The 72089-nt window shown below is 46.5% G+C and overlaps 1 protein-coding gene across 1 annotated transcript; it reads left to right on the plus strand.

Annotated features, from left to right (window-relative positions):
- Positions 1-39133: 39133 nt before the first annotated feature.
- Positions 39134-45120, plus strand: LOC146822016 (uncharacterized). Its single transcript, XM_085613117.1, has 2 exons — positions 39134-41591; positions 44377-45120. The coding sequence occupies exons 1-2, from the start codon at positions 40095-40097 to the stop codon at positions 44611-44613; spliced, it is 1734 nt and encodes a 577-aa protein (XP_085469243.1). The 5' UTR covers positions 39134-40094; the 3' UTR covers positions 44614-45120.
- The last annotated feature ends 26969 nt before the right edge of the window (positions 45121-72089 follow it).

Consider the following 72089-nt stretch of genomic DNA (forward strand, 5'->3'; position numbering starts at 1 on the left):
ATGAGTCTGACCAATCACTCTGTACTCCTGTAAATGAATGAGCCCAGCAAGGCAGATATAAGTCAGGCAGAACCCATGAGAGGGCACTTGCCTGCACAACCTTTCAGTCGTCACCACTGCTGCTGTCTGTGCTTCCTCTGGCACCATGTCCAGGTCTGTGGAGAGGGCCCAGCCATTCACCCAGGAGGAGAATGAGGCCTTGCTGGACGTCATCCTCCCACAGTACCCCAGCCTGTATGGGAGACAAGGGGAGCAGGTGAGTGCTGACTCCACTACCTTTGACTGTGCGCCTTTTTAGTGACTGTCACTTCTGGCATTTTGTCCAGGTGTGACAGACATGCAATGTTGTTTAGAGTGGGTCCCAGGGGTGGGAATGGCTTATGTCTCTCATGCAGAGCATGGTGTAGTTCATGTGTGCACTCCTCACTTGCATTGGGCTTACTGTGACATTCACTGCATAGCTAATCCTTTGGGCCATTTTTGTTCTATAGTCCTGAGGTGATTCAGTAGTCCCCCGGTGTGACAGGTGACTGTACCCACAGATGTGTGGGAGTTGAGTGGAGATGTGGTGAGAGTGTCCAAATGATGTGTACGCCCCCTGGACATTGATGTGTGTGAATATTCCTTGTCATGTGGGTGAGTGTCTATGTGGATTGTTGCACCACAGCTGCATGGAGGAGGCAAAAGCTCTACCCATCTGATGTGAGAAGTAAGCCGTGCTGTGTGTCTGACTTGCTGAGCTGGCCCCACACCTGTGACATCTCACAGGCAAGTGGCACATGTGCAGAGTGAGGTTTGTATCCGCTGTTGACAATGGCAGGTGATTGATCTGTGCCTGTGTGTGTCTGTGTACTCTGCTGAGGTTGCGTCAGTGGCCTGGGGCACGTGACTGCTTTGAGGTGCTGTCCATCAGCCTGGTGTTGCTTGTGATGCACAGTGTGTGCCATGATCAGGCAGTGTGTCGCACCCCTCATGCCACCTGTGTACTTTCAATGCCATGTAGTGCATTGGGGCTTCCACAGAGGCTAATGACCCTATGACAAAGGTGCTAATCGTTAGCAACATCCTATGCCCTGTTCAACATATCAAAGATGTTCAAATGTGTGTCTCTGTGACATTGAGCAGGTGTAGTGATGTTGTCTCACTTTGTCATCCTCACAGGGAACTGCCTATGAGAAGGGGAAGATATGGAAGCGGGCCGTCAGGGCCGTGATATCGGTGGATGGTCGTAGTCGGCGCCTAGCCCAAGTGAGGAAACGCTGGCAGGACATCCGGTGCTGGACCATGAGGATCGCCCAGGTCTTGCTGGGGGACTCACCACCACGCCCCCACAGCGGGCGCCGACGCCTGACACACCAGATGAAGCGTGTCCTGGCGGTGGTCTTCCCTGAGATGGATAGGCGGTTACAGGAGGGACAGCAGCAAGGAAGGGGTAGGTACATGTATGTTTGTTGTGTGTCACCAGATTTTGGAAGTGCTCAGTCGCATGGATACACTGCCAGGTTTTAGATGTGCAGTGCATATCCTGTTCCCCCAAGGCAACCGGTGCTGTTCTTCCTCCCTTCCCCTACTTGACATGTGTTCCCTGGTCTGTGTGAAATCACTATTGCACATGGTCATCTAGGCTGCCAGGTAATCCAAGTGCACACTGCTTTATGCATCATGTGTGGGGGTGGTCTGTGACATGTGTTGGTACCTTGCCTGTGCCCTGTCCTGTTCAGTCATTTGGGGGTTCATATTCGTTGGCACTGATGCTGAGTCTCAACATAGGAGTGTGAGGTTTCAAATTAACAGACTTGCAGCATGCATGACCGATGTTGTGGCCTCAGACATGATGTGCATGAGTGGGAGATATGCATAGTGCCGGGACGGTTGCTCATGTTACAGTCAGATCATTCCAGGACCATGGAGCAGTGTGCCCACTACAGTCCCCTGAGACACCCTTGCCTCATAATCATGTGTGTCATCCAACACTGTGCCCATTCTCTGTGTGTTCAGCATAGGTTGGCCTCTGTGGCATTGTTCCCTGGCCTCATTTGTATTTATCTGAAGTGTGCTACATGTGTCCACTGTACAGGGTGACCCCATTTGGCTTGTGCATACTCACACTGGCCAGTGACTGTGTGTCTATGTACAACTATCTGTTGATGGTTGTTTGTCACAAATATGTGTTGGCAGCCTCACACAAGGTGATGTGGAGTACTTTTAGGAATTCTTGATGCACATTTTCTTACACCCCGATTAAGAGGTGTAACTTCTTGATCTGTCTCAATCACATTGTCTCAGGTATGGGGGGTTTGTGCGGGCAAGGCCTACATGTCAAAACCTTATGTCTCCTTGCCAGGTCTGACCTGTGTGTGATTATTGTCTGGACAGACAACGTGCAGTGACCCAGTCATGTTGTGCAGGGTTTAATGTTTGTGCCTTGCAGCATATGTCAAAAGTTAAATTACATGGTTCCTGCTCATCCATTTCTGGCACCAGTGTGTGGTCCAGATGCTACGTAGTTTGGTCTTTGTGTGCTGGCATCTGTGTGGACATTCTTGGTTCCCATGAGGGTGTCTCCTCAGTGCAGGTGCTCCTTATTCCGACACAATTTCAGGCCCATTAGCTTATGCATTGTCCTGTATTTGGGCATGTGTGCCACACCACATGCAAGGCAGTGGGTCAGATGTGTTTCCAACTGTGTCATCATGGTACAGATGGCCATGTGACAGGTGGCATGATTTAAGTTGTTAGTCAAGAAGTGTTGTACCTTGGCACTCACTACACTTGTCAACATGTCTCAATTTTTGCAATGCTTGACGTTTATGTTTTGTTGTGAAGGAAAATAATGTGCCTGCATGACAGATGTCTCCCAAGGAAGTGCACAATAAACCACCTTTACACTTTCCGGGGACACACTGGCACATTTAAAAGAAAGGCACAGTTCGAATACCACTTGTTTTGAGATTATACATATACATGTTCCCACAGTGTGGTTGCATTTGGGTTGTTGCTGATACCAACTTACGAGTGTCAAGTCATCCAGACCACCGTGGTGCCATGTATATGTACTTACTGATACCCCATTTCTTCTTAACAGTGGCTTATTTGAATTGGGATGGCAGCTCATACAATGACTGTGTAAATGTGGTTTTGTGTGCACCTCCTTGTGTGACTTCTGTTATCCAGGCACATGTGTGTTCTGTTCACAAAGTGGCACATTCACACATTCTAAACATGTAGATTGTGTAAATAGTTGTGAATCCCAAGGGATCACAATGTATTTCTTTTGGGTTTCCAAAGTACTCACAGGTCTCTGAGTGTGGGGACACCTCCAGCATTGGCGTCTGTTATTTGGCCTTGGGTGCACCAATACTGTTTCATTCACAGTGAACAAGAGGTGGCATGCCTTCCTAGTCTTGCTGTGCTCAACTGTTCCCAGACACTAGCTTCTCAGTATAATTTGATATCAAGTTATTTGCTGTTGTGTCCTAATTTTCATTGTTTCCAAGTGGCATGGTGGGTCAACCAACTGGGGAGTGCAGGGCTTACATATGTGCAGAGTATTCTAGATGTTACTCATGATGCATTTCCTGATATGCACTGTGACCTATTTTGTTTGGACTCATGTGTCAGATGTATACAGGTGACTGATTATTTTCTGTATCTTCACCTTGCCCACAGCATCATCGGAGGACACCGAGGGAGACACCTGCACGGACCTGCAGGAGGGATCCAGCACCAGTGCCACCACTGCTGGCGTGGCTGCGGAAGCAAGTGGCACAGAGGGCAAGGGGAGTCATGCAGAGGACCTGTCTATTAGCAACACCGACTACGACGCTGACGGGTCCGAGGCTGAACTCCCTGAGGGGCGGAGGCTGCTCCAACAGCTGGCAGCAGCACTACATCTGTCACCGCCCCCTCCATTCCCATCACCGCCCTCCCAGTTGCTCCGGTCCCTTCTGTCCGTGTAGGGCAACAACATGTCTCCTTCGTGCCAGGCACCGCACCCCCTGCCCCTGTCCCCCCTGCTGCCCTCACTGCAGAGTCTGTGGACATTCAGTGGCAGTTGCAGGTTGGCCAGACATCGATGCTGAAGGTCCTCCATGGCCACACCAGACTGCTGACACAGATTGTGTCGTACATGGAGGGCATGTCATCAGCGATGTCTGACCAACGGATGTTGCTGAGGTCCATGGACTCTTCACTGACGGCAGCAGTGAGTCTCCTGCAGCGCTTCGTCCCCCCCCTACCCCTGCACCATCCACACCACCCACTCCCATGCCTGTCCCAAGCAAACCCAGACATTCCCAAGCACGCACCCCACCAGACACAGGCAGCACACCAACACGGAAGGGCAAGTGCACACCTCCTGTCACGCACACTCAGGGGGAGGAAGGCACACCCACTGGGTCTGGGGCACACAGGCATACACGCAGCCACAGTCCGAGTCCGCATGCCTCACTAACCAGTTCCTCCAATGGCACTTCCCTCGGCTCCCCTGCCCCACAATCTGAGAAGGAGAGCTACTTGGCTGTGCTGGGCCTCAGCCCCACTGTCTCACCAGCCCGCAAACGTGCAAGGTCCTCCACTGGTAGGGGAGTTGAGTCCCACCCCTGTCTACCCACTCCTCCAGTAGAGCTGCAACCCATCCCTCTGACCCCCCCTCCTTGGGGCCTGTGGTTTCTTCGGGTGCAGGGGAGACGCAGGGCGACCTTGCAGAGGTGTGCAGCGCCGTGCTAACATCCACCTTTGGCGCTGCCCCACCCCCTGTGGTGGAGTCGTCCGTCCCTGCACCCATCACACCTACCCTTACCCCTCCCGTCCCTGCGGTGCCTGGTCCTTCCCCACATGATGCCCCCCCCAGTCGACGAACCTGAGGGTTCTCATGTGCAGGCAAGCTAGGGGAGACACGTGGCCATGTGTCCCCCCAAGGACTGGACTGGCCATTGGCCTTTATGAATAGTGTTGTTTACTCATTTTTCTTTTCATGCTGAATAAAGCATTTTCTTTTTCAGTTGAACACTATTGCATTTCAGGTATTGATGTTGGTGCTGATGCTACAGGAGTTGGGGTTGTGGGAATGTGTTAGGTTTCAGGGAAATGTTGTAGTCTGCTGCTCATGGGGTGGGCCATGGTATCTGCGTGCCATCACAAGGTCTCTGCAAAGATTCTTTGGTCGTGTGTGCTATTTGTGTTTGGAGACATTGTCCCAAGGAGTGTTCCTTCCTCTGTGGCACCTGTCATCTTCCCTGCAGGGTTGTTGCACAAATGTTGTGCTGACCTGTGTCTACATTTCCTTGGTTGGTGACGGATCCCTTCAACTATAGCCATGCCTGCTCATCAATGTCTCCGGCAGCATCGTCTGTGCCATCCTTGCTAGTCACTGTACTTGTGTATTGAGTATGTTGCCATGCCTTCATGGAGAAATTGTCCCTTTTCCGCACAATGCTGGTGTGTAATCCCAGCCTAGCACACATATGGTACTTGTTCTGCAGAGTATTTGGGCACCTGACTCACAATTGTGGGCATTGTATCTGTGGGAACTCCACCCTATTCCTTCCATGAGAGACAACATCTTGGTGGCTGTCCCAGCACCTGTACATTCCTATCAGTCCTGGGATGTGCGTGACAGTGGGTGTTCCCTTTGGCTCTCTTAGTTTAGTAGGCATTGACATGACCATACAGTCTTGTGGCATGATCTCTGTGTGTGTATTGTGCTGCATCCGCCAGGAGTGGGTATGCACGTGTCATTTGTCCTCACACCCACATGTGGTGTGTCATGCAGTGGGGGAAAGACATCCATCCTCATGGGAGTGGGACACTGCTGTCACTGATGTGTTGTTATGGCACTATCAACATAGTCCAAATTTCGGGATGCGTACATACACCCATGGAGTTGGCGTCATCTGATAATGATGTACACACCCCCATGTCTATGTCCACTGCTGGGAGTGATAGGCACCTACCCCTCACATGTCCCTGTCCACTGCTGGTATTCCTCTGCACCCACCCCCATGTCTCTGTCCACTGCTGGGAGTGATAGGCACCCACCCCCATGTCTCTGTCCACTGCTGGGAGTGATAGGCACCCACCCCTCACGTGTCTATGTCCACTGCTGGGAGTGATAGGCCCCCACCCCTCACATGTCCCTGTCCACTGCTGGTATTCATCTGCACCCACCCCCATGTCTCTGTCCACTGCTGGGAGTGATGGGCACCCACCCCCATGTCTCTGTCCACTGCTGGGAGTGATAGGCACCCACCCCTCACATGTCTATGTCCACTGCTGGGAGTGATAGGCACCCACCCCTCACATGTCCCTGTCCACTGCTTGTATTCCTCTGCACCCACCCCCATGTCTCTGTCCACTGCTGGGAGGGATGGGCACCCACCCCCATGTCTCTGTCCACTGCTGGGAGTGATAGGCACCCACCCCTCACATGTCCCTGACCACTGCTGGTATTCCTCTGCACCTACCCCCATGTCTCTGTCCACTGCTGGGAGTGATGGGCACCCACCCCCATGTCTCTGTCCACTGCTGGGAGTGATAGGCACCCACCCCTCACATGTCTCTGTCCACTGCTGGGAGTGATGGACACCCACCCCCATGTCTCTGTCCACTGCTAGGAGTGATAGGCACCCACCCCTCACATGTCCCTGTCCACTGCTGGGAGTCCTCTGCAGCCACCCACCCACCCACTCGCCCCCTTGGTGCAGTACACTGCTGTCCTGGGCATACACCCCCCCCCCCAATTTACTGCAAATATGCTGCACCAGGCCGTAAGCCAACATTTGTGGTGTGTGTATGCCTTGTATCCATAATGTACTGGTGCCGTAGGGGCACGGGTGAGACGGACCGTACCCCTGCATTCATAGGGTGTGTACGGTCCGTACCACACGTACCCCTACATCACCACTACAATGGTGGTACGGACCGTACCCACGCTCTGGGGGGCGTGGGTATGGTCCGTACCACGCGTACCCCTACATCACCACTACAATGGTGGTACGGACCGTACCCACGCTCTGGGGGGCGTGGGTACGGTCCGCACCACCATTGTAGTGGTGACGTAAGGGTACGCGTGGTACGGACCGTACCCACGCTCTGAGGGCGTGGGTACGGTCCGTTCCACGGTACCGCTACATCACCACTACAATGATGGCACAGTCCAACCATTGTAGTGGTAACGTAGGGGTACGCGTGGTACTGACCGTACCCACGCTCTGAGGCGTGGGTACGGTCCGTACCACGGTACCCCTACATCACCACTACAATGGTGGTACGGACCGTACCCACGCTCTGGGGGGCGTGGGTACGGTCCGTACCACAGTACCCCTACATCACCACTACAATGGTGGTACGGACCGTACCCACGCTCTGGGGGCGTGGGTACGGTCCGTACCACCATTGAAGTGGTGACGTAGGGGTACGCGTGGTACGGACCGTACCCACGCTCTGAGGGCGTGGGTACGGTCCGTGCCACGATACCCCTACATGACCACTACAATGGTGGTACGAACCATACCTACGCTCTGGGGGGCGTGGGTACGGTCCGTACCACGGTACCCCTACATCACCACTACAATGGTGGTATGGACCGTACCCACCCTCTGGGGGGCGTGGGTACGGCCGCCCCACCATTGTAGTGGTGACGGGTACGCGTCCATGTCCACTTCCGTTGTGGCGGTACGTAGGGATTGGTGGACACGCCCCCCGAAGTGACCAGACCCTGGAGGTAATTTATGTACAGGATTTATATTTTTGTACTTGGGTGGGGGTTATGTTTCCTGCCCCTCGCCCCCCCCTTTGCCCCCTGGGTGTTGTTCTGACCTTCTGCGGCATCTGCGTTGGTTTCTGTGTACCAGGTCGTAGGCTAGGAGGGCCGGGATGACACGTAGGATGGGGTCCATGGCTGTCCGTCGCGTACCCGTGCTCCTTCTTCGCCTCGTCCTCAATTTCCCGGGAGTTTTTGGCTGCCGTAAAAAATGAGCGGTGCGGAGTGACGTAGGCACGGATCGTACTTGCTGGTCCGTAAAACGCTGCCTGACTCCGTCCGGACGTCACGTACGCGATGTCCCCGATCGGAATTGTGGGTATTTTTTCGCCGCACGTAGTTTTTTACGATTCGTACAGAAATGGTATTTCTGTACGAATCGTACTTGCTACTTTCTACGGAGGATTTCCCGGGTATGAGTCGTATGGAGAATACGCTCCGTATAACCATTCGTACCCGGGTTTTACAGGATCGGAATCGGCACCTTTATGGGAAGTAATTTTGTATGTATGTATGTTGTTTGTAGCCCTGAAGACGTCCTCGAGGACAAAAGGCGTTGGCTACGGTTTTAATCATGTCTGAAAAAAGAAGTCCCCAATAAAGAATCTAAAAAGAACACCTCTGCTGAATTGCCTTTTATGCCCAAATATGAGAATTGATTGTGCAAAAAGAATGTTTAGGATAGAATAAGAATCACCTCTGTAAAAATATTACTAATTACTTCTCAAATCAGAGTCAAGTGTGCTGGACTACTGTGTTGTTTTGATATTTAGAGATTTCTGTGTATCTCTGGATGCTTAGGGGTATTGAGTCTCGGGTCCCTAGCACCTTGCAAATCTCATTACTAAATACTCCACTAAAAGATAGGTATAATCAGTTTTGCCTCAAGCCCCTTTCACTTTGCATTGCAGCATTCTGGTTATGAATCAGACTCAGTTTAACCGGTGAACAGATGACAATGCATCAGACACGTTTAATGATCGTGTCGGTTTGTGTCACAAAAGGCAACTTGAAAATTTTACAAAATGTCAAAACAAACATTGGCAAAGCCAAAAAATAATTAAACACAAAAGGTTTGCCACATCCGCCAATCCACCTATATAAAGGTCCAAACAAATGCCCATGATCTGTTGCACCAACTGAACAGCTGAGAGGAAAAGGGAACAGCCACAGACTCACTGCTCTCTGCCACTTACACTCACACTTCACCCACAAAACAATTTGCACACATTTTTATTTTGACAAACTAGACCCACAAACACACACTCTTTTACTTATTCACATACACTCACCTTCAAACTCACCTCCATTTTCACCCTCACCCTCACCATGCCCCCAAAGAAGGAACCACGTTTCACTGATAAGGAGTTGGAAGTGTTTGTAGATGAGTAGAGCCACAGTTATTTGGAAACCAGGTACAACAGACCCCCCCTGTCCCTGAAAAATAGGATGTGGGACAGGATAGTCAACAAGGTGAATGCTAATGCACCTTGCATGTGCACAATGGATGATATCAGGAGCAAGTACTGTGATGTGCGAAGGAGGGTCAAGAAACTGATGGCCAGGGAACATGCACAGAGCCAGCAGACTGGCGGTGGCCCTCCTGCACGACCTGTGTACTACATTTCCTGGGTGGAGAAGGTGCGTGACATCCTTCCACCAGAGGGCATCTATGGAATATCAGGATCACAAGAGTCTGGTGAGTACTAACTGAACTTTCCAATATTGTTAACAAATACACATCCATAGACATCCCACTCAAGGATACAGAGAAACCAATGACTGTTTCCCAAGTTTCTAAAAACTCGAGTAAATGAGCAGGTGATGTGTATGCCATATTGACTAACAACATACCTGCAATGAAACTTAAAAGTTATCAAATTTAAGCTGTGTACATACCACTTAAAAACTCATAGCAAGGCCTTCTGCTCCAAACAACAGTCACCAGCATCAGCCATCTTGCGAGCACAGTTACACAAACTCTCAGGAAATCTGAGTCACAGGTTGGCTGGTTGGGACGGCTGGGAAGGTAGGTGTGGGCACAGGCCTGATTGGAGTTGTAGCCACTGCAAACACTCCTCTTCCCACACTGCCCAACAGGCCCACCTGGAAACTATGCTTTCCTGACAGTGAGTGGAAAAGTACTGGCAAGATGGCTGACAATGGGGACTAGAGTCAGGAGCGCATGACCTTGATGGGAGTTGTGGTCAAAGCAAAACAGCAGGCCCCAGTGTCAGCCATCTTGCCAGTACATTTCCATTCACTCTCAGGGACTGCATAGTCCCAGGTGTGCTGTTTGGGCTGGATGTGAAGGTGTGTGGCGGACAGGGCATGATGGAAGTTGAAGTCTGTGCAAATACTCCTCTTCACATACAGCCCAACGGCCCACCTGAAACTATGCTTACCTGATAGTGATTGGAAAAGTACTGGCAAGATGGCTGACACTGGGGACTGGGATAAGGGGCACGTGGCCTTGATGGGAGTTGTGAGCAAAGCAAACAGCAGTCACCAGTGTCAGCCATCTTGCCAGTACACTTTACTCATTGTCAGGGCATCACTCTTCATGATGGCCTGGTTGGGCTGCCTGGTAGGAGGAATGCCTGCAGTGTCTACATCTACCATCAGGCTTTTTCCTCCACACACCTTCCCAGCAAGCTCAAACAGCACACCTGCGACCATGCTGTCCCTGATGGTTAGTGACAACAACATAGTATAATAAATCACTTCATAAATTTTACATACTGGCTAGGGAGTAAATGTAACCTGTCACATCATGATAGATAGGCACGTCCAGGTTATAACACAGCCCGTGTGTATGCAAAGGTATCACAGTTTACAAGCACAAACAACATTAATTCCCAACAAACCAGATCATCAGGGAATTTGTTTTGTTTCACAATAACCTTTGTAGGTGTGTAAACAGACAAGACACACCTCAATGTGGAGCACAGGTTTATACTACTGATACAACCTTTCACCTTAACCTTAACCCAAACTCAAAACAGATCACACAGTAACAAAATGCTCACAAGTAAAAATAAATGACCATCAGTTCTGAATGAAGTGCGTTCCAGGGATTTCCACAAATATTCAGTTTGAGTATAGCACAGTATCATGGGTGTTGTGAGGTCACAACTCTGCAGTCTACATGGCAAAGTACCCTGGTTAGGAGAAACATAAAATGATGTTGCTCAGTGTTGCTAACAGTCTCAGCTGAGCTAAAGACATGCAATTGATGGACGGAATGCAGAACAAATCAAAACATTCACCCCCAGTCAAGAGATCTAGGTCAAATCCATCATTCTTGCATGCACCCCATCCCAGGCCTGGCCATATGCAAATCAGTTCTGACCCGATGCCCCATGGGAACAGTCCAGCCTGAACTGCCAACCAAGTCTCAGCTAAAGCATGCAAATGTCAGTGTGAACACAAGCTAGTCTTGAGTGTATCACTGTACATGTCACCTGTAAAATTTGTTTTAGAAAACCAGTACAATCCTCATTTTAATTGAGATATACTCAGCAGCATACATACACAATGGACAAAAGCAACACACAAACAAACATTTTGGGGTTGACACCTCTCATTTGAAACTTACAGTCAGGTGAAGAAGTTGAGGATAAGTTCTTGCCAAAAATCCCCAACATCATCCTCATCATCACTGCCATCATGTCCCAAGCTGGGATCCTCCCTGGTTGGTGGCTGCTGGTCTCCGTCATTCAGTATCAGTGACATTTCCTGCCGGATTGCAAGCTTGTGGAGCATGCAAGTGGCTGTGACACTCTTGCACATCTTCAAGAGCCATATTGTAGTGCTCCTCCTGTCCGATCCAGACACCGGAGACCAAATGTCTTTTCAGGAGACCAAATGTACGCTCAACCACTCACCTGGTATGACCCTGTGCCTCATTGAACCGCACTTCTGCAGGGATGACTGTGTTGCGAAGAGGGGTCAGCAACCAGGGAAGATTGGGGTATCCAGCCTATATAGAACACAGAAAAATGTTCAGTTGTCTGATAACAGAGCACAATCTGGCATGCAATCAACACACACTACAACATACACATGAAACATCACCTACTTACAATCCAGGCATGGTCACGTTGCATCTGAGACATCAACTGGGGGACGATGCTGTTCCTCAGGATGTATGCATCATGTGCAGAGCCAGAGAAACATGCACAGATGTGGGAGATCAACATTTCCGCCAAACACACCACCTGGAAATGTACAGAGTGGGAGTGCTTTCTGTTGCAGTAAACCTGTTCATTGACCTGTGGAGCTACCAAAGCAACATGGGTTCCATCAATTGCTTGTGGTGTATACGTCCCAAGGCGTAGAATTTGCCCTTGATGTCAGATAAGTATCCTGGTGTGGGGAACTTGATGTACTGGTCGAGGCGATGTAGCAATGCCTCCAACACATCACGCAAAACATGGCTGAACATCGTCTGTGACATTCCACCAGATGTTGCCACAGTATACGGGAAGGAAACAGTGGCAAAGAAATGTAAGGCATCCATAACCTTCACCTTGTGGGTCAGTGCAGTCAGGTATGTGCAACCAGACTTCAAATCTTGTGTCAACTGACCTGCCAACTGTTCAATTATTGTCCTGGTGAAACGAAATTTACAAATTTGGTCACGGTCCTTCATGGTCTGCAGGTCTGGGAAGGGCCTGTAGACTGGTGGTCGTCTGCGATACCTATGTCTAGAGTGAAAACACAATTGTTGTCAGATATCAATATACAGGATAACATGCTTCAAATCAAACAGATCAAGAAAAAGTAGCACTAAATATAGTATGGAACATTTGTAACACAAGTATAAATTAGTATGGTTGATCTTAGATACATATCACAGCATTATGACCCTTGCCAGGTCTGTTACCACGGTACGGTCACACAGCAATTTGAGTGCCATCATGACAAATTCACTACTGTCCGCCACCGTTCATGTTAATCAAGCATCAAATACTAAACAAATCAACATAAAATAAGCTGAGATATATTTGTGTGAGAAGAATTACATGCTTGAAATGTACCAACTTAAGGATCAAGATTTGACAGATATGGGGGACACACCATACATACAGCATCCAACTCTGGAAATTAGGCACACTACTGTCCAGGATGGACACTGTCATGTTGTTAGCTCAGCATCACACATACAAATACATACAGAAACCTTTAAGTATGTTGGAGTTGCATATATGATGCTTTTGTGCACTTGTGTCTGGGACAAATAAGATACACTGGTGAAACACACTACAAACACATCATTTTTGTGGGTGCATATTGTCAAGGTCTGATCATTCAAATGTAAATGCTTGAACCATGAAGCACACTCACATTCTTTATATTCAGACATCACACTCATTGCACACTGGATCACAGACTCACCTAATGCCATGATTATGTAAAAAAAATGGACAAGTACATCCCCATGAAGTCATTCGCACTGTGACCAAGCCTAGAAGGGTAATTGGAAAACTTATGAAAATTGTTGGTATTAGCCACAATTTCAGTGTATCATGTGCCCCTCAAGGTTAGCTACTTATGGGTGTGTGAGCTATGCACATAAAGGTCCATTTCAGCTTAAAAAATGTAACCACACCTATGTAATGCTCAAAATATACATTAATCACAGAAGTGTCTGCCCTGCAGAACGATCATTCCAAGGACGTGGTAGCTGCATCTGAACCGAATCACCACAGCCATTGGCTGAAAGCTATTGTGGTGACAGACCCGGGTGAATATTCAAAAGGCGCAGAAACACCACCCGAATCGAATTGTTCACAGACGATGGCTGAAAGTTATTATGGTGACCGATGTGGGTGAGTACTCAAAAGACGCAGTAGCCACATCGAACCGAATAGGTCACAGACATTGGATGTTGGTTGTTATGGTGACTGCCGCGGGAGAGTATTCAAGAGACGCGGTAGCCGCATCCAAACTAATTTAGACACAGACATTGGATGTTGGTTGTTATGGTGACCGACGTGGGTGAGTATTCAAAAGACGAGGTAGCTGCATCCGAACCTATTCGGTCACAGACATTGGACGTTGCTTGTTATGGTGACCAACGCATGTTTCGATTCCTATCGTCATCGCATGGTAACCGACTCAGTAACCTCCGATCAACAATGTATCAAGGTCCCTTGTAGTCCGATGAAGAGTTTTTGAGCATCGTGGTAGGCGTGTCGTTTGCTAGCAATGTAATTCATTGGACTGATTCAGATAATGCAACCAACGCGAACCTGTCACTTTGGCAGCATGGCATTAAGATCGCCGCTGCTGTTTAGATATGTCGGTCTGTTCCCTTGAGACTTCACTTGCCTGCACTATCTGCATCATTCTTGCACCTCCCCATCTCTTTGCTGCTGTTACCACATCCTCTGAGAGCTACTATGGCAAGTACAGTGGACATGGCCCCAGCTTTCAGTGAGTAGGAGTACCAGGCCCTGTTGGATACCCTCCTGCCAATGTACAGCCGGCTGTATGGCAAACCAGAGGAGCAGGTGAGTGATTATCACACAGCATTTTCATTGGACTTTTGCAAACACCATGCTATACTACCATTAGGAATCTCATTGGCATGCATGTAAAATTGTATCTGTAACTTTGATAGTGTGTGGATACATGTTCTTCTGGGCAGGTACACTGCTGTAGGAAAGTGTGTTCTGGGGTGAACATCTTATCCCTGTTCTCATGGGATGGAGTCATCATTGAACCCAGGACAACTGTACAGAATACCAGATGCTTAGCCCTTAGTCGTTGTTGCCAAACCGAGCATTAATAGTGTGCACAGGTGTCGGACTCAGAAACATGTTTCATAGGCACTAAGGTTCTGTCACCATGTCATCCTTACAGGTTAAAACCCATGAGAAGGCCAAGTTTTGGAGGAAAATCCCCAAGAAGGTGCGCTCCATGGGGTTGGAGCTTTGGCGCGTTCGTCATTGCCGCAAGAGGTGGCAGGACCTTTGCGTATGAGCAAAGAGGATTGCTGAAGTCCAACTGAGCCTGTCACATCCTGGCAAGAGGGGGGCAGTGAACACTGGTGCCCCACAAGCTCCGCATCCTAGCAGTGGTCTTCCCTGACCTGGATGGGCAGTTGAAAGTCAGACAGAAGAAAGGAGGGAGTGAGTATGTGCCTTGTCGCATAGCTTTGTTAGACATGCATGTTACAGTACGTTAGCCTGCTGCCCCTTTTCCATGTTGTAAGTTGGCCAAACCCACTGATCAGTTTTGTAAGATGCATATGCACGTGGATAATCTGATGCCCAGTTATGTCCCTATCATCTGGGAAATGTGAGTCAGCTATGTTCAGGAAAGTGACCGTGGTGCCATGCTCATATGATCACCACACACTACAGAAACATGGAAATGAAGGTAAATTCTGGAGTAATGAAAATGCCCAATATGTGCCAGAACATTGACTGATGTATGACCTTTTCTCATTTTGGTTTCCATAAATATGTAAGGCATGTTGTCATTGGACCAAACAAATGTGAATAGGCTATGCTATACATCCCTGCAGCAGGTGACATCAAGATTGAGATATTGGTGAGGTTTGCTTGCTCATTGTGCCACTATTAGGTACCAGCCGTGCTGCTCAGTGTTATGAAAAGTATCCCATGGGCCAATTACAGGTATGTTAACTCTGGTCACCTGTCACACTGGCCTGTCACATGATTGTGTGGAAGATTCCATTCTCTCCATTCAAAGGAGTGAGTCCATGTGTCTGACTCTGCAACAGTGACAACATATGTCATTCACTGACAAACACAGTTGGTGACTGTTAGAAATGGGGGTCTCTAGTTGGCAATGGCTGTCCACTGTCCAAGTAGGGACCCTTCTTCCTAAGTCAGAGTAAGAGGGCTACACCCTTTGATAATCCCTGCTCAACCCTGTGGTAATGTAGCACGAGCAGCTAGGCTTATCTCAGAGGCAGTGTGTGAAGCATTTATGACCATACACAGAAACACAGTGAAGAACACTACAAAGGGACACCGCACAAGTAGTTATGAAAAATAAGTATCTTTATATATAGACTTAACACAAGACCAATAACGGTAAAAAGCCACAATACTATAAAATAGGATTACTCTTGAAATGCTGCAAAAATAGTTCAAAGTGTGCAAAGAGGAGTTCAGTTCAAATCAGTGGTCTCTGCGACCCTTTTACTTAAAATGTACCTGGATTTTGTAGCAAAACAACCAAAATGTCGCAAAGGAGCTGTGGCGATGATTTTCTGCACGCAAAGCCGGCGATGCATTGAATCCTTGCCGCTAGGGAGGATGAGTGCCGATCTGATGATGCGTGCGGGGACGATGTGACAAACTTCTGCACGCTAGGCCGTTAATGTGCTGACTCCTCGCCGCGAGGGAGGAGACGATGCGACGATCCTTCGGCATGAACGACCAGGTTGCAATGCGAATAAATGGTGCTCCGCGAGGGAGCGACGCTCCTGATGCAATGCGATGAAAATGGTGGACGCCCGGGATCCGCCCTGCGATGTCGTGATGCGAGGATCTCGATGCGATGATCTTTGGTTAGCGAGTACTTGGCAGCCCGCAAATATGCGATGCGATGAAGCGAGTACTCAGCGGCAGCAGAGCAATGATTTTGCATGCGCTTTCAGCTGCGTTGGCTCGCAAACGGGCGTTAGCAACAATTTCAGCACTCTCTTCTCTGTAGTAGAACTAGAGGCCCTGGAACTCACAGAAGCCTCACCTGCAGATAGAAATCCTCGCTGGGAGGAGACATGAGGCTGGTGGTGAAATCTGATGAGCCTGAGACTTCAACAGGCTTGCTCTCTTCTAGCCCTTGGGTGATTGCTTTAGAAAGATTCATTAAAAGTTCCTTCAAAGTCCTTTTCCCTCTTCTTCCAAGTCCAATGGTAACTACTGCAGGCCAAGCCAAGAAACAGCACACAAGCACAAGGACAGTGACCTCCTGCAGATTCCTTCAGTTACACTGACAGAGGTCCTCTTGTTATCCAGGAGCAATACCAATTGTAGGGGTTTCAGCACAGATTTTGATACACCAAAAGTCTTTGTTCTCAGAAGCTACAAGTCACTGAACCCAGCCAGAACCAGTTCTGCCCAGTCCTGTTTACCAGGCTGCATCTTTCCTTTCAGAAAGAGGGGGTCTGCCATCAGACGCACAGCAGGAGGGGGAGCCATCATTCACCTTGCCCGGCACAGCCCTATTAAGGTCAAGGAGCTACCCCTCCCCACGCTCCAATGCAGATCTCTCTATTCAACCCAGGTCTGACTCAGCCTGCCCTGTCCCTCCAAAACCAAACAGCCAATACACATAACAGCAGAGCACACTGGAAGGCTTGGGCAAGGACATACCTACTTTCTAAAAGTGGTATTTTCAAACACAGAATATAAAAATGAACTTCACTAAAAGATGTATTTTAATATTCTGAGCTCAGGCATACTAAATTCGTTTTTCTACCATGTTCCTTGGGTCAGTTAGGACTATAGAATGTATAGTCAAACTGCCCATTCTGGCCTATGGAGAACAGGTAGCCTTACAGTAGTGAAAATCGAAATGGGGTGTAATTCACTACCAGGACAAGCCATACACACCAAGGCATGTCCTACCTTACACATACAATGCACCCTACCATAGGGGTGGCTTACATGATGCCAAGGGAAGGTTCAGGGGCTGGGAAGTGGGTGCACTTCACAGCCAAGATGGCAGTTCTGGACTGCACACAGACTCTGCAGTGGCAGGTCTGAGACACACTTTACAAGCTGCTTCTGTGGGTGGAGCAAAGCAGCGCTGCAGGTCCACCAGCAGCATTTGGTTTACCAGCCCTGGACACACACAGGCCACGCTACTAGGGACTAACAGGTAAACCAAATAAGCCAATCATGGATATACCAATTCACATGTCATATTTACACAACGAGCATTCGCGCTGTGGCACTGAATGGCAGTGGCACAGCGCCCAGAGCATCTAACACCAGCAAAAACAGAGGAGACAACAGCGAAAAATGGAAGGGAGACCCACGTCAATGGTGCCAGGTCTAACAGTGACTGGTTGAAACATGGCTGATAATTTGAGGTCTGATGTTAGATACACATTCACAACAGTTGCCATGTGTGTAAATGCCGTTGACTATACATACTTGGGGCTTTATAAACCATGTACATTATGCATCACTGTCAGCCTGACAGGTGTCAAATATGCATCATCTCGAAGTTAATCAACAAACTGAGATGGGAAAGAAGAGCAATCTAAGCTGTCAGAAGTGTGCAATACGGGTAATGGAAGTGAGGGACATTCCAACTTGGGCCCGACAAATGGGGACCTCTGCCATATGGACAGGTTTGGTACACAGTGTTGACTGGGCTCATGAAGAATGGAGTTTCTGTACTGATGGCCTGTACAGACAGTGCACCCAGATGGGCCATTGGCATGGTGTTCCACCAGAAGCATTGTGAAGATGCAGTCATTGGACTTGGAAGTGTGTTGACCATTGTTCACATCTGAAAATGGTGAACTGTTTACAATGTGCACAACATTCTGATTCATCCTCATGACCCTGTGCAGAGATGACACAAGACAGTGGGCCACGTGCCTCTCACCCTAGCTATGCCTACTACATTGGTGACTTCTCAATCTGAGTCAGATGTGTGACCTGACAGTAGAGAACCTAAGTTACAGGACAAAATAGCACAATCAATGTTATCTGTGTGACAAGACACATGCAAAGAGTATGCAAGCTTTAAGTTGAACAAGGATGTAATTTGACCTGTGACATTAGAGTGAAATGTTCCCAATTTGATGACAAGGGATTGCAGTATGTATACCATGTCTCAATTCAATTGTGTGAATCCTCTTCCCATTGTGAGCTCTATACTCCCTTGCAGGAGATAAGACATAGTATTTCAGGACACAAGACCGTCAGGTGCAAAAGACCATACATCAACTACTACATAGTGAAGTAGTCGACATTGTGGTTTGGGCGATTGAAGTTGATCCACCCAATCTTGCAGATACCCACATGTGTGAGGGAGCAATGGTTAACTTGCAGAATGACAAGTTCCATGTATGTAAATGTATTTAAAGACAATAGCATTAATACAAATGATGTAGATGTTTGAACTGTGAGGATTTGTGATGTCACCTATGTGTAAAATACATAAATTTGACTTATGTGAATCTTTTAAATTTCATTCACAGTATTATTACCATTATTACCGGCCACCGGAGGAGACAGTGCCACAGAAGTAGGGGGAGCAGTTTGCCAGTCTGGGCCCAGTGCTTAATCTGATGTGGAGGCATCCACTGGTGGGGAGGATGAGGGGAGCCACAATGAGGACAGGTCTACAACTCCAAAAGCAACATCTGAGGACCAGTCAAGCTCCAGTGATGACTCCCTGGTGGTGGTTGAGGAGACAAGAAATGATTCCTCAACATTTGAGTCCACCACCACTCCCATGTCCATCCTCCCGGCTGGCCCCCATCCCATTGTCTGTGACCACTCCCGTGGCAGGGGAGCCGTCTCCTTTGGGCCAGGCACCTCACACCCTGCACCTATCTCCCCTGCTATCCTCAGTGTGGAGGCGATAGACATCATAAAGCAGATCTCTGTGGGGCAGACATCAGTGCTGAATGTCCTTCATGCACATACAACTCTTTTGACACAAATGTTGTCATTCATGGAGGGCATTCACTCTGAGATGTCTGCCCTACACAGATCCAATCAGGCACTGGCCTCCACACTGACTGCAGCAGTGTCACAGCTTCAGCAGTCCCTCCCACTCCTACCTCTTCTATATTTACTGTCCCAACTACCCTACCCTACCTGACCCAAGCACATAAAAACATACACATGCACACACCTCAAAAGCCACCCGCAGCACACAAACACACAGACACAAAGGCAAACAAACACCCACGCACAACCAGGAGACAGACAGCACACTAACCAGCAGGGACATACCACCAGACAACACACATGCATCCACAGACACTCTGCATACTTCAGAACACTCTGCCTCCACAACACCTGCACTTGACTCTCCTGTTCCTCCCCTCTGCCCAGAAAGTCTTTCTCTTTGACCTTGGCCTCTTCCCTGCCGACCCATTCACACCTCATTCAAAAAAGAAGAAGCAACCCGCCCCAGACATCTAAATCTGCCCCCCCTTGGAAAAGAAAAGGGAACCCCCCGCAGATCCCACCGGTCTTCCAAGCCCTACAGACTCACCACCTGGGACATACCACCAGACAACACACATGCATCCACACACACCCCGCAGACTTCAGAACCCTCTGCCTCCACAACACCTGCCCTTGACTCTCCTGTTCCTCCCCTATGCCCAAAACGTCTTTCTCTTTGACCTTGGCCTCTTCCCTACCGGCCTATCCACATTCCATACCAAAAAGAAGAAGCAACCCACCCCCCAGCCCAGACATCTAAATCTGCCACACCTGGAGAAGAAAAGGAACCCCCCCGCAGATCCCACCGGTCTTCTAAACCCAAAACCCCTCCACCAACCCAGACTGTTCCACCCAAGCCCTGTACCTCGCACCAAAAAAAAGAAGTCCCTCCCCATCCCTGTATATACAATCCGTGATTATACCATCCCCAAGATGATTAAACCAAGCCCCCTCCCACCTCCATCGAGCACTCCCACTACAGCTGCCCTCCCCTCAGTCTGAGCCTACTACGGCAGTGGACCCAATGCCCCCTCAATATGACACAACCACTGGAGTGGACCCACACACACCTCCTGATCCCATTCCTTCCAAAACCCAACCAAGTCCTCCCTAGTTTTGTCCCTTTGGTGCCTGGCATGACCCCTAGATGCCCCTCCCAAGGGAGGTGACCCCTTGCAGTATTTGTGCAGGCAAGACTCTATGGGAAAGATGTGTGGGCCCATAAAGCCTATGGACATATTTGGACTGGCCATTGGCCTTGTGTTATTCATCTGCTTATTCACACAGAATAAAGCATGTTAACTGTTTTTTTATTTCAGATTTCTGTGTCCCCCAAATAGTTTTTTAGTTAACTGTAAATCATGTACAATTAGTAGAGAAAGTATACAATGCTAGTATGGCACGGATTGCATTTGGTTCATGGAGTATGTTCCCTTTGACAGTATGTTGTCAAGATTTTGGTTTCTACATTTGCTGGGTGTCATCATCCACATCAGTTTGGGCTATGAGTGTGAAATGTAGTCACAAACCTTTACTTTTTTACATCACAATTGCACATAGGTCATGCTTTCATATGTCAACATAGAGCAAGTGTCTCAAAATGCAACAGTTTAGGAGAAGCATGCTACATATGCTTGTGATATGCAGAAAGACACCTGTCTCATCAATACACCTGATTACATCTGGAGTTTTACTACATACTGGTGACTTTGAACACACATATGTCCAAAAGTGATGGTACAATACTTGTTTGTGACTTGATAGTGGTTGGCCCATGTCTGTGTATTGTTTAGATCTGGTAGACTAGTGGCAATGACTACCTTGCCACAGGTGGCATGCCCCTGTAGGCAATTTCCCTTCATGGATGTGTACACATCTCATACTTTGCCTGATTCCATGGTGAGTGTAAGGTGAGGAGTATTCTCACAGTCTTCAAAACCTGTTGCCTCCTAGGACTTAACTTTCGATTCCAGTTATGCAAGGTTTCTGTGGTCTTAAGAGTCCAGTGGTTTCTTATTCATATGTGAGTCAGGCCATCCTGCTTTGGTCTGGCTACATCATGTTGATGTTTTGTTTTGTCAGTCCAAAATTGACTTTCCTATTTACTGCCACATATCATTAGTAGTTGAGTATATGATTTGTGTGTAGGTTGTCATTTGCGCATGGCTGACCATGGTGTCCTTTTGCAGTATGCTTCATGCTGTTCCAGATCACACAGAGCTGAACAAGGGGTGCTGTGATGTCTGTTGCATTGTGCTGTGCTACGTGTGGTATGCTGAGTGGACAGTAAGTATACAGGAGTTTTGGGAGTGCAGATGCCACTGGAGCCAGTGTTGCTTATAAGTCACAAGTATGGGGGCTTGTGTTTGCTGCGCACTGTTCACTGGTTTGTAACCAACAATGTTAATCCATTTGTTCTCATGTATACATTTATTTACTTATAAGAAAAAAGTTTTCCAACCATAATGGAGGAATAATACATACTTTTGTATTTGGTAACGGAACATAGCAATCAATAGTTATTCAAAAATTCCCCTTTTCATGTGCTTAAACATCATACATAACATAAATTGTGCATTTACAGAAATATACATTCGTGGATGCTCGTATCTATGCCCAATGCATTTCGGAACATGCAAGTTCCTTCCTCAGGGGAAAATTCTGAAATAAAAATATATAGAACATAATATTATTTGTGTGTCCATTCGGAGGCTCGAGAATGAGTATGTGTTAGCTCAACTGTTTTCAATGTATATCAATTAATCGTACCTTGGATAGCCAGTGTGTGTCCGCCTACCCGATAATCCTAAAATGCCAGATCACAATAATAATGGTTTTAATATCATGAAGCAATAGTAAACCGTGAGAGTACCTGATTTGTAAAAGCTTACCTAATTAAAGATTTGCCAGTGTTATTATCTGAAACACAGAGCCAAAAGAGAATTCAGTGTGAAAAATCCACGTGTTTTAAGGCAATATTGAAACCAAGAAAACACGATTGCTAGAGGTGTATGAACAGCAGGTATACAACGTCAAATGTCTTACCTAAACAGCACCCATTTCATCAAATATCTAAATGGAAACGGAGAGCAAAAAGACTGCATAAGTGAGAGTTTAGTTTAAACCTATTCCGTAAAATGTTAAAGACGCATTCGATTGAATCTAAAAAACCGAACACCACGAAAAAATGCCTCATACCTGGAGTAGATGTGATCGCGATAAACAGAATAACTTCCGTGATGCTAATAGAATGGTGCTATGAGTTCACGTTTAAATCGCGCGGTGAAAGCGCGAAGTGTGAACATAGAAAACGGGCTGACAAACAGAAGTAGTGTTTCGAGAGCGTTCTTGCGGGCGCCATATTTAAATATAGACTGAGATATGTCCATCATTATGAGACATATTTATATGAAATTAGGTGTTCCAACTCAGAAACAATGCTCTTAATAAAGTTTCATAAAAAGATGTTCGCTGGTCAGACCGAAGTGTAAACATAAAAAACGGGCTGACAAAAACTGTTTCGAGAGCATTCTTGCGGGTGCCATATTTGAATATACACTGAAATATATCCATCAGTATGAAACTGTATACATGGTTTAAAGAGGAATAATGAAGAGCATGATAATGAAAAGCTCATGCTGAACAAATGAAATTAAAAGAGGCAACTAGTTGTATATACCAACTGGATCTCAGTGGTTCATAAAATTATGTGCGATATTTATATGAAATTAGGCGTTCCAACTCAAAAACAATGCTCTTAATAAAGTTTACATAAAAAGATGTTAGCTTATCAAACCACATCTAAATGTAATATTCATTATCAGATTGTAGTAATAACATATTTTACCTAATTAAATTTTTACGTGAATCACACTATCCATTAGATGAAGGGATAATGTTATATAATAACTGAAATGATGCGAAGGGTCGACGCATGAAACTCTGCTGATAATACGATGTGATGCCTAGAGATGTGAGGATGTAAAGTCATGCTAGAATAAACTGACTGTATGGCATGTAATACTAAATGAAAGAAAAAAGGAAAAAAAGGAAAAACATAATCCAACATGAATGATTAACTGTATATTAAGTGCTCTGTGTTTGTAGCGCTATGCAAAACATGACATGTCCAATCTATGATTCATACCTATCGGAACCATGGTGTCCAAAGTCTTGATCCAATAAACCTCACGTTGGAGTAGTTTATTGTTGTTATCTACTCCTGGTGTGATTTTAACCTTCTCTATGATTTGAAAACGTAATTGGGAGATTGAATGTTGTGCCTCAATCCAATGGGCCGCAAGTGACGAGTTCAAATTTTTTGTTCTTATTCGACTTTTGTGTTCGGTCAGTCTAGTCTTAATTTTACGTTCTGTTTTTCCAACGTAAATCTTACCACAGGGACATTTTATTCCATATATCACATTGCTGGTATTGCAATCACTCGTATGTTTTAATGAGATTGCTTTGCTTGTAGTAGGATGAGTAATGTGATTGCCAAGAATTACGTTATTACAGCGAGAACAGTCTAAGTGTTCCTTTGGATGTGGAAGTAGCGATTTCGGAGCGGGTTTGAGACAGTTATTCTCTTAGGTTTTTGCCGCTTGTATAAGCATGTAAAGGAGGTTCTTTGAAAATATCCTTAAAGCCCGCCTCATTGGCCAGTAGTTCCCATCTGTTGTTGATGATTTTTTTAATAGCTGGGGAGCTAGTTGTATATTTAGATACAAATACTATATTAATGGTGTTTGCTGGTTTGTGTTTGGCAAACAAATCACAACGTTGTTGGTTGGTAACTCCCTGTATACACTCTTGAAGAATGGTATCAGGATATCCTCTTTGAATGTATCTCTGTCTGTACTCTTCTATTTTTTGTTTGCAAGCTCAGGGATTTGAACATATACCCTTAATCCGTATAAACTGAGAATACGGTAAATTCTTTAGAAGACTTCTAGGATGAAAACTTGTGTAGTCTAAAGCGTTATTATGATCCGTGGGTTTGGAGTAAATGCAGGTTTCAAGACTAGCATCAACAGAATTTTTGGTAATGATTACGTCTAGATATTCAATCTTGTTATTATCAATCTTGTAAGTGAACTGAATTCTAGGATCCAAAGAATTCATCGTTAGAATCATGTGGTTCAGTGATTCACTCGTGTCTTTCCAAATAAGAAAAATATCATCTATAAAGCGACAATATAATCCAATTTTAGACCACCAGTTTGGGTTGCTCATTATGTGTTGATGTTCAAAGGAAGCCATAAAAATATTTGCATAGGCAGGCAGATTTTTGTGTCTGATACACAAAAATCTCGAAGATCCACCATTCAGACCAATTGTGTCCGGCTGCGGATCCATTTTTGATCCCATAGGAAGATACCTGGATTACTTCTTGCAGAAATGTGTGCAGAACTGGACATCGTACATTAAGGACACTACTGATTTTCTTTCCAAACTATAAAATACTCGTTCTGAAATACAAACATCTTGGTTATTATGCACAATTGATGTGGTAGCCCTATATACCTCCATACCCCATGCAGCAGGTATGGAGGCAGTAGAGTGGGCTCTACTCCAATTAGAAGAGATTGAAACGGACAAGGTCTTCCTGTTACAACTTTTACACTACTGTCTACACCACAGTTATTTCAATTGGAATGAAACATACTACACACAGCTCTCAGGTACATCAATGGGCTTTTCTGGGGCACCTGCCTATGCAAATATTTTTATTGCTTCCTTTGAACATCAACACATAATGAGCAACCCAAACTGGTGGAGAGGAAACCAGGAAACCAGGAAAATGAACCAATACCTCCTTTTGTTTCTCCCTTGCAGCCTACGAGTCCTCTGCCACACGCTGATACCAATGAGAGTTACAATCCCGAGGCGAGACCGCCCTGTCGTGGACCAGAACGGATGACGTAGATCCTCCAACAGAACCTAGTGGAGAGAACACGGGCCCTTTAAGAAGAGACCCAGAAGTGGAAACGCCGCCGCGTAACCTGACTGTCGAAAGAGGTCCTGAGTTAAGACACCGAGAGGATGAGAAGAAGAACAAAAAGCACCTGGTAGCTGAGGCACTGCCAGCGGGAGATCATCTGCTGCAGTGACCCCCGGAGCAAGAAGCTGAAGAGAAGAGGACACAAAAGCGTGCAGCAGCCTGCCACGCCCCAGTAGGGACGTGGCTATCACAGATGCGTGGCCGGTTACTATCTTACTTGAATTAAAGGCAAACTAAAGAGGAGTCTGGAAGGGTGGGAGATTGGTGGGGCAAGAGAGCCGTTAAAGAAGGATTTTTGTTTATTTAATCACTTTGTGTGACTTCAATGAGCACTGGTGGCGGTCGGGTATGGAAATTGCTCAATCCTCTAATTTCCAGATCCTAATAATCGCTGACTGAGAGAAAAGAAAAGGGGGTGATATACTTACCATAGTCCCATCTTCTTTCCGAGGGGCAACATCGGGAAGCCAGTCCTACGAAGGAGAACCTGAAGAGTCTGAGAAAGAAAAGAAAAGACAACAAAAGCAATCTCATTCATCCTGGCATCATATAGGCATGTAAAGAAGGAATAATAAAAGCAATTGTGAAAAGAAACTTCTGAGTTCAGACTCTTTACCTACCTAGCCAAAAGCTGCAATTTCAAATGGAGCCAGGACAAATTTAGATATGGTCAGAGAGTCTTAGGTATGGGTTAAGTTCATGGGATGTTCTTGTGTAGGAGAGTGGTGGTACATGGGGGTGTGAATCAGAGTATGCAAGCTTGTTACACTGGTTTAATACTGCACACGGTATTGTAGGAATAAGTAGAGGTGAGAGGGGTATATCCAGCTAGACATGGTCGGATTATGGCAGGTGATGAGAGCTGTAGTCTGTTGCACTATTGTGAGATATGACCGGAACAGTGCATTGACAATGTGTGAGGTTAGTTGTTAATGTGCATAAGTCAATGGGGTTATTGGGCATGGAAGTCATATATGGATGTGACAGGGTCACAGTGAAACAAGGTTAAACTAGTCATATGTGACAAAGTGGATAAGTGTATGATACACCAGTTGTGTAATTTAGTATGCTGAACGGTTAAATGTGAGGTGTGGTATAGTTGATGTATTTTGTTTTTGCATCTGTGAATGCATGTGTTTTAGAAATGACAATCTGTAGAACTTAAGCAGAGTAGGGTGGGTGTGTGGTGATATGTGAATGACTGCGGACATATCAATTGAGCAATGTGTCTTGTTGTGAGATGTGGTGATTTGTAAACTGTGTATGTCAGAATGGGCGCTGATGCTGCACGTTGTGATATGAGTGCAGCCGAAGACATTACTGAGGGTGCAACTGGTGATGAGAGTGGTCCTTTTGACATGTTACATTTGATGTCTGCTGAGGAGGTGCTGAATACAGTACATTGTGTGAATGTCATATATGTGAGAGTTGTGGTGTACATAGTGATGAAGAGTGGTGCTGTACATGTAGGTGTGAATGTGAGAAGGGCAGCACCTGTGTGAGATTGTGAGAATCAGGTTGGAAGAGTTTGAGTACAAGGCTGTAGCTTGCGTGGCAGACATGTGTTTCTGTCTAGCTGCACGAGAGGGGGCATATGACGTGCTTGTGTGTATGTTAGTTTGGAAAGTTGAGCATGTACTTTGATGTGGATGTGAGAGGGGTCATATCTGCACAAGTAGAGTTCATGCAAGCCATGAGGTAATGTTGCTTTGTACATATGTGTAGATTTTGTGTATGTAAGTGTTAGATTTAAAATTCCCTTTCCCATGATGCCTCTGCCATGCTGTTTTAGGTTAGCAGTGTGTGTCTAAACTACATGCATTGATGCTCGCATCCTGTAACCTGTTGTTATCCCTGCAGTATGAAGGCCTCGTTAGCTAGTGCGACTCCATTTTGTATATCGCAATCACTAGAACTGCTTTGGCTGTGTTTGCCTTGGGTCTATTTCCTAACCTGCTTGCCTCAGCAGAACACTGTACTTCGTGATTATTTTCCTTCTGTCCAAGGCTGCAACTCGACCTGCTAACAGGACAGGACATGTATACATTCCATTGTGTACATGTAGCTCTGCTCCCAAATTTGGAGATGCTGAGACTCGGAGCAGTGGCCATTGGATCACTGATATTGCACCCATCTGGCAGGGGTTAGCTCATCTTTCTGTGCCTCCATTGTTCGTGCCCAGCTCTGGCCGGTAACTTTCCATGGGAGGCATGAGGGGGAAATCTCCCAGTATTATAGAAAGCTGGGGAGTCAGTGCCCCTCAGCAAACATCTTCTGGTGCTGGCCTGACTGGGCTCCTCCGCAGAGTATATGCATTGAATAAAGTGTAAGTTTCATTCTCTACTGCTTGACCGACTCTTCATTCTTGGGAAGGCATAGCAGGTGGTTGTATATAACATGTGTGGCCCTAGAGGGCCACATCCTTTAGATGGTGCCCAAACAGGGACCCCGTGAAGGGACCCCTAACCTGTAATTGGGTCGAAGGGGCCGGGGTGGTATCTGGTTGGTCGAGAGGATCGGGCCCCTCACATACTTGGTTCTCGCAGCTGCTCTGCCCTCCCGATTAGATGGATCCTCGGCTAGTGGCCCTTAGCTGGGTCCTGAATGCGAAACCTTGGAGCTGACCATTTGGTCTGGAGAGTCGGCAGTGGAGAAAAACTTGCTTGACCTGTTTGCACGAGGAGAGTGATTTGGTTCTTGGGAAAATTGTGCCATTCTTGGTTGGCACGAGCCTGTGGGTTGTGTCTGGTACAGTCTCTTTACTGTCTTGGGTGCAGTTTCTGAACTGCCTTGCTTGAACGACACGAGTCGACGGGCTGTGTCTTGGAATGGTGTGAATACCGCCTTGGTTTGTACTTGGCGGGTTTGTGGACCCTTGGAAAAGACACAGAGTATTCGAGAACAGCCCACCAAGCCAAGTGGAAATTTGGCCCGCACTCCAAAAGGTCTGGGACTGTTTGTGAACAATCTGCCAGGCCAAATTGAAATTTGGACTGTGCTTGAAGAGGTCTGGGGCTAGTGCCTGTCTTATTGAACTTGGTACAGTCTCTAGACTGTAGGGAGCGCTTTTCCGATTGCTTGTGTTTTGTTCCTTGGACAACTTTTTATTCTTATCGTTTAATATTTTCTTTTCCTACTGCTGGTGGTGTTATATTTGTTAGTTAGGGACAGTGCCTGTATCTCACATTGAGATGCCCTGTCTAAGTAAAATGGAGTGTTTTGGATGCCGGTGTTGCTCTGTTTGTTTGATGTACACCAATGGAACTTCTTGCAAGACAAATTGTTCGTCAAAATGAGTAGGCAGTCGATGATTGACTCTTTGAGAGTATGGCCTATAGAAGATAAAACAGGTAGTTTGATGCAGTCTCCTGGCTGACTTGTGGTTTGATTGAGGTGTTTGAGTGCTATGAGGTGTGTGGACCGATGTCGGTGGTGGTGCTTGTGAAATGCTTGTTTGAGTGAGTAGCAACTGTGCTCTTCATGTGGAGGTAAGGATGCCTTGCCTCAGCAGCTGTTTTGTGTGGGTTTTTGTTTTACACCTTTTGAGGACCGACCGTCTTTGGAAATGTACTTGCAAATTCCTTTGCCAGGCAAAATGATGAGTGTGGTCCCTTCTTGACAATGTCTTGAAAGAGCTTAATTTGGTCTCTTGTTGTCATTGTGTTCTGCAGATGCCCATTGGAAGGATGACACTTTAAATTTGGAAGAATAAATAAATAATAATACATAAATAGAAATATGATATGATCAGAAATACTAGCAAGAATGTACATTTGGTTTGACATAGGAAAAGTACATCATGAGAAAAATGTAAGTAAGGGATGAGCATTGTGCTCAACAGACACGTATTCTAAAGGTGCAGTAAGGAGAGGTGAAATACACGCTCGCAATTCAGCAGCGCTGAATGTGCTCTCTATTTTCTCTCTGAAAAAAGAGGGGAGGCAGGAGTTCTGGAAAGGGAGCTGTGGGTTTGTATTTAGAGCTTTCCAGCTTCAGACATGGATTGCTAAGTGGGTGTGTTTGCCCACATTGGAATGTGTATTTAATTTGGAAAAAGGTGTTTCAAGCTCTTTGGGCTGTGAGTGTTTAGCTGAATAAAAAGGATTTTCAAAGTTGAAAGACATAGCATGTGAATTCAGTTTGTGGCCGGCTTGCCATGACGTTCGGTGTGATAAGGGAGGCATTCCCAAGGAGGAGGCTCATCAAGCATAAGGACTGAAAGCAGCAGACAGGACAGCAGAGATGCTGAAAAGAGTGTTCTTGTGAAGGGAGGGTTCATTCAAGGAGTAGCTTCTACGTCAGACACAGACAGGCTGAGCTGCATACCGCAGAGCCAGGTTTTTTTTTTTCGAAAGGCAGAATAACAGGAACAGATGTTAATTGGGAACGGACTAAAAAAATAGCACAGGAGCTGAAATAATAGGTTCATGAGTTTTGTGTTTTGGGACTCAGTTGTTAACTGGTTTAATGTTCTCTGTTCAGGCTAGTGTGCACATACAGTAAATATTGGTTTGTTTTCAAGGAAAGGTGATAGATTGTATTCTGAAGGCTGAAGGGTACTATAGTGCTGAACAAGGAATGAAGAAGAAAAGGTTTGAGGAAAAAGATATGATGGTTCAGAGAAGGTTTGCACAGAAAGGTTTTCAGAATCAGTTGTTTGCCGAGAAAGAAAGTGAGCTACAAGGTGTTGTTTCACAGGATGGAAGTAAAGGTGTTTTGGTTTGTGCAAATTCAGGTATGGATGTTGCACTGCTGAAAAGTGCCCTTTTTACAATCTTTATAGCAGATTTGAGCATTGGAGAGAAATGCAGGTACAAAATGTGCCAGTTCAGCAAATGCAAATGCCGTTTCAGAAAAAGGTACATTTGACAGGAGTCTTTCAAGACCAGATGCTCCCACAACATATGGAAAATACTAAAATTAATTTAAATTAGTTGTCCGGAGCAAATGTGAATTATTTCCAGAAAGAAACTGAGAACGCATTTCAACAGGTTACTGTATTTGAAAATGGGAGTTTTAACACTAACAATTCTGTATTTACCAAGTCCATTGTGAAAAGAGTGAAAGGTCCAGACTCAGTTGTAGGAGTTTTAAAAACAGAAATTACAAATACAGTTTTAGAGAAGGTGGCAGCAGAAATAGGCCCATTTGAGAAAAGTTGCTAAGTTGTTGTTTCTGATACAGGCCTAGCAGGAAACTAATTGTTCTGCAAAGTAAAAAGAACAAATTACTGCACATGTGATGATGTTAATTATCAGATTTCTGATTAAGATGCACATTTTAAAATGGCCCAGCTGGAGACAGCTGTAGCATTGTTATCAGAAAAGTCAATTTTCAAATGCTGTCTTTTCCTGCAGTGACGTTCAGGCTGTTCTGGTTGTTGCTGTCAGAGGAAAGATGAGGGAGTGAAGGCATCATTTAGATTTTACTGGACAGGTTTTGTGTCTCAAAGGAGGAATTTGATTGTTTGTTTAAAGATTCATTTTTATTGTGTTTTGTTTTTACAATAAGAGACTTGGTTGTAGATATTGGGAAGCAATTGGTCTATATTGTTCCTTTATCTTATGTATTTAACATAGTACAGTGTTATGCGTGTATTGGTGGGTGTGGTTGTGGTGAGCATGTGATAAGTCTGGCATCCCATTTTTACTGCCCTCAAGCACGTGAATGTCTAATGATGGGCAGAGCTTTTTGATGGGCATCAATGTAAGTAGAGAGTAGTGTTTGCCCATTCCCCCCGAGTTTTGAGGCCATGCCACCCACTTTGTGGGCAACAGACGATGTAGGGCTGCAATTCCTCTAGATTCCACGAGCCCTGTTGTGTATGATTCTGCATTTGGTTGAGAAAAGGTGCTGGGGAGGAGAAGGCTGGTACCATGTAATAGTACCACTATTTCAATTTTGTGTGTACTATTTGTGACTGACCTGTGTGCAGTTAAAAATAAAAATGTGGCCCTCCGGTTGTCTGCTGCTCTGGCTATTTTTATGCTTCTTCTGCTGCTCAATATTTTATTGTCGCTGATCAAAGCCTTCTTTGGCAGTATTGCTTATAGAATAGATGATGTGTCTTTGTTCAGAATAACATTGGCTGGTAAGAGATATAGGCTCTGCTGCGCCTTTAGGGCTGTCCAGGAAGACTGGACAAATCTGAAAGTTTGTTTTAAAATACAAGGTAATATTAGGGATGGCACAGTTGGATAGTATTAAACATGTTATCTTTTAATGTGGTTTTACCTGACCTTTTGCCTCTTCCTCTTATGGTTTTGCTGCAATGCAGGATTTCGTTTTTGCTGGTTCTGATGCAGTGGGCGTTATGCCACTGCTGCTCAGTGTCTCATTGCTAGTGTTTTCTGTGCAAATGGATATTGTGCTTAGTTCTAACTGATTGACATATTGGTTTTACTAGTAAACACCTAGTGAAGTACACAGATGACTACTAGGACTGGTAGATAAAAGGCTGCTAGTTGAGGCCCCCAGGATAAGGCGGTGTGTGTGTAGAGTGGGATATGTCCTGATATGTGCTGGTGTGTGTGTGTCGTGTCCTGGTGGTGAAAAGATATCATTTCACCTTTTTTCACTATTGAAGGGCTGTCCTGTTGGTGGGATGGAATGTGGAATTATTTTTGTACCATTTTACGAGTATATCCTTCATAGGAATACAATAAACAAAAGGATTGAACTCAGAGGGGCCGATTCACAGAATTAACTTAAGACAAAATCCTAAACTTACTACTTTTGGTATTCACAGAAGTTAGGATTTAGTCTTAAGTTTGTCTTAAGGCAAACTTAAGACAGACTTAAAACAGACTTAAGACAGACTTAAGACAAACTTAAGTCTGTCTTAAGTTTGTCTTAAGACAAACTTAAGACTAAATCCTAACTTCTGTGAATACCAAAAGTAGTGAGTTTAGGATTTTGTCTTAAGTTAGTTCTGTGAATCGGGCCCAGAATTTGTTAATATGTCTCTTGGTAAGTATGGTTTTAAAATCTGTATTTGCAACAAGCACTGTTAGGGTAATTTCTTGCCCAGTTTCTTTGTGTGTCTCTGCCTGATTGTGGATAGGCTGTATGGTATCAGTATGGTTGAGACTGAGAATGTGCATTTGGTATGGTGTCTTGGTATGGTGTTTTATTGTTTTACTGTGAGTGTTGCTACGAACACTTGCTTCATCGCCTCTTGGATAACACTATCTGCTTGCACCAAGATCCCGTGGGGTTGAGCAGGGGTTGTCTAAAGAGCATATTCCCATTGTGTTGATTAGGGTACCTATTTTGCCCGAAGGTACTTACCTTTGCCAAACAAAGAAACTAGTTTTTCTTTAACAGATATTTCTTATATTTACTTTTGACTGACTCACTGACAGGGGAGGTTTTTTCCCATACATGGGGTAAGTATTTTCAACAGGAGGACACCTACTTAGGTCACCTCTTGTCGAAAGTGGGTGGGAGAATAGCACCTGGGCAAATTAAGCGTAAGCAAATTAACAATGCATGAGGTGCATGAAACTAACACACTGCGTTTTTCTTTGTCTTCTGTGCTTGGTACATGTATTGTTGTGTCCTGTTTTGTGTTGTGCGTACACAAGATGGTTGTGCGTTTTATGTTTTTCTTGTCTTATGTGCTTACTATGTGTATTGTTGTGTGCTGTTTCGCGTGGTAAGTACGCAAGGCAGTTTGTTGCTGTGCACTTTCTCTCTCTTTATGAGCCTACCTAAGCTGTCTAGAAACGGCCATAAGACAATCGGTCGGACTCGCTTTAGCCATTCATTTCACAGGATGCTGTGAATATGCTTTTGAATAGACAGAGAGACACGTCTAATTGGCTTTAAAATAACACTGTTTGAAAAAATTGTCAGGATCAAAAAAATAAATAAATAAGCACGCCATGTTACTGCTCCTCCTTTCTGTAAATTGATGGAATCTGAATTGGATGAAGATGAAAGGATGGGTAGACTAGACTGATGCTCCCTTATTCGATCCTTAAGGGGAGCTATATGTCAGTGGTTTTTCTTTAAAATCCCCAGGTGGCAACACCATTATTGTTCATGTTATTGCAACACTACATATGATCTCAGAGGCATCACAAGCCCCTTATCAGTTAGACTGTGTAATTGAGCTGACAGCCCTTACTAGAGCTGGCGAATAGGTTTCTGGAGAATTCATGTACTTACTACGTTATGCTTAATTTGTTGGTTATTCATGTAATAAGGATCTCTGTTAAATTCACAGTTTTAGAGTTTCATGCTATGCCTATAACATGAGAGCATGGTCATATATAGTTGTTCTTACTCGAAAAAAATTATTCTAGAAGTGTCTGCAGTCCTGCACAGTAACAAAAGTTCACAAGTAGAAGTGCTGTGAACTCTATGACTTATTGAACACAAGCTTGCTAAGACAAGAAAGACAAAGGAGCCATTGCGTTGAAATGTTCCCTTTTTGAGGTTCTTTAAATGAATAATATTGGAATGCACAGACGCAATGATTCAAAACATGTCCGAATTATTCTTTCAGGGTTTAGTAACTGAATTTAGGCTTACCCTACTGCTTGGGTTTGGGAGGAAAAAAAATTGTGTAACGTTTTACCCTTGTCAGTTCATTAAAAGTTTGTTTTATACTCGCTAATTGGTCCTGGACTCCCTTCAGTCATTGGGAGAGAGAGGGGTCGGACAGGATGCACAACCTGGCTGCTCGTTATGGAACACCTATGATCACGACCAAGCAAAGACATGCTGGACGAGGCGCTACCACCATTAAAAAAAAGGAGAAGGGCTATTCAGGAGCCCCAGCCTGTTGGTCTACTTGTGCCTAAGTCCCAGCTCATCGAGCCTAGTCGGTAGGCTCACCTGTGTTTGAGTCTATGCCCCTTGGTCCATCTTGAGTCCGACCCCCCTTCTTCCTTTGACCCCCTTTTGCGTAGGGTGTAATATCTGCTTGATGGAGGAACAGTGTACAAGGTAGAATAGGGTTAGTAGGGATGGACTTCATGGATGAAGAATAGGGTGCGGGTACCCTGCCTAAGATGCATACGATAGTGTAGAAGAAGAGAGTTTGGTGCATTGTTTGGACGGTTAACGCACGGGCCAAATGGTCTGTGATACCAGAGAGAGAAATACCTTGCCTTTCAATGTGAGATCTGGATCCGAGGTGGACGCACAGCTCCACCGCCGGTGCTCAATAGCACCTACGCTAGATGAACAATAGGAGCTTACCAGTGATGGCACTCTGAAAAAGACAATGGAAAGAAGAGTTTTGCCATCCTCTCGTTCCCTGGCCACCAATCCCCTTGTGTCGTATTTTTCTCCCAATCACCATGTATTTGTTTTGCCCCCAATTGACAAGGAAAGAGCTTTTCTTTTGTATCTCCCTGTTCCGAGCAAAGTTAGTACATAGAAATATTAGTTGCATCCATAGTTGTTATTGTGTTAATAATACTGCAGGAATATCCTACCCCATGGACGAAAAATATCCTGTGTATTCCAATGATTATACAATGCCAGTTGCCCTTGTGAACATGCCTATTACTTTGGCTCCTCACACAGGAGAGCATCAGAGGACACAACATGATAATATAGATGCTCAGATTGGTATACCTTCGATTCAGTTCTCCAGTCTGCAATAATGCATTTAGTGATTCTTATCCGACAAAAGAATATGTATATTAGGCCGAGACCATCCATGATAGTTAGTATGATAAGTTGTTTTGTATCCCGACTGTATTTGCTGCCTCATCTACAAATTTTGCCCATCCTCAGTTATAATATGTGGTACGACAAATAGACCCTTGTATACACTGTCTCCCAGTTTGTTGTAATTACTGCGTAGGTACATTAACTGCTAAGGAAAGGACATACATACAGTACAAGTGCGGAGGTTATGTTTCAGAAGGACATAGAAGAGTTGTTGAGCGTTTATGCAGATCTATTTTAGGTCAATATGCCTTTTATAGTTTCCCTGCCCCATAATAATGAACATTTGTGTATTTTGATATAGTCTGACTATGACACAGTTGAAGAACACAGTGGCACCCCAAGGTATATGTCTAGACCAGCTGAAAATGAGGGTGCCTTACATCCAGAAGATTATATGCATGTTGATATACTTGTACTGTCTCGTTTCCCTTTGCGATTTGGGTGACCATGCATTCCCTTTCTCCCCACTTAGAATTCTAAAGACCCTACCGAATAGCAATTAAGGCTTTTTTTAGCCACAACTTCTAAAAGGAGGGTCTGTTAGATATAAAATTCCCTTTCCCATGATGCCTCTGCCATGCTGTCTTAGGTTAGCAGTGCGTGGGTAAACTACATGCATTGATGTTCGCATTCTGTACCCTGCTAAGTTATCCCTGCAGTATGAAGGCCTCGTTAGCTAGTGCGATTCCATTTTCTATTTCGCAATCACTAGAACTGCTTTGGATGTGTTTGCCTTAGGCCTAGTTCCTAACCTGCTTGTCTCAGCAGAACACTGTACTTCATGATTATTTTTTCTTTGGTCCAAGGCTACAACTCGACCTGCTAACAGGACAATTATTCTGTTTTGCATTCCATTGCATACATGTCGCTCTGCTCCCACATTAGGAGATGCTGAGACTCGGGCCAGTGGCCTCAGGTCACTGATAGTGCACCCATCTGACAGGGGTTAGCTCATCTTTCTGTGCCTCCTTTGTTCGTGCCTGGCTCTGGCTGGTAACTTTCCATGGGAGGCGTGGTCTAAGTCTCCTAGTAGGGTTTATCTTGTATTGTAGAAAGCTGGGGAGTCAGTCTCCCTCAGCAGACATCTTCTGGTGCTGGTGTGACTGGGCTCCTCTGCAGAGTATATGCAAAGAATAAAGTGTAAGTTTATATTCCCTACTGTGTGACCGACTCTTCATTCTTGGGAAGGTATAGCAGGTGGTTGTATATAACACGCGTGGCCCTAGAGGGCCATGTCCTTCATAAGTAGTCAAAAAACAGTTGCCTGAGTAAATATGAAGATGTGGAATGTGTTGTCAGGATGTTCATGACTGATTGTTTTAATGGCCACTATGAGTGCACTGTCATATGCAAGACCTATTGACATCATCCTAAAAGATGGCTCCACCTAGCCTTACCTTGTCTGAGTTGTGTGTTGGCATATGTGGGATTTCACCCTTAGTGGGTAGTTGTACTCAGATATTGGTCATTCATGCCCTTGGAAACTGCCCTGTTATGGATGTGGTGATTGCTAAATTTGCAATGTCATGATTCCAGAAGATTGTATGTCAGTCCATTCCTTAGAGTGGTACAGCCCCATCAATGTTCAAGACATGTATGTGTGTTGTTGTGTCACATGGGGTCAGACTACTCCAAAACACATTGCCACACTTCCCAGTACACTACACATGTATGGGTATTGCTGGCATTTTGGCTTTGAATGTCCGAGGTATGGGGACACCAAGGGAGATGGAGTCATTGTGATGATATCTCTGATTGTCTTGAGGAAAACACATTGCACTGTAAGCAAACACATGTAACATTGGAACAGTACACACAGCTCCATAAGTGTTTGCATTCTCTACATTTTGGTACCTCTGATCTTGTTTTGCAATGGTAGCTCTTGTATCTGTCGATGATGGCTCCGATTGTGCCAATTAAATACTGCAGTAGGAACTGATGGTAATATGTGTTTGTTGAAGGTCTCCTTCATCATTCCATAGATTTTTGGACAGTGTATCAGTGCCAAATGTGGACAGAGCAGACTTCATTCTGCACATGTCTTTCATCCTCACAAGATGTACCCATATACTCTGGCTTGAGGATGACTATGTCAAAAGTGTTGGTGAGCCACAGATTGAGCCTCCCCCAGCATCCTCACCCATGCTGGCAGCCTATTTTACACAATGAGCATTTTGTGATTCCGACATCCTGAGACTCCTGCATACTCCTACTGCTGTGCAGGACACAATCTGCACAAACAAAATGGGATTATTGTTTTGCAGCACACACTACAGTCTGACGAGCTAGATGATGACTTGCTGCAAATGACATTCTACAAAGATGACCGTAGACGCATACAGATTGGGAATTGTGTGCAGCGGCACCAGTCCTCACATGGTGACTGTATCCAACATTGTTGTTGGCCCATGCTTCTTACAAATCCAAGATGGATTTGGTCTACAAATATTTCCCTGACGACTGTGACACAACCACTTCTGTATTGTATATGGAGACACTGAAATCAGCACTGAGTGGCTGAGTCTGTGGACATGTGTGTTGTCTAGGCCAATATCCTCTGTTTTTTACTGTACACAGATGGATCACAATGTCATACTATTGTTAGTACATTGTAGTTCTGCTGCCCTGCGATGTTTCACTGTGTGTTGTTGTGGAGTCGTGCATTCACTTTGTGATACATACATATGTGTGGTTATGCCAATTCCTGTTCCACTGTAAAATGTGAGTTTCCCCTAGTATTTAGCATGCTGAGTGTACCTACCTGATGATGACATTCCCTCATTGTACGTACAGAACATGCTATGGACCCATGTTCTGATTTGGATCACAATGATGCTAAGGCCCTCAGAAAGTAATTGGCACACAATCTGTGATCATCTCTTTAATTCTGCCTTCTGTGCTTTTACCTATCAAGTGTTTTTTTTTTAAAATAAGGCACACTGCTGCTGATCAAGGGGGTAGTGTGTAGGTCATACTGTCCTGATGTGATTTCCCTCCCTGCAAGGCCCCTACATACAACGCAAGCTCCCTGCACCTGCCATGACCTGAAAGTGATTATCGTGTGGGGGAGATGACACTACCTCTGTCAAGGTATGTAAGGCAGTGCACCATGGTGAGTATGCTCCAAAGGCAGAACCCCGGCCTCAATATACAGCACAGCTGGTGACCAGAGAAAATCCTGGCATCACATTGCAGTGGTGTGGTGGGAATTGTGTAAGTGAGTCAGTCTCTTGGTGTGGTTCATGAAGGACCCAATAACGTGGCCCACAGGTGACCCAGGTGTAGCAGTCCATCAACCATGCCAAATTGCCAGCATGGCCAATCCAAGGGTATGCTGAACTCTTTCTGGTTGGACTCAACACACAGACAGCTCTATGGTCTTTGGCCCCCGATCTTGTGTGTTAGCCCAGGCTGAGACAGCTTCTCCATACACACACATACTGTACTTGAGCTGTAGGTGGCTGGTCTGTCTTGTTTGCGCATCAGCACCCCAGTATTTCACAGCTTTTTAAGGGACCATGTAGTAGATGATGAGGCTTTGTTTGTTTTCTAATGACTCCTAGAGCACTTGCATCTCTACTCTGCCCATTAATCAAAGTTGACAGTTGCTTTTGCTGCAACAGTATGGGAATGCATTTCGTGGGAAATTACTTTAGTGTTTGTTTATTTGGACATTCCTGTAGCATGTACTTCACTTGTAGGTATTGAGGCACTTTGCATGTTCCCCAGTTACATTGTTCATGTACACATTGCTGGGGGTATTTTCTCCCAAACCCAAGATGTGCATCTACATTACTGGGGGTTTTGCCCCCCAACCCCAGATTAGCATCTACATTACTGGTGGTTTTGCCCCCAAACTCCCGTTTTGCATGTACATTACTAGAGGTTTCCCCACAACCCAGATTTGCATCTATATTACTGGGGGTTTGGCCCCAAAACCCCAGATTTGCATATACATTACTGGGGGTATGTGACGGATCCTTTCCCCCGGTCCCCAATCCCTCACGCCCACCACCCGGATTACCTCCTCTCCGGAACTGTCCCTTCCCGGATTCCCGATTCCGAAGGATCTCCAAAGCGTCCGTGACAACGGAATCCCCACCCCTCTCTCTCTTTCAGGGTCCAATCAGGAGTGACGACGGAGCGGAAGGAGTCGCCCGATGCCCCGGAAGTCCCGCCTACCTACAACCAGGCGCCCACAGAAAAAGCGGATCCGAAGAGACTGGAGGAGTCGAAAGATCGTGGCAGGAACTCTCGACTGGCGAGCACGTGGAGAACGAAGACGGAAGTGGAGAACTCGAGGAGTGGTCAGAAGAGTGGTGGAGTCCCACGGAGGAAGCTGGAGAGCGGCCGTAACTCGGAGGAGAGTTACGGCGGAGCGCGTGAGTACCTTCCACCATACCCTCAGTCTGTTAGAGTACTCTATGTACCCATATAATCTTCCCTTATATATAGCCTCTCTCTCTTCACCATCCCGTCCCGCCACCTTGTAACTTATGTACAGCACCCTACACCGTGTACAGACCCTGTTCTCACGAACCTTCCGAGCACTCTTCCTTTACCAACCCCTGCCTTTCCCCCTCTTACCCTTTCCCCACACAGTCTGCTTACTCCTCTTCACCTTGTGGTAACGGGGCCAGCGTCTTCATCTGAGTCCCAGCAGGACTAACGGCTCCTCTTTCTTTCTCTTCCGGTCCTCCGAGGAACTTCCACACTGTCTAGGGTCGCCGATTACAACCAAGAACGGAGACGTCCCTGAAACACCGACCCCGACGACCCGACCGCGACGAGGAGTTCTTCCACAGCTACATCAAAACCCTACACCTGTGTAAACAGAACTTCTGTTCAATAAAACAACACTATAGCCCACTATATCTGGCCTCCTCGTCTGACTTTCCGGCCCGCAATACCCACACGCCAACAGGTGGTGTCAGAAGTGGGATCAGCTGGAGACATGGAGGCCGTACTGCAAAGGATGGCTACCTCCCAAGAACAATTAGGGACATTGATGGAACGCTTCCTGAAAACCGCCGAAAACGATCGTGGGCAACTCCACGATGTCCTGAAAGGCCAGGGAGACACCCACGAACAAGCCATGGGAAAATTGACCACCGCCCTCGAGCAACAGAGACCCACAACCTCATTACCCTCGGTGGTCCTCCAGAAGTTCGTGCCGGGAGAAGATCCGGATTTCTTCTTTACGAATTTTGAAAGGTTAGCCCAGGCTGCGTCATGGCCTGTAGACCGGTGGGGCCATTACCTGGGCCCTTTACTGACTGGTGATTTACAAGCCGCTTACCAACAAGCCAACGTGCAAGGCACCACTCCGTATGCGGATATCAAAACGTGCATATTGGAACGATTGGGCATCGACGCAGAGGCCTACCGGGTGAGGTTACGTCAGGTCAAAGAAAGACCACAAGAGACTCCTCGAGCACTATCGTTCCGAATCAAGGATCTGACATCTCGGTGGCTGAAACCCGAAACGTCCACCAAGGAAGAGATCCTGGAAAAGATCCACCTAGAACAATTTCTCTCGTCTCTACACCCCGGTACCCAAAGGTGGGTACGTCAACATGCCCGTCTCACCTTGGATACCGCCGTGGAAATAGCCAGTGCCTACAGTCGAGCACAGGAGACCCCACGAGGCAAGGAGGAACATCCTCAGAAACCTCCTCTCACCACCGGCATCAGACCTCTCCGCCCTCTTCTACCTAAAAGACCCGTGATGACCCATTTGTTTCCCACACCGGTGCCTACGCGACCTACCAACCCTGGACCCCAATGTTACGGGTGCGGAGGTTTTGGTCACATCGCTCGCATGTGTCCCCACAAAGAAGAACCCATGGAGATTGGTCTGGCCAGGAACTACGTTTGTTCCGTACCCGGTTCTGAACCACCCTCCTTCCACCGACCCGTAACCATAAATGGACAAACCCTCACAGCGTTGGCAGACTCTGGATGTCGACAGAGTGTTCTCCGACCCCAGGCCCTGCAGACACCCGCCGAACCTCCCTCTGGAACGGTTGCCATTCAATGTGTGCACGGCGATACGAGAAGATATCCCACCACCCAAGTCCAAGTCCAACATCCAAAGGATCCGGGAACCACCCTCACCGTAGGACTTATTCCCTCTCTTCCCGAAGAAGCCATTTTGGGGAGTGACTATCCCGGATTACCCGGACTTCTTCAGGATTCAACGGATTCCCTCAACCAATGGTGGGAAGAAGCACCCTTTCCTCAGGGGCCATCCTCTCCAACAACACAACCCAAGCTCCTGAAAACCAAAGCACAGAAAAAGAAGGAGAAAAGGGACTATGTCGACGTCTTCCCAGCGATCCCGGACGAACATCCATGGCAGACAGACCAAGAATTTCGAGCAGCCCAACAAGAAGACCCCGTTCTGCAGGAAGCCTGGGCTAAGGCGTTGGAAAACGAGGATCCTCTTACCGTAGGTCCCTACTTCTTCAAGAAACAGGGGTTGTTATACCGAAAGGGAGGGGCCCAGCAAAAGGCCCAACTGTTGATCCCCGGCCCTTTCCGCGAGAAGGTCCTGTTTCTCGCACATAGCCATCTGCTGGGCGGACATTTTGGTGACGAAAAAACCAGCCAAACTATTCTAGAGAGATTCTACTGGCCCGGGGTCCACCAACAAGTAAAAACATACTGCCGGGAGTGCCCGGTGTGTCAAAAAAACTGTAGATATCGACCCCCTCGGGTACCCCTACAACCTCTCCCTATCATTGACATCCCGTTTAGTAGAGTAGGGATGGACCTCATAGGCCCCTTGTTGCCCTCCCGTAGCGGCTGTCGATATGCCCTGGTCCTCGTAGACTACGCCACACGCTTCCCGGAAGCTTTGCCCTTACGACAACCCACTACCCAGAACATAGCGAAAGCCCTCATCTCCGTATTTTCCCGAGTAGGATTTCCCCGAGAGATCCTAACCGATCAGGGCACCCCCTTTGTATCAGCCTTAATGAAACAGGTTTGTTCACAACTAGGTATCAAACAAATCCGGACCTCGGCTTACCACCCCCAGACCGACGGGCTGGTAGAGCGCTACAATGCCACCTTGAAACAAACACTGAAGAAGTTACTGGGGTTAGAAGCCAAAAGATGGGAAGATATGTTGCCCCTAGCGTTGTTCGCTATACGTTGCAAAACCCAGAGTAGTACAGGCTATTCACCATATGAGTTGCTATATGGCCGGCCACCACGTACCCTGTTAGATATGGCCCAGGAAGCCTGGGAAGCCGAGCCTAACCGCACTCGGCCCCTCCCTGAGTATATATCCAACCTACAAACCCACTTGGCAATGATGAGAGACATCGTCCACCAAAACCTGGAAAATGCCCAGAATAAACAGAAAGTACAGTATGACAAGGGGACAAAAACCCGGAACTTTGCCATCGGGGATTTGGTACTGTTGATGATGCCATCCTCTGATCACAAACTCCTAGGGCAGTGGCAGGGCCCGTATACCGTGCTTCGACAGGTAACCCCTGTCACATATGAAATAGAACTGGATCCTACACGAGGCACCAAACAGATCTTTCATGTGAATCTGCTTAAAAAATGGGAAGGCCCCCGTCCCGTCCTCTCTACCACCGTAGAACAGGTACCCCTTTCCTTTGCCCCCTGCATAGACTCGGGGCTAACACCCCAACACTGTCACGACCTCAAAAATCACCTATACCCCTTACGGCACGTGTTCTCCTCGGTACCAGGTCATACGACCATCACCGAACACACTATACCCACAATACCCGGGAAGGTGGTCAGGCAAAGGCCATACCGAGTTCCTGAAGCCCGTCGGGCGGTAATAAAAAAAGAAACCGAACTAATGCTGCAGATGGGCATAATAGAACCCTCAGTAAGCGACTGGAACTCTCCAATCGTCCTCGTTCCTAAACCCGACGGATCAGTCAGATTTTGCATTGACTTCCGGGAAGTCAACAAAATTTCATCCTTTGACACGTATCCCCTGCCGCGCGTCGACGAGATGATCGAACGCATAGGGAATGCGCAATTCATCTCCACGCTAGACCTCTGTAAAGGGTATTGGCAGATACCCCTCAGGCAAGAGGACAGAAAGAAAACAGCGTTTTCTACCCCTGAGGGGTTGTATCAGTTCCTTGTTCTCCCGTTCGGCCTTCATGGGGCCCCCGCCACCTTTCAACGAGCCATGAACCACGTCTTAAGACCCCACACCCAGTACGCGGGGGCATACCTAGACGACATAATCATCTATAGTGATAGCTGGGAACAACACTTGGACCACCTGTACAAGGTCATCACCTCCCTGGGGTCATATGATTTCACAATCAATCCCGCCAAAACCACCCTGGCCGCACAAACGGTACAATATCTGGGTTACCTCCTGGGGGAGGGCCTCATCCGACCCCAATCTACCAAAACCGAAGCCATCCGTTCCCTCCCCTTCCCGAAAACGAAAAAAGACCTCCGTGCGTTCCTAGGCCTCCTAGGGTATTATCGGAGGTTTGTACCCAATTTTTCACAAAGAGCAGCCCCTCTCACAGACCTGTTAAAAAACTCTGCAGCCACGGAGACATTGCTCCAAAACCCAACACCCTTGTTATGGGAGGCCTTTTCCGACCTCAAACGTGCTTTGACCTCCGGTCCCGTGCTTGTGAGCCCTGATTATACGCGACCCTTCCTTTTGCAGACTGACGCCTCAGAACAGGGTTTGGGGGCGGTATTATCCCAAAAGGACCTGTTTGGTAACGAGAAGCCCATTCTCTACCTCAGCCGGAAGTTATTTCCCCGAGAACGCAACTACGCTGTGGTAGAAAAAGAAGCCCTGGCTATTAAGTGGGCAGTGGACAGTCTCCGCTATTACTTAGAGGGTCGTGAGTTCACTATATACACCGACCATGCCCCTCTGGAATGGATGGCCCGAAACAAAGGACATAATGACCGAGTCCTCCGCTGGTTCCTTGCCCTCCAACCCTATCGTTTCACCACAGTACACCGAAAAGGGGCAGACCAAGGGAACGCGGACTACCTGTCCCGTTATCCCGTGTCCTCAACAAGTACACGAAACATTCCTAGGGGAAGGGGATGTGACGGATCCTTTCCCCCGGTCCCCAATCCCTCACGCCCCACCACCCGGATTACCTCCTCTCCGGAACTGTCCCTTCCCGGATTCCCGATTCCGAAGGATCTCCAAAGCGTCCGTGACAACGGAATCCCCACCCCTCTCTCTCTTTCAGGGTCCAATCAGGAGTGACGACGGAGCGGAAGGAGTCGCCCGATGCCCCGGAAGTCCCGCCTACCTACAACCAGGCGCCCACAGAAAAAGCGGATCCGAAGAGACTGGAGGAGTCGAAAGATCGTGGCAGGAACTCTCGACTGGCGAGCACGTGGAGAACGAAGACGGAAGTGGAGAACTCGAGGAGTGGTCAGAAGAGTGGTGGAGTCCCACGGAGGAAGCTGGAGAGCGGCCGTAACTCGGAGGAGAGTTACGGCGGAGCGCGTGAGTACCTTCCACCATACCCTCAGTCTGTTAGAGTACTCTATGTACCCATATAATCTTCCCTTATATATAGCCTCTCTCTCTTCACCATCCCGTCCCGCCACCTTGTAACTTATGTACAGCACCCTACACCGTGTACAGACCCTGTTCTCACGAACCTTCCGAGCACTCTTCCTTTACCAACCCCTGCCTTTCCCCCTCTTACCCTTTCCCCACACAGTCTGCTTACTCCTCTTCACCTTGTGGTAACGGGGCCAGCGTCTTCATCTGAGTCCCAGCAGGACTAACGGCTCCTCTTTCTTTCTCTTCCGGTCCTCCGAGGAACTTCCACACTGTCTAGGGTCGCCGATTACAACCAAGAACGGAGACGTTCCTGAAACACCGACCCCGACGACCCGACCGCGACGAGGAGTTCTTCCACAGCTACATCAAAACCCTACACCTGTGTAAACAGAACTTCTGTTCAATAAAACAACACTATAGCCCACTATATCTGGCCTCCTCGTCTGACTTTCCGGCCCGCAATACCCACACGCCGACAGGGTATTTGCCCCCAATCCCCAGATTTGCATCTACATTACTGGGGGGTTTGCCCCCAAACCTCAGATTACCATCTACATTACTGGGGGTCTTGCCCCCCCAAACCCAAGATTTGCATATACATTACTGGGGGTATTTGCCCTCCAATCCTGATTTTTCCTACGCATTGCTGGGGGATTTGCCCCCCAAAGCCCAGATTGGCTCAACAATGCTGGGGGTATTTGCCCCCATTCAGAATTTGCCTTACATTGCTGGGTGTATTTGTCCCCAATCCAGATTTTGCCTAAAAATTGCTGGGGGTATTTGCCACCCAAACCCCAGATTGGCTCAACATTGCTGGGGGTATTTGCCCTCAATCCAGATTTTGCCTAAACATTGCTGGGGTAATTTGCCACCCAAACCCCAGATTGGCTCAACATTGCAGGGGGTATTTGCCCCCAACCCAGATTTTGGCTAAACATTGCTGGGGGTATTTGCCACCCAAACCCCAGATTGGCTCAACATTGCAAGGGTATTTGCCCCAAAATCTAGATTTTACCTAGACATTGCTGGGGGTATTTGCCCCCACCCCACTTTTAACTCTGCATTGCTGGGAGTGTTAGAACTCTACCTCCCAATTTTGGCTGGACATTGGTGGGAGTATTAGCCCCCATGCCCCCCATTTGTGTGCTGAATTGCTGGTACTATTGCCCCCACCCCAATTGCCTCTGCGTTGCTGCAAGTATTCCCCTCAGCACAAAATGAACAGTAGTTTTGCACCTGCTTTCTCTTCTGTTGTCATTCACTGAGTAGGTATGTTTTTCTGTATGGATAGGTGTCGGACTTACCTTCTTTGACGACCATGTCGGTTGGGGTTGTAGTAGTGCTCAAAGAAGTAGAGTATAGGGATGACATGCGCAATGGGATACATGCTGCACCGTCTCCTCCGTAGGATTCGTGTTGTGGCGCGTTTCAGAGCTGAAATACTGCCCTTCCAGGACCTCTGATGTGTTGGTTTGGGCGACCGATTCAGTGCGTGGGAAGTACGCATCGTACTTGCGCGTTCGGAGTCGGACTGGGAAATACCTCCGGACAACTCGATTCAGGGTTTAGGGAGGCTTTTCATTCAGAAAATGAAGACGGATTGGGAGCGACCGAGTCGGTCAGTAAATAAGGTATTTTAGGCATTGTGCTTCGCTGTTTGTAGGGACCGGATCCGAGTACAAGTCGGTCGGAAGGTCTGACTCTGAAAGGCTCTTGGATGCTCTTCCGACCGACATCGTAATTGACCCCAAAGTTGTGACTAGTAAAGGGCTCATGGTGTCTGATCACTGTCCTTGAATGTCCATTGTGCAAGATTATTTGCACTTCAGGCATCTGCCTCATCATTTGCCAGTTCCTGATGGCAGAAATTAGACTGGTTTGGTTGAGACTATAGAGTGCCGCTGAATGCTTCTGTCCCTGCAGCACCAGTGCTAGTCATGGACACTTCAATTCATTCTTCACAGCCTTAGAGGACACGATCTGGGCAATTGTTCAAAGCTCCACGATGACTTATAAAGGAGTTGTATTGTGTGTGTATATATATATATATATATATATATATATATCTCTGTAAAAATGTTCATTTAACAAGGGGGAGACGTAGTGTCTTGTGAGTTAGCTATGACGGGACCGTGACAGTGACATAATTGTTTGGGTGTAGTGAATAGAGTTCATGTTAAGAATGTTCAGTTCACAGTTACACTCAAAGCAATAAAGACGTGTATGGCCAAGCTCCGTGCGTGGCATATTGATTTAGGAGTACCCAGGCTGAAGCGGACGTAACACCGCGGACCACCTTAGTAGGCTTTGCAACTCCCCACAGGTCCCCATACCACAGGTTACAACCGCTGATCTAATGTGTGTGAGTGCATGTATGTGGTATTTGTGTAGTGCAAACATAGCCGAAAGGTTGCCGAGTGCTGTACAGAGTGTAAGCCAGATAGTGATTCTTAGGCAAAGGTGTTGGGTTCTGGGCGATGGTTGAACTAATATTGCTTCATGATTTAGGTCCGACCGGCATTGTTTCAGAAACAGGACCGCCAATCAAGGAGTCGGAGGTCCCTCTTCCTTAATTATGATGCAACCACCTTCACGGCAGTCAGAAGGTGTATCTTTCCTATTGCGGCTTGTGCTGTGGGCCACAGCACAAGCCGCAGTAGGAAAGATACACTTTTGAAACATCCATGCACTGTGTGGCAGGCACCATTCGGTGCCTGCCACACGATGAATGGATGTTTCGGGGGGCACCTCAGGTGCCCGCCAGGGCCCGTAGCGTAGGCCCGGGGAGAACGGGGTCACTGCTAAGATCTCCCAAAGTCCATTTCCCTTCTGCCTTTCCATTTCAGTCAGTCCGCCTTAGGAAGGCAGAGGGAGAGGGACATTGTAATTCCTAACCCCCACTGTAGGGATTACAGTCTGTCTGACGGGCTCCTTGAGCCTGTGGAAATGAGTCGGTCGGTCCCTCTGCCTGCTGCCTTTGAACGTACGCATCGTAATGCGGCGGTCAGACCGCAGCAGCAGATGTAGTGTGGACCGCCACTGACTAGCTGTCGGATGGCCTTCCGCCCGACATCATAATAGGCGCCTCAGTGTTCTTTAAAGGCATGTGTCCATGACAATAGTGCAGACTAACAACATCTAAAAACACATGTGACAGATTCAGATACCTTACTTTGCCAAGCCACAAGACAAAATAAGGTATACTTTGCAAAGCACAAAATATTCATTATAGGGATCAAAATAAATACATCAAGAAAGTTGACAACAAAGTAAAACATTTTGAAAAGAGTTCTTTGCACAATATATATATGGTGGAATTTTAACTCATCTTCCACTGGGATAGATTAACTGCTCTAGATGCCACATAGTGCTTTGCTAACATAAGGTGTGACTTATAATGAGGATTGTTTTTCCATTGACAGGTGATGCTGTTGCAACATGTTGCTGGAGTTACCATCATGCTCCCCAGAGGTTGGTGAATATGGCATTTGGTTCATCTTTGGCACTGCAGTTGCAACATTTCATCAAGTCCACCTGCTTACTTGATGATCCAGTTCCTATAAGTACAGACATCTAGTGATAAAAACAAATGAAAGTAGACAGCCTATTTTAGTACTGTGGAACCCGTATAGTAGTCCAGATGAACTCTTCAGATGACACGATCTCTTGTTGCAGCCTGGTATTTATAGTCAGATTAAGGATTAAGCTGTCGTCCAAACCAGCTACTCCTTCAGTAACAAGGCACATGTCCACAATCAATTATCATGAGTTTTAACCTGAAGGAAACAGGCATACACAAAAATCAAATCATCAGAAAGATTTTTGTGTTCTTTAAATATAATGAAGGGCACAAAACAGAAAAATCCCATCATACATTAACCTTGTGCATTTGAATACAATCAAGAGTAAATATCACAAACCCATAGGTCAATGTATGTCCGGTCTCTTTGTTTGAATATTATCAGTGCAATATGGAATAATTGATTCACGGACGAAAATCAGAGACAAAAAAGTGGACTTTCCGTTGACCTTTCGGTCTCCAATTTCAGTAGTACGCATGACCATCCTCAGGACTGTGACAGTTAATGCAATATAAAGATGTCCCCATATAAACTAAGAAACATTTTACAAATATGAAACAATGATTCACAAAAGTATGCCTGTACAATTAAAGGCGTTTGTGACATGGCAATGTGCGCAGCCGACACGTGTTACACTGCAAACTAGCAAAGTGCAATTGGGCTTTTTAAGTGAAAAACGAAAAGTAAAACATACAATCCTGTATTTTTTTTTTAGCTGAAGCTAAAAGCAACAAATAAGGGAATACAACAGGGTGCAATGATGGACTTGATCGTTTATAATAAGATATATGAAGGCTAGGAACAGGGATGGATAAAAAAGGTTTCACTGACTGGTGTCTGTTCAAAGTTGGAACTGAGGACTTGAGTAATGAACTAACCTCATTTATAAATAAATCATGGATTTAATTTGCTGAACCACATGTAGCTTATTAATGGGGTAAGTCTTACAACAAGCTGCATTGTTGCACACCATGCACAAGGCCAGGTATATGTAAACAGACAACCAATAGTACAGCCTTAACCTTTTTTCATGTCAGTCAAACCTACATGCCCAAATGTGCCAAAATGATCAGCCATGTTCTTAGAGCAACCAGTAATCTAAATGTTCCACCCTAACTACCAACTCCTGATCTAAAATTAATTTATCTTGCACCTTAAAGTTCCTTCTGATCTCCTTTGAACACAACCTTCTCTTGGCGTCCCTTTAACTATGTATCCCTTAACAAACATGAGGATGCATTCAATTGTTTCACTATTTCATCCAACTCACCAAAGCTTCTTGCATCCTCAGCTATCACAACCCTATCAACCAGTCCAAGACATATTCAATGTCATTATTGTAATCTTCCCCCAATCACTTTTAATGAGACATCTGGCCAACAAATCCATCATAGAATTTTTGCCTTGTGCAATATGTTTTATTTCAAAAGTAAACTCTTGCATCTTTGAAAGCTGTCAAACTAGCCTTGAAATAGCCCTGCCCATAACACTGTCACTCAGAAGCTACATCAGAAGCGTGTGGTCAATGAGTGACATAAATGATATCCCGCCTATTTACACACTAGCCCCTCAGTCATGCTGTAGAATGTTCAGCCCCATCAAATACTGGGATGAAAAGACCACTGTCTTTTAATTACCACCTCTGATCTAGCTCAAGCCTGCCCAATCCTATCATGCTAGCACCTACAATGACAATGTCCTTGAGCATCATGCTAAACAGCTATTGCAGGAGCTTCAACAATTACTATTTTTATTTTAATAAGGCCCTTGTTCCATTGTGTGCTATACATACTTCATTCATATTCCCAACAATTTTGTGAGTGGTTCAATGTGAAGTATAAAGCTGTCAATGAAAGATTCATAATAATTGAACAAACCCCCAAACTACCTAAATTGAGCTATATCAGTGGTGCAAGGTGCCTAAGTCATAGCCTCAATTAGATTGTGTTGGTATCTTATACCAGTACTAACATGTGATGTCCTAAACACTCTCCACTTTCAATCATGAACTGACACTTTTCTAATACTAATACCTGAATATTGGGGCACATGCATCAACGTAAATACCGATCGCAAACGGGCTGATTCGTAGAATCGGCCACTTTTGACCGGTATTTTTGCATTTGGGATGCAACAACCCAAATACAAATTTGCAATTTAGGTAATCACAAATTTTGTGATTGCCTAAATTGCGAATGCTTTTAGGGAATCGCAAATTGCGATTCCCTTTTTGGAATGCAGTAAGCATTTCCTATATGCGACTTCATATTTAGGAAACTCAAATCACCATCAACTGTAAGTTGATGGTAATTCGCAAAAACTTTGTGGGTGCGATATTTGGGGTGTTGTGCCAGCCGCCAGACTACAGGTTATTGAGAATTCTTTTTAAAAAGCCTCCTAAAAGTCCCCCAGGGCACACCTAGCGAGAGATAGGGCTAGGGGACATCTCGGACTTCATCGGGTTGCAACCCCTGATTTCATGGTTTTGGGCTAATGCAGGAACTGAATCTTAATAGATCTATAGTGTGTTGATTATTTGGGCCTGGATCATGTGTCCCGTATTCCATGGTTCTCATATATCAAACAAACTCTTTATTTATTGGGCTGCCCGGAGCTTTTTTCACAACCTGAGCGCATTGTGAAGGGGGATATTCCTTGGACAACGCAGGCCTTTCTCTCCAGTGTGGCAGCAGAGAGGCCTCGGCCCTGCACAAGTGCTCTATGCACCAATTTAATATGTTCAAAACAGACATGGGGATAGAGCTGTATTTAAAAGTTTTGGAATTACAGGCATGTTCCTGTGATAACATTTCTATTCCTGACACTTTTCATCTCATTATGACCTGACCAAGATTTAACAACTAACGTCATCAGTATATCTGCCCGCTACTTCCTGCCCTGACTTAGTCAAGTGAAACCAGCATTTTTGTTTCTTCAACTGTTACAACTGTTACAATCTCCCACCATATTTTTTTATGTCTCATTTCTTATCTGGGATTCTGCACTGGTGATGAGCACTCTTTCTGGGGTTAACTGATTGTATCTGCGATCATGTAAATCCTGCCTGTAAAATGTTTTTTGCTTGACAAATTTACAATGTTTTATAGTGTGCATGTATTTTATTCTCCAATTTCAGTGGCAATTACTCAGCTTTTTCGTATCTATATTGGCGTTTATCCAGAGTGCTTCTCTCATTTTCTGATTGTTATATTTTTATTGTGTACACTTTTGTGATTTTATGAAAAATAAAATAAGTTACTCAACTGTTCAATGCAGCCCAATGCCCAAATGTGCTCCCTCTTTGCAAGTAGTGCATTGAAACACATGTTGACCTTCTTTTGCACATGTGGGTTCCAATCTAGCTGAACTAATGCCGCAGGCTCTGCCTTTCTGACTTCCTCATTTGTTATGTATGTTTGCTTCTGGAGTGGCCAATCACCTGCTTTCTACTCTTTGGAACTATTGAAATTCACCTGCCTAAGTAGGTGAACCAGCTGTGGCCTTGGTTCCTCGTCTGTGAAGTGCCACACCATGCCATTGATCCCCCGTATATGCGACTCATTCATGGCACAGTTTGGTGATGCATATCCTGATGTCAGTGTCTACATGGGTCTTTTTTGGACTTACTGGTGCTCTCCTTGTCATCCTCTCCTCCCTGTTTTTCCATCTACCTTCTGTTTCAACAACCAGTTACTCCTTCAAACACATGATTGATTAGCAAAATAGTGCTTGATCTCCTTCGCTACTTCACAGCAGTGGATTCTTATAGAAGACAAAATGCCATTGGGGTGTCAGCTCTCCCCTTTGCACTTATCATCCTTGGGACAGAGGCTGCAGGTAAGTTAATGAAAATGAGTTTATTTAGTTGATGCCAGGAGAACCTGGACACAACAGCCATAAATGTCCAGTGATGCAAAAAGCATGCATAGAAAACATTAGCATGTTGATCCACAAATTGGCTATTTAAGGGAACATTGAATGAGTATGGATGATATTATACATTTACCTGGAATAAGACACATAATAGCCTTGCTTTCAGGATAAGGAGCTTATGTAAAGGGTGATAATCGACTTAATTCCCACTATAAATCATTTATTGGTGGTGTCAAGTTAATTTGAGTAATTTTGATATGCTCTAAGGTCATTTCACCCTATGAAAAATGCTCTCTCTCTTGGGACATATTTTAGCTTGTAAGGAAAGGGAAGAATGGAGTGTTTGCCCCTTTTCTCTTGGCCCATATGTTAAAATGTCTTCCTACTTTCCTTTTTGAATGTCTTCACTGTTCAGGCTCAGGTTCTTCTGGTAATTTGGAACCCTACCAACTCTGGGCTTTTCTGAAACCAAGACATCCAAAGGAGGCCAGGGTGTGGCTTTCCTGGATCCTAGCCCATTTCTGATCCTTAATACAATAGAAACATAAAAGGATTGGTCTAAAATTGCATTATTTTTACCATATTTATGTGACCGAAAACACAGCACTTCCATTCAATGGCTGAAGTCTTCTCCACTTATAACTGGCCAACGACATTCAGCCAGGGCCTGAGGTGTCACAGTGGGGGACGTTAGCATGACGAGGGGTCTGAGCACATAATACATAATACAAGATTAGGATTATAACACTTACTATTACCAAGGACACGGCACCAAAACAAAAGTGCTTGTATACACTCCTACATGTGATAAATGGGGAAAGGTGAGATCAATGCAATGTTAATGATGAATGGAGGACAGGGAGGGAGACTATAATATTAAAAGTGTCACTGGCATATAGTGGATACAATCATTGACTACAATGGCAATAAAGGGCTTTCGAACAGTAAGCCCTGCATGGTGCATCACAGTTCAGAAAGTTGATTTACTGTTTGGCTTCCATCTCTTGCTTCAGAGTAAGGAGGGGCAGGTAGTCTGTAAAAAACAGCCCAGACTTAAATACCTTAATTTGTTTAGAGATAAGATTGTATCTCTAATAATTGTGCAGAAATCTGCAAGGAATTTCAGTGGGGCTCAGCCCCAGAGCCCTAATGGAGAAACAGCCCCTGATGAGGACTAATCCTGGAGTGCATACCAACTAACTAGGGGCAGAGACCAAAAATAAGGAATGCCTGGTAAAAAATTCAGCTCAAAAGCAGGAGCCATGAAAAGAAGCTACTGTCAGGGCTGAAAAGACAGTTGAAGTGCACTGTGCGAACAACGCAAATGCAGAATGGCAATTTTTTACGCTAAGTATCAGAATACAGAAATATTGGAAATAAAATATCTTGATGCATAAATATTTCGATGCAAGAATATCGTTGATTGGAATCTCGTTTCTTGAGGTAAGTATTGTAGTTTTAAATAACATTCATGTTTTTAATGTTATTTTCAATTATATAGTAGTTGCAAATATCATTTTCTGATGTGTTTTATTGATATATTAATTTATGTATTTCTATTGTTTATAAAAATGTTAATATTTTTTAATATAGCATGTAATTTAAAGTGATCACAAAAAATCATAATTATATTAGTAATGTACTGTATCATAGCGGGTTGTTGGGTTTGTAGGGGATAGGGTGGGGAGTTAATTAGATAATAACTAATTGTGAATTATTTAATACATTTTATTTAGTTATATGATTGATATTTATAACGGAAATAATGTAACACTGATTTAGTTTTGTTGTATGTTATTTGCAGGCTGTTAGGTTTGTAGGTTTATAGCTTGGGTAAGTTATTTAAATAATAAGTATTGTTTGTTAATTAATTAATTAATTTTTACTTATGTAATTTAAGGAATACCTATTTATTTTACTTATATTTTTGTTGAGGGCTGCTAGGTTTGTAAGGGTCTGGGGTAAGTTAGATAAGTAATAATTAATAAACAGTTTATTCATTTTTCATCAATCATTTAATTGATTTTTAAATATGTACAATATGGAATATTGATTAAGTTTACTTATATTTTTTGGGGGGCGTGGCTTGCTGCCGACGGGAATGGCCGCTCAGTAGCGAGGCTCTGAAGCGCCACTCCCGTTCTATCCTGATTTTTCCTGCCCTCTGCTCGAGACCCGTGCTCTGAGGGGTCCCTGGAGGTCCTGAGGCTCCCGCCGACCCAGCGTTGCAATCTGGGCCCGTTTGGAGTGGGTACAGAAGCAGAGCTCCGGTCCCCGGGATTTGGCCGCCTCCTGAGCTGAGGGGGGCGCGTCCAGATTGGGTGAAGAGACGACGCGAGACCGCGGATGCGGCCTGTCTTCCTTGGCGGCGGTGGCGTGAGGTGCGGCGCCTATGGTGAAGGGAGAGTGCAGTCCGCCCGGCCCTGAAGATCGTCCTGACGCCCGAGATCCCTGGATAACCCGCCAGACGGCTCCGAGCGCCGCATTGAAGCGCCGGCCACGCGGGTGTGCTGGACCGAGGCCTGGAGCTGGAGGTGAGGTGCGGTTGGGCCGCGACTGGTGCCAGCACCCCCCGGTGGCGGGGGCCGGTGCAGGGAGTGTGACTGGATGCAGTGGTGGCCGTCCCCAGCGGGCGAGGATTAACATCGGTGCCGGCTGTGGTGGGGCCCCGGCCTGGGGAGTGAATCCCTACGCTGCTGTGGTGGGGCCAGAGTGCTGGGCGGCCGAGTTCCTCCCGTGTGGATGTCTGTCCTGTAGGCACTGGCACGTCTGGAGACACCTGGAGCGTTGGCCCTGGATGGCTGGGGGGTGCCCCCAGTTCTGATTCGGTGTTCAGGCGTGCGAGTGGTGCAGTGACCTGATGCACATCGGCGGACCCCGGTGGGGCGCGGATCTCCCGAGGCCGGCCTGGCTCTGAGCGGCCGATTGGTCAGTGAATAACCCAGAGAGGTGGCGAGTCGGCGAGGCAGCGCGACGTTGTGGTGGAACGCCCATCGGTGGCGCCTGACCTGGGCTTGTGACAAGACTGGAGTGCTGTGAGCTTTGGTAAAGTGTCCGTGCCGGGCGGGGGAGCGAGCACCTTCCCCTCGTTGTGGTCCCGCTGCTGGAAGTCTGGACCCAGGAGAAGGGTCCCTGTGGCTGATGCGTATCCAGCGAAAACCGACAGGCCGAGTGGCGTTGGCCACGGCAGGCGGCGGGGAGTAGCGGCTGCGCGCGGAGGTGGGAGAGTGCCGTCGGCGGCGGGACTATGGCGACCGGACGGAACGGTAAGTCAGCGGCACAGACGAAACTGGAGAAGTTCGCTTGGAAGCAGCAGCAGAGCGGAGAGCGCAATGTGGCGCCAGACGCAGATGGCAACGAACAAGGACCATTTGGATGCGATTACGGCTATCAAGGCTTCCTTGGAGACACGAATAGACACTGTGGCCACGGAGGTGGGACTGATCCGAGAGGATGTTCGGAAGATCGCCGACCGGGTGGGTGCAGTGGAGACCATAACCAAGGATCTTACTAGCGACACCACCCTTCTAAAGTGAGAGGTGGCTGACTTACGTGCTTCCCACGATCTACTCACTCGGCAAATGGACGATTATGAAGGCAGGATGCGTCGCAACAACGTCCGCATTATTGGTGTCCCGGAGCGCGCGGAGGGGCCGGCAGCGGACCCCTTTGTCGAGGATCTGGTCCTCAAGCACCAACAGCCCCGTGGACTTTCCAAATGTTTCTCGATCGAAAGGGCCCATCGGGTGCCGGGTGGCCGCCCGCGGCCGGGGACGCCGCCGCGTTCACTGCTTGCCCGAGTGTTTAACTTCCGCGACCGAGATGTCATTCTCCAAACCGCAAGGACTGCCCCACCTCTTAAAATTGAGAACAGCAACATCACGTTCTTCCCGGATTATACACAAAGAGTCCAGAAACTGAGACGCAGCTTCCTGGAAGTTAAAAAGGCTCTCCATGAGCGAGAGATCAAATATGCAATGTTTCCGGCCAAACTGCGTGTGGAGGCCGAAGGAAAATCGTGGTTCTTCGCACGCCCAGAGGAGGCTTGGGACTGGCTGGAGGGCTGGCGCACTGTGGACAAGGGGGCCAAAAAGGGGCCATCGGCGGCGGACAAGGCGGAGGATTGGCGCCGCCGGAGGCGGCCGTCGTCACACTCAGACTCTGAGGCTCCAGGCCCGACCGGAGACCACTGACTACGTTCGTGAGTAAAGGGGTGTACGGCTGGTGTGGCTTTGCTGGTCTCCGGTGCGGCGCTACTGGTGGCGATTCAGTGGGACTCATGCAGTTGAGATGAGGGTGAAGGGCATGTCCCGGGAGGGCGATAATAGTCACCCCTTGCTACATGGACATTACGGACTCCTATTTATGATGATTGGGGGATGATAACCCGGACACTTCCGCTATAGCGTAGCTGTCCACTGAATGTAGATTTATTCCTGAGAATAGGTTTTTGAGTAGACATGGCTAATGCAGGGTGGCGGCGGGGGAGCCGTGGTTTGTTTGATTGGATATATCCGGACTGTGCTGGGGACTTTCCTCACTGGGGATGTGTGGGTCGGGGGGGTGGGATATTGAGTAACGACAGATTAGATGTAGGGAGTGGAGCGGCACACGTTTCCTCGAATTGTTCAGGGGGGGGCGACAGGCGCTCTGCATGTTGGGGGTGGCGGGCGGTTTTAGTCCCATTGTGCAGGGAGGCAGGGTGGGGGGTAGATGCATATGGTTCGTGTTTGGTTTGATTTGGGTTGTTGGGGGAGGGGTTTTTGATAGTTCCTTACCAGCAGGGCTGAATGTCAGGCTCTATCATAGGGTCGTGCTGGGTACTTACCCCCAGGTTATTGGTCATATTTTCTCCCCCCTCGCGCAGGCCAATGGGCCTTCGACCGCTGTTTCTACTGCACTGAATGCAAGGCATCCTTGGGTGGGCAAATCCGCACACTCTATCGTCTCACTGTTAGGGTCTCATGGTAGTGAGTCGGAGACTTAACCTCATGACCTGGAACGTTAACTGGGCTGGGGGACAAGCTAAAACGGGGCATAGTAATACAATACATCCACAGACACCAATTAGACCTGGTGCTGTTCCAAGAAACCCACCTTATTGGTAACTCCTGCAAGGCCCTGGACAGAAAGGGATACCGGATGGTGGCACTTCCGGGTTTCACTTCGGGGTCCAGGGGAGTGGGGATCCTCCTACGTAAGGGTTGCCCCTATGTGATTCACACTATCTGGACCGAACCACAGGGTAGATATGTCGCCTGTTCAGGTAGCTGGGAGGGACGGGTCCTCAATGTGCTCTCAGTGTACGCCCCGCCGGGCCTTCAACGTCAGACTTTAGCGGACGTGGGGACGTTCCTGGTGACCCTGCCCGAGGGTGTCCTGGTGATGGGCGGGGACTTTAATTTGACGATGGGCGGCACCGTGGACCGCGCCCCGCCTCGACGAGACGCACCATAGGGCTCAAAACTACGTAATTTTACTGATGCCGTGGGGCTGGTGGATGTCTGGAGGTGGTCGAATCCCCGGGAGGCGTTCTACTCTTTCCAGTCCGGGGTTCATGGCAGCCAGTCACGGCTTGACTACCTATTCACCCAGGCACAACACATCCAAAACTTTACTGAATTAGGGTATTTAGCGCGTGGAATATCCGACCACTCCCCGGTAACGGCTACTTATGGAGCCTAGGGGGCAAGGCAGCCGGGCCCCATTAGGATCCAACCATGGTTATTGAAGATCCCTCATATAAGGGATTCCTTGAGGCAGGATACTGACAATTATTTTGCAGAAAATACTGGGTCGGTGGCGTCGGCGATCACACTGTGGGGCGCTTACGGGGCAGTAATTAAGGGGAGGGCGCTTTCCGCTATGGTGGGTCACAGGGCTGAACGCAGGCGTCGAGTTGGCGAGCTCGAGACTGAAAAACTCACCGTGAGCGCGAAGTCTCGCAGAACATGTCCCCTGAGACTCGACACACGCTAAATGTCCAGCGGCTAGACTATAGGCAGCTGCTCCTCGAAGACGCTAATCGGCGCGCCCTTGCTACCAGACATAGAATTTATGAGTTAGGGGAACGTACGGGGAAACTGTTGGCATGGCTGGAGCGAAAGGAGGCAGCGGCGAGGTGGGTCAGTGCGATTAAGGGGCCAGATGGTGTACTGATCTCTGATCCTCGAAACATCGGCGAGACATTTGCAGCGTATTATGAGCAGATCTACGCTACGCCGCAGCAATCGCAAGCAAGGTGGGCACCAGACCTCCTGGCTACTATTGATGTCCAGGGTGTCTCGCAGCAGGATAGGGAGGTGTTGGAGGCCGACATCTCGATTGAAGAGATCCAAAAAGCCATACGCGACACCCGGTCCGGTAAGGCAATGGGCCCTAATGGTCTCCCGATAGAACTCCTGAAATCTATGGCCGTGAGGGTTGCACCCCACTTATTGAATTTGTATAATGAGTGTTATGAGATTGGTACCCTCCCAACAGATATTCGTACCGCCACAATTGTGGTTATCCGTAAGCCTGGTAAACCAGCGGATGAGTGCGCGTCGTACCGGCCTATCTCCCTAATTACAGTGGAGGCCAAAATATTGGCCAAAGTGCTGGCTAATCGTTTGCTTCCGTATCTTCCCGCCTTGGTCCACCCGGATCAATCGGGATTCATGCCTGGCCGTAACACGGCACGAAATCTTCGTCGGGTGCATGGGGCGCTGGGTCGGGCCGCCACTCTTCAGGAGGAGGCGCTTCTACTAGCGCTCGACGCTAAGATGGCATTTGACACTGTGGCTTGGGAGTATCTCTTCGCGGTCATGGCCCGGATTGGAATGGGGCCTCGGTTGATCGGCTGGATCAGACTCTTATATAAGCTACCGTTGGCCCATGTCTCTGTTAACAATCACCGATCAGGCTCATTTTCCCTATACCGTGGCATGAGACAGGGTTGTCCGCTGTCGCCGCTTCTCTTTGCTTTGGCCTTGGAGCCCCTCGCGGTCTGGATCAGGGGTGACCCAGAAATTAGAGGCTTCAAGTGGACGTCAGAACACGAAGATCGTATATCCTTATACGCAGATGATATCTTGCTGTATTTGGCCTCCCCGGCCCGCTCTATCCGTCGGGTTCTCCACATCTTCCATATCTTTGGGGCCCACTCCGTTTACCAGATTAACTGGTCCAAATCCCAGATGTACCCGCTCTGGGCCGACCCTCCCAATAGTCCCAGAGGATACACCATACCGGTGGCGCCACAGGGTTTCCAATACCTCGGGATCCATATAACATTAGACTCCTCATTGTTCTACTGGGCCCGCTCCTGAGATTCAAAGCAGATGTGGTCCACTGGAAGACGCTGCCCCTTACACTATTGGGTCGGGCATCGCTATTTAAGATGCTGGCCCTCCCACGCTTTCTCTACGCATTACAAAATACGCCCCACCCGATTCCGGAGTCGTATTTTTCACAGATCGACGCTGCCATTAGAGACTTGTTATGGGATGGGGGACAGCCTCGGATCGCGACGCAAAAATTGACAATGGGGTGGTATAATGGCGGAATAGGGTTGCCGGACCTGCGACTCTACTACCAGGCATCTCAATTGGTAGCAACTAACCAGTGGGTGTTCGGGTCCCATGATGATCCCAATTTCCGTACCGATCGATGGCTCCTGGGGAGGGGGGGATACAGTAGGGCTCTGTATTCCAACTATAAAAAACTAAATCTCACTGGCCCAACTGCCCGGACGGTGGAGATATGGCACAGACTCCAGCGACGCATGGGGTGGTATGGGCAGTTGACTAAGGCTACCCCCCTCTGGGAACCTGATTGTCTAGGAAGGCTGAGTACCTGCGCAGGGTTCGACAAATGGGACTTGATCGGTATCGCGACTGTGGGAGATATGTGGCTTAAGGGTAGGAAGACGACATTTGCGGAGCTCCAACTCAAGTATCGGCTCGCCCCGTCGGAGTACTTTCGCTACCTTCAAATTAGTCACGCTATTGACGGCGCCCTTCCGGATGACGCCTCTCTCCCGGCTTATTCTCCTTTAGAGGACAGGCTGCTGTTGGACCCAATGGACCGCAAGGCTATCTCCCTGACATATAAAAAGTTGATCAATAATAGGACCGACCCGTTGCAGAAAGTTAGGTCTCGCTGGGAGACGGACCTGGGGGACTTGGCGGACGAGGACTGGACGGAGGCGCTGGCTTCCCCTAGGGAGGTGGCTATGCCAATGCGTCTCCGCCTGGTGCAGATTAAAATCTTACATCGTGTTTATTTTGACGCAGAATTGCTTTGGAAGCTAGGAAGGAGAGTAGATACGCTTTTCTTGCGGCACTGTCACCAGATAGGTACATTCATACATATTCTATGGGCATGCCCACACATCCAGCAATATTGGACTGACGTCACCCGTCAGATGGTGCGGTCCATTGACAAGCCCCTGACCCCCTCTCCCTAGCTCTGCCTCCTCAACATTTGGGACACCACAGACCTGACTCAGGCGGAGCAGGAATGGTCGGCCATGGGGTGGGCCATCGCAAAGAGGAACATTGCCCAGAAGTGAGGGGTGGATATGGTGCCGCAGCTGCGAACCTGGGCCACAGATATGGATCAGGCCATGGTGGTGGAAAAAACAGTATATAAAAGTTGAGGGTGTCCCCGGAAGTGGGATCATACGTGGGGACGCTGGAACAAATATCGGGGGGACATCTGTATTTCTCCTACTGTGGAACTGAGGAGGGAAAGACTGGCTGCATTGAACGCTGCTGGGGCAGCCGAGGTGACCTGAGGCCCCTGAGTCACAGGGTATATGCTGTAGAGAGGGGGTTCCCTGATCCCTGTGGATGCGTGAGTCCATCTATAGGTTGCCGCGCTAATGGATTTGACAAGAGGTAGACTGCCCCGCATGCGAGGTCTGTAATCCCCAGTGCCCGTTTGTATACTCTGCCGGGGAGGGGATTACCTAATGTGACATTATTATTGCTCTGCTGTGAGTTTTGTTTTTCTTTCAATAAATTTTTTTTAAAAAACAAAAAAAAGGTTTACTTATATTTTAAGTGCGGGATGCTAGGTTTATAGACGTATATGGGGGAAGGTAATTAAGTACTAACTAATGACCTACAATTAATATTTGCAAATATTTATTTAATTGAATTTTAAATATGTAAATTATGGAATACTTATTTATCTGAATTGTATTTAAGTTGTAGGATGCAAGGTTTGTAAGGATCTAGAGTGGGAGGTTAATAGTGTAATATCTATTTAACACTAATTATTAATTGTTAAATAATTCTTTAACTGATTTTGAATATGTAAATTCTGCACAATGTATTTATTTAGTTATATTTTAGGTGTGGGATGCTAGGTTTGGAGGGATATAGGGTGGGAAGTGAATTGATAATTGAATAACAATTATGTATGAATTGATAATTATTGAAAAGTAATCATGTAAATTGAATAATTGTTTTTACTTCTTTTAACATACATACACATATGTATATATATCTATATATATATATATATATATATAGATATATATAAATAAATATATATATATATATACACATATATATGTTTCAAAGTTGTTGCTCCATCAGCCTTCCCCCCGCCCTCTGCAGTGGATCGCTAGTAGTTGGCGGAGCGCGCCAAGCATCACATTTCCAAATAAGCAAAATAAAGCGATCACTCGAAGGTATTATGCAAACACCAAAAGTTGGTTTTAATCCTGGTAACACATTTTGCTTGCACAGCAAGCTTGATCGCACAGTGTCTTGTGGGAAAGGGCTGGCAATACATAGGAGATATGGAAATCAAAGGGGGACTACAGAATGCATGCATTTCTGCGGCACAGGGCATCCATTTTGTAGTGTTCAATGGTGCATTCAAATGTATTACAAGCATACAAAAATAACAGTCTAAGTGAAAATTTGTATTGCGTTATACAAGGATTTCCAAAGTGGATAGAAAGTCCCACCTACGAGATTAAATTAAACATGTATTGGGGCTCGAATCGATGATTTTACCAGAGTTTTGTTGTCACAATCAAGTATACATGGCATACATTTTGTAACGTGCACATTTACATACAAGGTGCACATTATTAAACAATCAACAAATTGTCTTCTTCACACAAGTGCTCTATACAGATTATAAAAATATACTAGAATGGAGTAATGAAAAGACAGTTGAAGAATAAGAGGTGTTCCCAGAATAGACTGCAATGTTAGAATATTCTTCTTTTTGGTTGAATCACCTAGTTTAGATTTCACTTGGCCTAGTGCCTTCGGGAACCTCTGTACAGACTGTGTTGATGGAAAAACCAGTCTGATGTTGAGGACCGTAATATATGGTGGGATTCTACACCATCCTCCTTTGCAGGAACCATTATGCTCGGCATAGTGCTTGATAATGTTCAGATTCTGTACGATCTTGTCAGAAATGGCGCCTGCCCTAAATGGTTGGTCACTAGGCAAAGTGCTCTTGGACTACATTTGGCAGATCCTGCCCCTATATATAGGAAGGCTATTAGCCCTTCTCGATTCACCAACACTGCACCCAGTCGTCCACCAAGGAAAATAAGTGTAAACAATTGTGTATGTGAAAAAATTGGTTCTACCAAATAAAATTGACATAAGATGTACAGAGAAAGTTAATTTAGGAAAACAAATCTCTTATCTCTCTAGCAGGGCCCTCTACCATAACGATTGAAGAAAAGGGTAGGGTGGTCTAGTGGAGTCGGTTTTCAGATTCTGCCCCTTCCTGTTCTACTGTGGAAAAAAAGAAAAAATAATACATGTAATTTAGCCACACACTGCCAACCTAACACAAAATGGCAGATGCGTCAAGGGTCAAGGAAGTTGAATCTAACAGACCTTCCTTTTAGCAGTTGTGGCTAAATGCCTTTATTGCTATCTGGTAGGGTCTTTACAATTGTAAGGGAAGGGAGAAAGTACATAACCACACATTGATCGAAGCAGAATAAAAGCAAAGGCAGACATCAATAATATTTCATTTAATAATCAAAGCGGTCATCCTCAATGAGCATAATTGACTGAACTTCTTGCACCATCATGGTGGAAATTTTATTGTTACTCTGTGGAACACTAGGGGTAAGCTTAGTCACACAATAAGTGCTGCATGCTGGAAGGCAATGGATTCAGAGGCAACAGGTAAAGATGACACCTGCAATACCTATGAAAACAAGTAGAATCTTCCAACCCCATGATGTCAGTGAGCCCCAGAGCCATACCGTGAGCGACCAAGAGCCATTATCCTCATGTATCTCTAATACAATTTTATGTAACTTCTAAATTACTGAGTAAACAGTCGGGCAGTGTCTGGTATGTACACACAGCAGCTGCTCCTGATGACGCGACATGCTCCACCCCTGTCAGCTAAGATAACATCTAAAACAATCCAATTTTGAAGCGAGACGAGCCTCGTGGCCTGGAGCTCAACTGTAATATTTGTTAATATATCTGCAGTGGTATTAATGACTCCCTCGACTACCGTTGTCAGATGCCTAATGTTACGGCTATTGAATATGGGACCCCAAAACGATGTGAGACCCTTCATTATATCCGTGAACTGCAGCAGGGATGCATCTGGGGTGATAACTCTCTTGGTTCGGGAAGCTGCGGCATGTCTGCGCTGTAGTCAGTGTGTCTTGTGGTAATCGGAAGAGCCACATATACTAGGAGAAGGAGGTAAGAGAGATAACGTTGCCCAGACCACCCCTCAGGTAACCACACATAACCACTATTTACTTAGACAAAGTAAACATTGTGTGGTGGAATCTATATTGGACTCTTAGGCACCTTCAGTATGGAGGTGGTGTTGCAGCTACTGTTCCCTACCTCTACACTCCCTATTCCGTGGACACAGAAGGACGACTGTACATTTACAGCCGCCAGAGGTATGGGATTATCGTCAGTGACATTGCGAGTTTGGAAAGATTGGTAATAGTCGTACGCATTGAACTGCAGGAATCTGTCTCCGTACACTTCGGTTTTATTTGTCTTCATCCCTCTGTTTACCGCTCTAAGGCAAGAAGTCAAAAATATACGATCAAAACGCCCATCCCCAGGGGAAACACCATATGGAGATCTATGCTGGGGCTACAGACTCATTGTCATTGATGAACGGGGTCAACTGCCCTTATGTTCCCGGGAGTCTGGTTGGGAAAAAGGGTGAATCAAACTGATTAAGGTAAACCAACCCTCACAACTGCTAACATAAGACAAAGGCATAGGTAGTAATTTTTCACTCTTTTGTGTGGCTGAAGGCAGTAACCCACATGCCCAACAGTTTGTTGTATTATAAACAGCATGTTTTTGATGCAACGTCTGAATTAAACCATTATCTTGATATGTTTTCCGGTGTTCTTCTTTGCGAGGGGCTAAAGTACCAATGATGTGTTCAGGGGGTGTTGGTGTAGTAGTTATCCAAGCATGCACAGGGTATTTCTCTTCTAGGAAGAACAGTAGTCCAAATACAAAAATCAGAGAAAGCTAAATTATAACCACAAATACAAATCTTGGGGGACCAGGAGGACCAAACAAGACCATGGAAATTTGGGTGGGAACCGCAAAGGGCTGCTCCTCATCAGGAATGGGGCAACCAAAAGGGTACATGGTTAAAAAGTACTTGAAGAATTGGAGCCGCTGTACAGCCAGCCAGAGGGGTATACTTCTTTTCTGTGTCCATCTAGCCTCACAGGCAGGCTCCTATCGTTCATCAAGTAATGACTCTCCCACGGTGGAGCTGCACAAGTGCAACCCAGCCAAACAATCGCAGCCCATGCTGAAAACAATCCTTCTTTCAGGATAGGGTAACCTCCTTCCAGGGCAAATAACCTCAATGATCCTGTCCAGTGTTCTAGACAGTGCACCAGTGTTCTTCACTCTAATCTAAAACAGGCAGCAGAGGCACAGCACCTGCACCCAAAGCTCAAGTCCTTCCCTATCTCCTGTGTTGCCCTGCTGGCACACTCTCCTTCCGTCAGGGCCGCAGATTGTACCTTGTGTGCCCAGGTACTTCGTCATCAACAAACAAAGGTGAGAACTCAGATTCAGTTGGGGATCGGGACTCAGGAATTTGTACTGTGGGAGCTGGAGTATCTGGGGCGGCCCTTATCTCAGGGGGATCACCTCGAACAAGGCCTTGTCACTCTCCTTGTCAGTCTGCGCCCCTCTTAGCCGGGCATCAGAAAAGGGAACAAAGCGAGGGACCACCTCCCCGTCCTGATTGGCGATCCTGTCCTTTACCCAGGAATAATATGGAAGCGGCAGGGGCACCTTCTTCACATGAGAGGCATGCACCCAGTGCTTCCAGCTGTCCACTTTCACAGCCTTTCCGAGTGTCCAGAAGCACTTGAGTCGGGTCCCTCCACCTCGGCTCCAAACTGGATTTGCGCTGGAACTGGCAGATGAGGAAAAAGTCACCAGGCTGGATCTGATGTCCGGGCCCCTCTGGCAATGGTTGTAGGGCAGCAGATAACTGTTGATGAACAGAACGCAGATCTTTAGACAAGGCATACAAACAGTCAACCAAAAGAGGGTACTGAATTTCAGAAAAACGCTTAGGTCTCAGGGCTAGGGGTGGGAAAAATTGTGCTAAATCTCCGCGAGTATGCAGAACTTTTGCTTTTCCCGCCAGTTTGCAATGTGTTTTGCGTGCTCGCGATCGCCAACTTGCCCATGAGGTCTCTAATGGGCGCGGCCATCTTGTTTTTCACATGTCCCACCCTCTCGCGATGGTTATTTCCTGTTTCGGGTCGTGTAATGCATGCTCGCGATGCTTAATTCCTGTTCCAGGTCGCGTACTGCATGTTCCCGCCCGTTCGGGATAAGTATTTCCTGTTCGGGAACGCATATTACGTGTTAGCGACGCTTTGTGCGTGCTCGCAGGGGAAATGTCACGCAAACTTGCCCACGCTGTCACAATGGGCGTGGCCATCTTGTTTTTCGCTCTATTGCTATGGTTTTGGGCCTGCTTTTCAATCCTCCCTGTATCTTTTCAATCCTTTGTTTGTGGAAACTTTTTTTGAACTTTTTTTTATTTATTATCTATCTCTCTATTTTCCTGATTCTATATTTTGAGTTTTTGTGTATTTTTCAATACTTTTTCACTCTTTTTTTCATTTCTTTTACTTACTTTTTTCATTCCTACCTTTTCTTTTCCGCCCCGTTCTACTACCCAGAACCATGGCAAAGGGCCGCAGGGCTCATAGCCGTGCCACAGCAGCGACCGCCTTCCTTGCGGAAGGCGGCACCAACCCGGGGTGCAGCGACGGGCCTTATTCGGTGAGGCTGAGGTGGAAGCACTGTTTTTTTTTGTGCAGCGCCACCTCCCCTTAACCCTGGCAGCAGGCGGCAGGCCTGGGCCCGGGTACGGGCCTTGGGAGCATCAGCAGTGTTGGGGAAAGGTGCGCCAAGCAGTGTTTCGTTGCTCTGGTGTCCGGCGCACCCAAAACAAGTTGACGCACCGGTGGTCCGATATCCTGGACCGGAAGCAGGACCTGCTGGACCTGCTAGGAGTGGAGGTCCCGGGGCTTGGTGAGTAGCTATTTAATATTACTACTTTGTGTCTGTTCTTCTGCTCTGTGATATATATTGCGAATATATTTTTTTACCGACCAGCAAGAATGCTGCTGCTTACATTGCAGGTAAATTGCGTTTAAAAATCTTCTGTGATTGTTATGACACAGGTGCTCAGCGCTACTAATCTTACTTGTTTGCAAACTTGCGCTCGCTTAGCGTGATTATGTAAGAGTTTCTTTTAGAGAACTTAAGTAGGGTAATGCTAGAGAGACTAGTCCTTCCTTTGTCCTTCTGTCACTAAGAGATAGTGGTGGATTGATACTTAGGTTTATTTACTTATTAGTATGAGTTGGCAATTTTTTACTGATATTTGTGACGCACCCTCTGTTACGTCACGTGCTGCTTACCCCAGTCCTTAGCAGAACCTTTTTATAGTTTGTTTAGTGAGTGGTAATATAGGCCTAGCACTAGCAGAACATCAGCAGCAACCAACCAACAATTTCTTCTCCATTTATGCATTTTTGAGGACTAAAATAATTGGAAATGCAGACTTAGTGGAAAATTGTGCCGACTGGAATTAGAATGGAACACTGGATTAGTGTTTGATTAGTGTTGATAAATAATAATTAGTCGGTCCGCAAATCCCCAGATACTACTAGTAGACCAGATTAGATAGCTCAATTTTATTGCAATTGTTGTTTCCATAAATGTTTTTTTGACCGTTTTTAAAAATATTTTATTTGTTTCTCACCAATCATCAATGTTTGTCTTTTTCTTTCTTATATCTTTCACAATCAGCATCCAGGGGCAAAAAGACTGGGTCGGAGTCGGCGGGAGCAGCTGGCCAAGAACAACACCAGGGACAGGAGGAACAGGACCAGGACCGCTCCTCTATCGAGGGTTCTGCTGCTGGCTCCAGTAAGTCTTCCTGTTTTTAACATTAATAATTATTATTCCCTAACTTTTACTGCACCCTATTTTTTCTGAACTATTGTTTCCGTTTCCTAATGCTATTTTTTTTACCAATTCTTCTTCGATCTAGACTATCTGTTTCTAAATTCTTGTTATCCCTGCCTCTAACTGTCTCTGCTATGACTCTCCGTACTACTACTATTCTGTCTGTAGCTAAGCTTGCCCAGTTGGCCACTCTTTATTTGAAAGATTTTAAATAAAACTCAGATTCACCAATTGTTCTAGCCATTGAGTCCAGTCCTTTGGGTTGTCCTCTTCTACTACTTCAAGTCTTCTGAATCTTGAGGCTTTCTTAATCTTGAGGCTTTGACAATTCCCACAAAATGCCCAACCAGATTTTACTATTTTTGATAGGATAGGACATACTACTAATGTTGTAGGGATTCTGCACATACAGCACTTTGCACAAGAAAATAGCACGTTGGTGATGGGAGGTTGGGCCTTCCTCACACCTCAATCAGAGAACCCACCACAATCCCCTTACCAACTAGTTATAGACAGTGTCTCATTAATATTAGCTCTCCGAACCCCCCCATACCCAATGAGTAGACAACCCAGATTAGAAAACATCCGACCTCTCAGTCGCAGAAGCAATGCACATGCACATTGCGCACCCGTTCGCTCACTCTCTTGTGTAAGTCCACACCAAATACCACCGAGTCTATGTATGTTCAAAATTTTTATTTTCAACTGACAAGCTCTGTAAGTTGTTCTATAATGCAGCACCAACAGCAAAATGCATACGATTAAAACAATAAACATTGTTACAGTTCGTTACACTTACAACAACTACAAGTAGAAGACAAAAGGCGAAATCATGATAACTGAACAGTGGTGGAAGCACCACACTCCCCTATTTAGGAATATAGTTTATATAAAATTATAAATGAAGATCCCTGAGCGAATTCTGGGGACCCCTCACCTTAGAAGAACCTAGTACTGGTTACATCATAAGCTCTGCAAAGCTCTGGTTTGTAGAAGGGAATCTTTCATCTGAGAAAAATGGTGCGCGTTAGTACTATATTGCAAGCATTTCTCAGTCGTACCAAAAAGTGTAGCATTTTTATGGATAAGCAATATGGACTAAAACCAGAACTTCATAAAAAGTGGCTTGTTTTTCTTACACAACAAGCTGCGAGGTAACGTGTGCAAAAATAAAAGACACAAAGATAAAATGGTTGCATGGCTCGGGCTAGCTAAGCAAAGACTAGAATGACCCTAGGGACCATATAACACTACTAGTGTCTAGTCTACTACCCGATTTGTACTAGTGATGTCTGTTGTATATGTATGTATTAACTTTTTTTTCAATCGTGCTAGTGAAAAATAGGGGGAGGTGTATATGGCATCTAAAAATTGTGTTATGTTTTTTCTAGGCATACTACCGTCCACCAGTGCCGGGGCCAGCGGCGAAGGCAACGCGGCTGCTGAGGGAGGAGAAGAGACAGCAGTTGCAGGAGGAGCTGCAGGTGGTGAGCCAGCAGCAGTGGCAGGCGGTGGTAAGTTATATTCCTAATCCTTACTTATTGACAATGCATTACACTCACTGCAAGGGTGTACTGTATACTGTACTGTTGAGACATATTAAGTAAGATGTTGTTGTGAACGGTTGAAGACACCCTTTACTTAGCATTAGTAGAAGCATTAACGGCAGGAGTGTTGAGTAACCAATGGCCTCTTCTCTCTGACTTCAAGTCTGCTGTGAAAGTTTTATTGAGAAGACTAAAAGCCAGATCAGATTACCTTGATGGATGGGTTGAACGAAATGGGAAAGAAGGGTCGAAGGAGGAAGGACGGGCGAGATTTAATATTTATGACTGGCAGAGAAGGATACGTGGGATGCATGCATGAATAGGTGGCTGATAGGTATCAGATGCATGGGTGGTTGAATGCCTGAAACTCTCACAAATGTTAAAGGCCAAGGAAGTGGGAGGATAGATACATACCACAAATGTTATGTACTGTGCTTGCTAGTGCTACTGTGCCACTATCTGTAGAATTAATTTGTCTTACTGCAGTGCTTTGCTAAGAGTATATTTTACAATAGTCTTGTTTTTTTTCTTGAATTAGCTACTCCTTCCAAAGGGAAACTCGACAGGAAGGAGTTGGCAGCCAAGGCCAGGCGCTGGAAGCTGGAGGCCATACTAAGGGAATACCGGCGGCTGGTGCATTTGGCGGAGGAGGAGGCAGCAGCAGCTGCAGCCTCCTTCAATGCCCCGGGCCCCAGCCACCCCCCTCCAGCGTTACGGTACCACCGTCTGGCAGCCAGCCGCCGCCGCCCATCTTACATCAATGCTGCCCCCCCCCGTGGATGCAATTGGCGTGCGTTGAAGGACCACGTCGCTCGGCTAGAGGAGCAAGTCCATGTCCTCCTGGAAAGGCGAGGCCACCGATAAGACCCAGTTAATTGCCCCTTTTTTATTTCTTCTTTTGGTGGGTGGGAATCGGGCGTTGGGGTTAACTTTCGTTGGATAATTGGACTTTTTCGTTCCGGTCATTGGTTGGGGTTAGGGAGAGGGGTGGGTCAGGTGTTGTTATGGGTTTTCTACATAGTTTGATTTTGTTAGGGGATTAAATTATATATTTATACTTTACATACAATGATGTTAATGTTTTGTGGGTGGGGTTACTATTTTACGTCACATTGTTTCCTTGCTGGTGCAGGGCCACAGCCAGTGTTTAATTAAAATAATTGGCTGACTTTGTAAGACACAAACAGATAGATGTGGTACTCCTCACTGAGCGACTTGTCCTACTAGTACTGTCAGTCTCTCCTCTTAGTCTATGCATTCTGCAACTGGACTCAAAGGGGTGTGTGAAATTGAAGCAATGAAAAAATTCCCATTATTAATTATGCCTCCCCCAAACTTCTTCTCTTACCTGTGCTTGATGTTTAACTTATTACAGGAAACAAATGATGGACGGAATGCTGACAATGCAAACATTCTGCCCCAGTCAAATGATTTGGGTTAAATCCATCGTTCTTTTGCCCACTATGCCACCACAGTTTGGACCCAGCCATATGCAAATCAGCCTTGACCCTGTGCCCCACAGGAACAGTCCAGACCGAACTGCCAGGCCAGGTCCTCCCTGGACCGTAAACAAGCATCCTGGGACCGGTTTCAGGGTATGTCACCCTTCTTCAGCCAGGCTAGCTTGAATCCAGTGGCGCAGTGAGCAAGGGACCCACGTCTGGGCATACCCATCCCACTTAGGGCGAAAAGTGTTACAGCAAACAAATGATGGACTGAATGCTGACAATGCAAACATTCTCCCCCAGTCAAAAGATCTGCGTTAAATCCATCGTTCTTTTGCCCACTACGCCACCACAGTTTGGACCCAGCCATATGCAATTCAGTCTTGACCCTGTGCCCCATGGGAGCAGTCCAAACTGAACTGCCAGGCCAGGTCCTCCCTGGACCGGAAACATGCATCCTGGGACCGGTTTCAGGGTATGTCACCCTTCTTCAGCCAGGCTAGCTTGAATCCAGTGGCGCAGTGAGCAAGGGACCCACGTCTGGGCATACCCATCCCACTTAGGGCGAAAAGTGTTACAGCAAACAAATGATGGACTGAATGCTGACAATGCAAACATTCTCCCCCAGTCAAAAGATCTGCATTAAATCCATCGTTCTTTTGCCCACTACGCCACCACAGTTTGGACCCAGCCATATGCAAATCAGTCTTGACCCTGTGCCCCATGGGAACAGTCCAGACCGAACTGCCAGGCCAGGTCCTCCCTGGACCGGAAACAAGCATCCTGGGACCGGTTTCAGGGTATTTCACCCTTCTTCAGCCAGGCTAGCTTGAATCCAGTGGCGCAGTGAGCAAGGGACCCACGTCTGGGCATACCCATCCCACTTAGGGCGTAAAGTGTTACAGCAAACAAATGATGGACGGAATGCTGACAATGCAAATATTCTCCCCCAGTCAAAAGATCTGGGTTAAATCCATCGTTCTTTTGCCCACTACGCCACAACAGTTTGGGCCCAGCCATATGCAAATAAGTCTTGACCCTGTGCCCCATGGGAACAGTCCAGACCGAACTGCCAGGCCAGGTCCTCCCTGGACCGGAAACAAGCATCCTGGGACCGGTTTCAGGGTATTTCACCCTTCTTCAGCCAGGCTAGCTTGAATCCAGTGGTGCAGTGAGCAAGGGATGTTTAACTTAGGCACAGCGATGGCTGCACGGTGATAATGGTTTTCTTTCCCAACATGCCATTGGTTGTGGTGGTAGTAGGAGTAGACACTGGCAGTAGCCTTTGCAAAAAAAGAAAATGAGACAGTCAGTCACCTGAGAGAGACAGTTGGAGGAGTAGTAGAACGAAGTACAGTACAGAACTTACTGCCAAACAATAATGTGGAAAAATCCAATAAAACATAATGGTGTTGGGGATAAATTAGTACACAGAGTTACAAACTCTAGTTGT

The sequence above is a fragment of the Triturus cristatus genome, chromosome 6 (genome assembly GCF_964204655.1).
Source record: "Triturus cristatus chromosome 6, aTriCri1.1, whole genome shotgun sequence".
Lineage (NCBI taxonomy): Eukaryota > Metazoa > Chordata > Amphibia > Caudata > Salamandridae > Triturus > Triturus cristatus.

What these genes read in the sequence shown, in the direction of transcription:
- LOC146822016 (XM_085613117.1), top strand. Translation starts at nt 40,095, where the DNA reads ATGGAGGCCGTACTGCAAAGGATGGCTACCTCCCAAGAACAATTAGGG. An exon ending in AAAACGAGGATCCTCTTACC is followed by an intron (nt 41,592 to 44,376) that starts GTAGGTCCCTAC and finishes TCTCTCTTTCAG; the next exon opens with GGTCCAATCAGGAGTGACGA.